Source organism: Prionailurus bengalensis, chromosome E2 (genome assembly GCF_016509475.1).
Source record: "Prionailurus bengalensis isolate Pbe53 chromosome E2, Fcat_Pben_1.1_paternal_pri, whole genome shotgun sequence".
In the NCBI taxonomy this organism is placed as follows: domain Eukaryota; kingdom Metazoa; phylum Chordata; class Mammalia; order Carnivora; family Felidae; genus Prionailurus; species Prionailurus bengalensis.
Genome location: NC_057352.1, coordinates 10,999,656 through 11,061,859, shown reverse-complemented (window position 1 = coordinate 11,061,859; position 62,204 = coordinate 10,999,656). Strand labels below are relative to the sequence as shown.

The window sequence follows — 62,204 nt, the reverse complement described above, 5'->3', positions numbered from 1 at the left end:
CTCGTGCTGAGTCCCCAAGACACCGTCTTATGAAGAGTGTGGCAGGGGCACCTGGCTGGCTCAGTCAGTGAAGCGTCTGCCTCTCGATTTCCGCTCAGATCATGACCTGATCAGGGTTCGTGGTTCGAGCCCCGCCCGGGTCTCCGTGCTGACGGTGCAGAGCCTGCTTGGGATTCTCTCTCTCCGTCTCTGCTCCTCTCTTTCTCTCAAAATAAATTAATAAGCCATGATGTGAGAAAGCCCAAGCTGCCACGTGGAAAGGTCACTTGTAGGTGTTCCGGCCCCAGCCCGCCAATGAGGTCTCAGCTGACAGCGGCATCCACTGCCGGGCAGGTGGGTGGGGACGCTTCAGATCCTTCCGGCCCACAGCCCTTGAGCTGCCCCAGCCGAGGCCAGGTAGGGCAGAGACGGCTGTCTACGCCAGTCCCTGCTCGGATGGCAGTTCACGAGCAAAATAAACCTCGGGCAGTGGTTTGTTTTGGAAACTAGAGAGCTTATAGTTCGTTCTTTCGTTTAAGGGAAGGGAAAGAGGACTTCATTCAGACCTAACTCCGATACCACTTCCCTGTACGAAAGCCTCCCGTGCTCCCATCTCCCTCACAGCGAAAGCCCAAGTCCAGGGAAAACCTAAAAACCCACCCTACACCCTACCCCACCTCTCTGACTTCATCTCCCACTCTCCCCATCCATTCTTCAGCTCCAGCCACACCGGCCTCCTTGCTGAGCCCTGAGCTGATCCTTGCTGAGCCCTGAACGGTCTAACCTCAGGACCTTTGCATTTGCTGTTCTCTTAGTTTAGCACACTCTTCTCCCAGAAATCCACAGGGTTTCCCCCCTCATCTTCAAGTCTTTGCTCAAATGTCACCTTCTCACTAAGCTCTTCCATGATCAAACAATATAAGATTATAGCTTCCCCCTCCCCCCTGCCCGCCAAAAATCACTATCTCCCTCCACTCTCTGGGTTACATCTCTCTAGAGCACTTGTCACAATATAACGTACTATGTATTTCACTTATGTCTCTTCGTATAGTTTGTCTGCCCAGAGTGTAAATTCCGTGAAGGCAGGTCAGAGACCTTGACCTGTCTTGTTCACCACTGTATCCCCAATGCCTACAACGGTATGTTTGTCATTCCGTGGAAATGTGTGGGATAAATGGAATGAATGAATGAATGAATGAGGGGGTGGGTGTATTGTAGGATAAATAGATCCAGGGGAGAGGGAAGAGAAGGACAGAAAAGACTTCAACTCACCTTGAAAACAGAGGATTCCCTTTGCCCAAGGCAGAGCATATTCAAAACAAAACAAAACAACAACAACAAAACCACAACTTCATCCATACAACCAAATAATCAATCTCCAAGCCATGTCCCTCTGGCCTCCTGAACATTTGTTTCTCCCAACGTTTCTTTATGAGCATTTTCAAAGTTATAGAACATTTGAAAGATTTCATGGTGACGAACACGAACCATGTCACCTAGGTTCTACGACTGCCATTGTGTTGTATTCATCCATCCACACTCCACAGAGCAGCCAGAGGAATCTTTATAAGGTGCACATTGTGTTCCTGTCCTGCTCAAAACTCTGCCATGGCTCCCTAGTGCCTTCAGAAGATTGCCCAGCCTTCTTTCATGGTTTTCAGATCTGGTTGGATTTCACCTGCCTGCACCCCTCCACCACCACCTCCCACCTCTTCTCTTTACGCTCCGGGTTGTAGTCGGAGTCCACTTCAAACATTGCCTTAGCTGCCAGGAACCGCCAAGTTAATGCTAACCTAGATTGTAGATGCCTGGTGCATCCGTACGTATTTTTAAATTCTGTTTTGATGTGTATTTAACAAGTGCCAGCTTCCCTTGGGCTCTGTCAATCCCTCGCATTGGCTCTCTGCTATGACTTGCACAGCCCCTGCTTCCGCATGTAGGACACTGCTTCCCCTGCAGCCCTTTCTAATTTAGGCCTCTTGTTTTCTCATACCCTACGTGCCTCCACACTGGAGCCTGGGAGATATTTTCTCTGTTTATCAAGATTCTTTTGAGCGAAAGCAGCTGAAGTCAACTCATACTAATCTAAGCACAAAGTCAACAAATAAGGTTATATTTAACAACAACAAGCACAGCCCCAGACACCGTAATGGTTCTGAGATTAACCTGGAGTTCAGGAATGGCTGGATCCAGGCACCCAGATGCTGATGTCAAGACCGTCTTTCACAAACTTTCATTTCTTCTGTATTGACTTTCATCTCACAAAGCCTCTCCTTTCCTGGGGACAGGGTGAGCCCCATCTGCTCCAGGGTCACCTCCCACCAGCTGGGCAACTCCAGCAGAAATACAGAACCTTTTTCTTTCCTTGCAGCAAATGTGTCCGGGTTGGTTCTCACTGGGCTGGGTTAGGTCCCATGTCTTCCCTGAACCAATCACGGTGACCAGGGAAACAGAATAAACTGATTGGCTAGGTTTGGATCCTCCTGTCCCCGAGCCGGTGAGGGGAGGGTTAGGGCCAGCCCTATTCAAATTTAAATAGAGTAAGAAGGGAGAGAAGTGGTTCCCCACTGGTAAACTGAGTGAGATGCTGGGAAGGGGCAAACCCTATAAACTCGGGCCATAGTATCCTTTTCCCTGTCCAAAGCTGCATCTGGAATACTGGTCGGCCGTGGATTAGTAAACCGCTCCCCTCCAACACACACACACACACATACACACACACACACACACACACACACACACACACACACACGCATACACAGTCTGTTCCCAATCCGATCCTAATAATGCTTTAGCCACTCCTTGGTGACCTTGTACCCTTCCCGTCTTACTTCGCTAGTAGATAGCATTTCTCTGCTCTTTTAAAAAGTTGGTGTGATTGAGTTGTACATATTTACTTGACATAAACTTGATCATTCAGCAGTGGGAACTTGAAAAGGGAGTTAGGGAGGCAAGAAGGTGGGGCTGCGGGTGCAGAGGGTGCCAGACTGGAGGAGTGGGGGTGAGGTGGGGATACTGGCTGCAGGGATGGGGGCAGAGGGGGCTGCGGACGAGAGGGAATGGTGGGGTCCATAGGGGGAGGGATTGGAGAGCTGGGGTGCGGTTGGCAGTGGGGGGTGGCGAGAGGCGGGGGTTCTCGCCAGTGGATAAGGGCAGAGCTGGGCGACTTGGGAGTGGGTGGGACGGTGGTCTGAGGGGCCCCACCGGGGGTGGGAAATGGAGGGCCGGGCCGGGGGTGAGAGTTGGGGGGTGCGGTGTAAGAGTCGGAGTGAATTGGGTGGATTCGGGAGAGGGTTGGTGTGGGAACTTGGCGAGAGAGGCTGGGCCGGGAGGCGCGGCCCGGGGACCCTGCGGGCGACACTGGCGAGGAAGTCCGCGGCGAGGGGTGTGGCTGGGGGGCGGTGTGTGCCGCGGTATACCACCCCCCTCCGGAGTTCTAGGTCCTCGCCTCTGGTCCCGCCTCTTTCTCGGAAGTGACAGACCCATCGCCCAACCAGAGCCGCGGGCCGGGCACGCCGCAGCCAACGGTGCGGCGGGGGGCGGAGCTGGGGAGGGGGCTCGCAGGGCCAGGGGAGGGGGCGAGGGGCCTCGAAGGGCTCCGGAGCGGCGACGGCGAGCCATGGCGCTGGGGCTGCAGCGCGCAAGGTACGGGGGTTCGGGGCGGGGATGATGGAAGTCGGGGGGCTTTCCTTCTAGGGACCCCTGAGCCGGGCGGGGGATGTGCGGGTGCCGGCCAAGGACGCCCCGGGACGCGCGGTTGGAGGCACATCCCCGCCGCACCCTACACCCTACCCGAGTGCAGGCGAGGGGGATTCCTCCAAGTCCCCGGCTGCCCCGCCCCTCTAGCCTGGAGTGACTTCAGGGCCGTGATCCCCACTTTCTTGCTGCCCCGAGTTCGCTTTCCCACCTGGTTGGGGTCCCCCACGGAACTGGGGGTGCTGGTGTTCGAGCAGTTCCCGGGCTTCTACGTAAGGCATTCTCCCTCCACATGTTGACATTACCGGCCTCCGAATTCCCAGAATTGAGGTGGTTCTTTGCAACCGGATCCCTGGGATCTTGGGGTGTATACAGCTATTACAGATATAGACAGCCCCTTGGAATGGGAAGTCACATTCTGAGTTCAAGAGAAGAGATATCTCCTATAATTGGATGCTTCCCCCCCTCCCCCCCGCCAGTCTTGCGAACCTTGGGTCCCCTAGAAATAAGCAGAGGTGGGTCTCCTTTCAGAAGCTATCTGGGAACCTTCCCGGGGACCTTTTGGTAAAGGTAGAGGCACCCCTTTTCATAACAAGGAAACAGCCCGACCCACTTCCCAAAGCCTAGCCCCTTCTCTCCCTCCTCCACCCCTACTCAGTGCCTGTGACCATGGCACAGCCTTATTTAGGGAATCCCCCCCCCCAACCCCCCCACCCCAGAGGGTGCTGTGTCTGATTCTGTGCAAGCAGGGAGTGTTCAGCTGGGTCCTCCTGACCGGAGCGTAGGTGTCCGTGATCCCCTCCCAGCAGGTGCAGATCCGCTGGGTGCTCTGGGTCTGCTGCCCGGGGGGGTCTATCTGGCCATGTTTTCATGGGACCCTGGAAAATCTTGCAGGCCCTCGGTTTCCCTTGTCCAATCTGAAGCATCCGGGAAGCCTCACCCCCTTCCCTCCTCCCTGGCTTCACAGGTCTGATTGGATCTGTCCACACCCCCATGTTTTTTACCACCCCCCCACCCCAAGCCGTTCCCCCCTCAGTTCTATTCCAGTCTCTGGCTCTGGGCCTGCCAGGGAACTCCATCCCACCCCTTCTGGGCCAGCCTCAGCCCAGCCCCTCCCAGCGCCCCCTCCTGGCTGGGTGGGGGCCCCCTTGGCTGAGCTGGGGCGCTCCCCTTCCCCACCAAGGCCAACCCTTTCCTGTGGTGTCATCCCAGTGCTGTGCACCACCCTCTCATAACTCGCACCCGGATCCCAGCCACGCTCCGTCCCCTCCTGCACCCCTAGGATGGCACTTGGGCCAAAGGGGGCCTAGGTGATGGTGAGTGGGCCCCCATACCTCGTCACCCCCTTCCCTTCCTCCAGCTCAGGCTTACTGCCATCCCACCCCGGGAAGGGATGTTCTTGGGAAGTTCCTGATGGGTATAAGGGCCCGGGTGCCCTCCCCCCACCACGCCCCAGATCAGAGGGTTCCTGGAGAAGATAGGACCTTGGGTACAGGCACCCCACTGGATTACCACATCCTCGGGAATGAGCAGAGGCAGAGGCAGAGAGACTCCTCCTGACTGGCCCCCACCCCGAGTCCCTTCTCAAACCCAAACCCTGCCTCTGGCCTCACGATGTCAAGAAGGGTCCCTGCCCAGATACAACCAAAGCCCCCCTAGATCCGCTACACTTTTTGCAAGACCCCCAATACCCAACTCAGTGTCAGAAGAGAGAGGGCCAAGGGCAGCCCTTAGTGTGCACAGGGTCTCCCTACTTTCTCATGCCTGTGTTCTTGGGTGGCAAGTTCTTCAGAGGTGGGCTTCTCCCTCTCTTGGTTGTGTGTGTGTGTGGGGGGCACTGGGCCCCAGCCCCCATTCCCAGGCCTCACCCTGGGGCCTCCAGGCCCTGGCCCCACCCCCTGTTCTCTGCTGGAACACAGAGGAAGGGTGGCCGGGTTCCAGCTGCACGTCCCAAGCCGGGCAGAGTGCCAGGGGGCTGGACCAGGGCTGGGCATGGGGCCAGCGGGGGAGACTGGCCAGCTGGGGAAATCCGGAGGCAGCAGAGGTGGGACACGGGGAAGGGACTGAGGCCACGGGGCCAAGGAGGGGCAGGGCAGGGGCCCCTGGGGTGGACATGCCCCCCAAGCCATGGCATCTAAGAGCACAGGCCCCAGAGTCAGGTTCGAATCCCAGCTCATCTGCTTCCTGGGTGTGTGGCCTTGTGTCAGTGACTGCCTCTCTGAGCCTCAGTCACATATCCTGGAAGATGGGGGATCATCCCTCCCCTCCACTGCACCACATCAGGATGAGGAGCAGTGAGGGAACCGATCTTTGGGGCAGGATACCCCCTAGGTGTGCGAAAGTCACGTGTGTAACCACACACACCACACCACAGGCCTCCCCGGTGCGCAAGAGGCTCCTCAGCCTTCCGTTCCTGATGTGGACCAAGAGGGGATAACAGAAAGTTTAAGTCTCTCCTGGCACTCCCCAATCGCCAGGCCCCCTTCTGAATCCTTGCCGTATGGTAATTCATTTCATCTTTAAAACAACCCTGGTGAGGTTGTGTTGCGATGCTCGATGCTCGATGCTCGGGGGAAGCCCTGCGACTTGTCCAAAGTTACACAGCTAGGACGTAGTGGGAGTCCCAAACCTGAGGAACGAGTCCCTACTCTGTTTAAACGAAAGGCTGAACAAGTCCCTACCCCATTTAACGAAAGGCCGGAGACCCAGGCCCGGAGACCCAGGCAGCTCTGAAGCCAGTGAGAGGCCCACACTTCCCGTCAGAAGAACATCCAGAGAACAGGCTGGGAGCTAGAAGGAGGGTCCTGCTGCAGCCACCAGCTGGCTCCTTCTATCGAAGTCTGCCACAGACAGGATTACAGAGCCCAGCTGCCCGGGAGGTGGGGGGCCAGCCCCACCCCCATTCCTGTTCCTACTCCCTCTTCCCTCCGTCTGGGCCCCCAGCTCAGGGAGGCCCGCCCACCCCCACCCTCTGGGCAGGAAGACAAACAGGGCTGGAACAGAACGGGACAGGACGGAATGTCCTCTGGGCAGAGCAGGACTGGAGGCCCCTGCCTCCCACCAGCCAGGAGGGAGGGAATGGGGGGGGCGGTGATTGCTGGCTCCCTCCACCCCTCCACCCAGCCTGCCCCCTTCTGTGCCTCCCACTGGCTGCAGGTTTTTTCCCCCAGCAGCCTGACAGGACAGTCCCCTTCCCTCTCCCCATCCGTGCCTGTGGGTGGGGCTTCAGATCTGCTTGGAGGGCGAGGTTGATGCCATCCCCAGGAGTGGCCTCTGGTTTTTGGAAGGGACAACCTCCCCTCCTAGAGTTGGGCTGGGTCACCAGGAAGGGATCAGAGAATGAAGGCATTGGAACCTCACTGCCTAAGTTCAAATCCCAGCTCTGTCAGTTACTGGCTTTGTGACTTTTGGGGCAAAGGACTTGCCCTGTCAGAGCCCCTGTTTCCACTCTGTGACATGGAGGTTTAAAGTGCCTCCTGGAATTGAATGAGTACACATAGGCAGAGTACTTAGAACAGTGCGAGACACATGCACGTTTAGCAAATTATAGCTGCTTATTAATGGCTTTCTCAAGATGATAAGTACGGAGAAGATTAGGGGCGCCTGGATGGCTCAGTCGGTTAAGCATCTGACTGCTGATCTCAGCTCAGGTCTTGATCTCAGGGTTGTGAGTTCAAGCCCTGCTCTGGGCTCCGTGGTGGGCCTAAAGCCTACTTAAAAAAATTACATATATATATAGGGGCACCTGGGTGGCTCAGTCAGTTACGTGTCTGACTTCGACTCAGGTCATGATCTCACAGTTCATGAGTTTGATATATATATATATATATATATATATATATATATATATATATACACACACACACACACACACACACATATACACGTGTGTGTGTGTATGTGTATTCAGAGAGGGAGAAGATTATATATACTATATGTAATATACTCTATAATTTTTCTTTTTTCAAAAAACCATGCAGTTTGGATTTGGACACTTAAGACAGTGGCGGTAGCAGAGAGAAGCACTAACCTGGAGATAAACCCAGAGCCACAGAACAGAGAAACGTGAAGAGTTCAGGCCCACCATTGTTCACACCTGGCTTCACTCGTTAGGGGCAAGCGCTGTGCCTGTCTGTGCCTTGGTTTCCTCGTCTGTTCAATGGGGATAATGTTATTGCCTTCTTGCTGGGGTTGTCTGAGGTCTAAGTGGGTTCAGGTCTTTTACCTCCTTGGCCTGGGGGCTGACAGTACATGCGGGATAAGTGGCAGATATTTGTGACAAAACAGTACTCATCCGTCTACCCCCAACCCCACGTGCAGAAGCCAGGCATTTGAAATGGATTAAAGGGCAGGGGTGAGTGGTTAGCCGTTGGCTTCACAGAACACTGGGGTTGGTTTGCTGTGTCACATCGGCAGGGCCCCTGGTGGTGGGTGGTTGGACTTTGAGATCTGTGTTCTAAGATTCTGAGGATTCAGCTCAGCTGAGGAGGGGAAAGGGCAGGAGAGAGGGTTCCGGGAGGCTGTAGGGTAGGGGGCCTGGAGGCTGCTGACATCATGCCCCCTCCCTTCCCTGGCTGGGGGCCAGCTCCGCCGGCCCTCTCCCAGCAGGAGGCCACCCTGTCCCCCAGGCGTCCCGGGCCCGGGGAATTGACAGCAGATAAGTCAGGGAGGGGACAGCGGCCCTTAGGCACGCCTCGGAGAGAAGCAAGGCGCTGGGGGCAGCAAGCGCCGGCGCGGGGACAGATAAAACCCGCGGCCGGGGAGCTGCCCCGGAGTATAACCCTCGCGGACCTAGAGAGCTCCGGGAACTCGCCCGGGCCACACAGCGGGACCTGCACGGTCGCGGCCCTGCCCTCTGTGAGCCCGGGCCCCGTGTGGCAGCGCCCCGCGCGCATGTCCCATCCAACTCTTTCCCTTCCGGGGCGCCGCCAGTGACCGCTGCCGATGCCCGCAGGTCGAGCACCGAGCTGCGCAAGGAGAAGTCCCGGGATGCGGCCCGCAGCCGGCGCAGCCAGGAGACCGAGGTGCTGTACCAGCTGGCGCACACGCTGCCCTTCGCGCGCGGGGTCAGCGCCCACCTGGACAAGGCTTCCATCATGCGCCTCACCATCAGCTACCTGCGCATGCACCGCCTCTGCGCCGCAGGTGAGCCACGCCCCCCGGGGGGGTTCCCCACCTCGGCGAGGCCCCGCCCCCACGTCGCCCCGGCGGGGCCCCACCCCCTGGGAGGTGCTTCCCCGGCGGGGCCCCGCCCTCTCCGTTGTCTCTCACGTGTGGCCCCGCCCCTTGGGAAGCCCCACCTCCCTCTAGGTGGCCCTCCTTGAGGAATAGGAGGCCGGCTAACTCCCTGGGGTGGTGCTTCAGCCCTTAGGATTTGGGAGATCCTTCTTGCAACGAATCCCCCCGGGGAGGCTTAGCTGCCCGATTTTTAATGCCTGCTTGAGAGAGTACCCTCCCCAGCTCCCTAAGGTCCATGACCCCTCCCCTTAGCCATCCTCTTGAATTCCCACCCAGTTGGAATTCTACCCTGCAGGAGGCTTTCACACACACACACACACACACACACACACACACACACACACTTTGGAATCCTCAGGACTTTATTTATGAGGAATGTGGAGTCATCTCTGGCAGGCTCTGCCCACAAGACTTCACTGCCCCCAAAGAATTTTATTTCTCTGGGAAGCACTGCCCCCTTAGAATTCTGTCACCTGGAAGCCCTCGCTTCTTTAGAATTCTGTCCATCTAGAAGGTCCTGCCCCAAGAATTCCGAACCCCCCTCCTTCCTCCCCTCCCCTGCCAGGGGAGTCTCGGGCCCCCTTAGAATTCTGACGCCCTCGAGCTCCCGGCCCCTTCAATGTTGATCTCCTGGGAATCCCATCTTTTTAGAACTCTGCCCTCCTAGGAAGCCTACCCCCCCTTAGAATTCTATTCCCGTGGGAGACCCCCCACCGCCTTAGAATTCTGTGTCCCCGGCAAGCCCTGCCCCCTTAGGATTACAATCCTTGGCGGCCCTGCCCTCTTCCTTGGGGACTCCAAGCCGCCGGTGTATGTTTCTTGCTCACCTGGGGGGTACCTAGAAGCTCTTCTGAGTGAGGGAAGGCAGAGGGAGGCTGGCCAGGGTGGATCCATGGCTGACTAGACACACCCCACCCACCCTGGCCCTGACACCAGGGGAGTGGAACCAGGTGGGAGCAGGGGGAGAAGTTCTGGATGCCTGCTACCTGAAGGCCCTGGAGGGCTTCGTCATGGTGCTCACTGCCGAGGGAGACATGGCTTACCTGTCGGAGAATGTCAGCAAACACCTGGGCCTCAGTCAGGTGAGAGGCGCTGCCTGCCTTGTGCCTGGCCCTGGGCAGGCGATGCCGGGATCCAGAGGTGACCGAGACTGCCCTAGTCCTGCCCTGACAGGGTTCCCCGTACAGAGGGGAGGCAGACGTGTCACCAGACAGGAGGACTCAGAATGATCGGGGCTGGGATGGGGCACTCTAGGGGGCTGTGTGAGCCAGGGGAAGGGGTGGGGGTAGGGGGTTACCTGACCCAGCCTGAGGGGGAATCGAGGGCCTCCTGGAAAAGAAGACACCTGAGCTGAAACCACAAGGACTTAGCCAGTCAGAAGGTAGGGCGAATGGACGGGAACAGCGAAGGCTGGGAATGTGCATGGCTGAGGGAACAGAATATGCAAAGGCCCAGAGGTGAGATAAAACGGAGCATTTGGAGGAAATCGAGATGCTTCTCCTGGCTAAGTGCAGAGTGCAAGGGGAGGGGTGAGAGGAAAAAAAAATCCTGAGGTCAACAGAGCTAGGTAATTTAGGACCAAAGCAGGTTTACTGCCAGGGCACTGGGGAGCCATAGAAGGATTTTCAGCAGGGGAGAGGCTGTGGGAGAGGTAGAACAGGACTTACGTTTTGGAAAGCTCTCTCTAGGCGTGCCCAGAGGTAGAGGTGGAGGCTGGGATTCGAGGCTGAGGGTCCACAGGGAGCGGTGCTGGGCCCCGGGTAAGAGAAGAGGGGCCTGAGCAGGGGTCTGGGGATGGGGAGGCAGGAGATACGGGTGGGGAACTGATTTCAGCTCATCCCTACAGCATGCCCCACGGGAGGGTTACCCTTCTTTTTCCTGTTTCACATAAACGGACTCCATACTTGGAGCCTATCTCCTGCTTTGTTATCCCACTCTTGGTACCATTTCCGCCCGAGCTTGGGGGTTCAGAGAGGTGACTGTCCCAAGGCCCCGAGGCTAGGAAGTGGCAGGGCCAGGATTTGAATCCAGCTACAAAGGGGCTGTTAGAGGAGAGAGAGCTCTCTTCCCCTGGTCCACACCACCACTGGATTGAGAGCTGTGTGGATCTGCCTCCATCTGATGCCCCTCCGGCCAGCGCCAGGCTCATTGCCTGAACTGAAACAACACGCTGAGTCCTTGGCTTGCCAAACAGGTGGGATTGGAATGGGGTCTCACCTCGGGGCCTTTGCACTTGTGGTTCCCCCTTTCCAGAACACTCCAGAGAGCCACACGACCGCCTCGCTGGCTTGGCTCAGCGATTTGTTTCACTATCACGGGCCCTGACTACTGCCTCTAAGATAGCAGCCCATCATTTCACTGCCGAACCTTGAAGTTCTTCGTATCACTTCCTCTCTTGCTTTATAACTGTGGCGTTTGATGTGTTTGCTCATCGGCCATCTCCCCTACTAGCCAGTAAGCTCCGAGAGGCAGGGATTTTGCCTGCGTGGCCGCAGCTTTGCTTACCATCTAGAAGAGGGCTTGGCAAACAGCAGGTCCTCAAGAAGTAGTTGCTCAGTGAGTGAGTGAGTGAGTGAGTGAGTGAGTGAGAGAAAAGCCTGGGAAAGTAATCCAGGCTCACGAATTGGGGCGGGGGAGGGGGGGGAGAATCGGGGGGTGGGGGGTGGGGAAGGGCAGTGAGGACAGGAAGGAGGAGTTGGGTCAGAGGCCCTGGTGAAAGTGCGCCTCCTCCCAGACACCTCCTGCTTCCCTCCCTGGCAGCTGGAGCTCATCGGACACAGCATCTTTGATTTCATCCACCCCTGTGACCAACAGGAGCTCCAGGACGCCCTGACCCCCCGGCCGAGTGAGTTCCCTGGAGGCCTCTGTCCCCTGGTTATAGAAGCTGAGGCTTTCCCCCCGCATATCCCGTTTCTCCAGACTCCGAGAAATGGGAAGAGGGGACCCGGCCCGGCCCTGGGGTGTCGGCAAGGAGCACTCCCTAGCCCTGGGGCCCTCCCTGGTTCCAGGTCTCAACTGTGGGAATGAGGCCGGGGAGACTTTAGTCAAGTCTGTCCAGAGCCGCCCAGCGACCCACTCACCCCCTTCCCCGTGGCCCTTCCCCAGGTCTGTCCAAAAAGAAGCCAGAGGCCCCCACCGAGCGGTGTTTCTCTTTGCGCATGAAGAGTACCCTCACCAGCCGCGGGCGCACCCTCAACCTCAAGGCGGCCACCTGGAAGGTGGGCAGGGCCTGGCCTGGAGGAGGGTGAGGGGCCTGGGGGCCTGCTGGGGCTGGGCCTGAGCCCAAAAATTCTCGCGGCATGTTGCGAGTGTGGGGATCCTGTGGGGCACCCTCAGGCTGAATCTAGAAGGCTGGGTGTCCGTGGAGCCGGAGGGCTGGGAGTCCTTGTGTCCTTTCTGAGCCTGTGGGCTTGGGGCTGGGGGCCCTCAGGCTTCGGTGCTTGGAGTCTCCACGGGGCTGGAATCTGGGGTCTTCAGAGCTCCCTGAGTCTCAGAATCTGGATCAGAACCTCCTTAGGTCAGGGGTTTGTTCTCGGCTCCCAGTGGGGCACCTAGAGACATATCTCCCGGGCCCATGGGAACCCCAGGCCCATGTGCATCACCACCTTTGCCTGCCCCCCCCCCATCCCAACTAGGTGCTGTACTGCTCTGGACACATGAGGGCCTACAAGCCCCCTGTGCAGACTTCCCCCGAAGGGAGCCCCAACTTGGAGCCGCCCCTGCAATGCCTGGTGCTCATCTGTGAAGCCATCCCCCACCCGGGCAGCCTGGAGCCCCCCCTGGGCCGGGGGGCCTTCCTCAGCCGCCACAGCCTGGACATGAAGTTCACCTACTGTGATGAGAGGTGGGCAGGAGCCCCGCGGCCCCCCCACCCCCTCCCCTGGCCCAGCTCCTCCTCTTCCTTCATGCCTAGCTCCGGCCCATCCACCGCCCCCCGCCCTGCCCCCACTGTTCTCCCTCTGGTCCACTTCCGTCTGTCTCTGATGCCATCCGTCTCTGTCTCTGTGTGGGTGTCTGTGAATCCTCTGTGGGTCTTTTGGCCTTGGGTTTTCTCCTGGTCTGTCTCTGAGTCTTTGTTCCTCCCTCTCCTTCCTGTTTCGGCATCTTCCCTCCTTCCCTCACCCTGGAGTTGTGCTCGGGAATGGCAAGTCTGGGCTCAGACGGCTTGGGTTTAAAGCCTGGCTATGTACTCTTGGCCGGAGGCCATCGCATCTCTGTGCCGCGCTCTCATCTGTCCTGGAAAGTGACCAGAGTCTCCTTAGAGCACCTGTTCCGAGCACCCAGTGTGTTGCCTGGGAGAGAGTTCTAGAGAAGCGTATTTTGGTTTTACTGAAAAAAAATTTTTGTTAATGTTTATTTTTGGATTTATTTTTTTTTTAATTTTTTTAAGGTTTATTTATTTTTGGATTAAAAAAATTTTTTTTGAGGTTTATTTATTTTTGGATTTTAAAAAAAAATTTTTTTAAGGTTTATTTATTTTTCAGAGACAGAGAGAGACATAGCATGAGTGGGGGAGGGGCAGAGAGAGACGGGGACACAGGATCCAAAGCAGGCTCCAGGCTCTGAGCTGTCAGCCCAGAGCCCGACGCGGGGCTCGAACTCACGGACTGTGAGATCATGACCTGAGCCGAAGTCAGATGTCCAACTGACTGAGCCACCCAGGTGCCCCTGGACGTGTCTATGTTTAATCATCATCAGCATTATTACTTTCTATTGGGTTTTTCCTCTCTTACTGTGATTTCCTTTCTTCCTTTCTCTTCCCTGCTCCTTCGCTCTCTCCCTCTCTTTACTCTTCCCATTCCCTGCCCCACCCCCACCTCGTACTGATTTCCTGCTGCCGTAGCGGTCACCACAAAACCAAGTGGCTCAAAACGACACACAGTCACGACCTCAGAGTTCTGGAGGTCCAGAAGCCTGAAACGAGTCTTATGGAGCTAAAGTCGAGGGCTGCATTCCTTCTGGAGGCTCCTTGCCTTAAAAACTTCCGGAATCTTCCTCCATTCCTTGGTTTGGGGCCCCTTTCTCCAACTTCAGAACACACGGCCCACCCCCCCACCCCCGCCTCCATCAACACCTGCCCTGGACAGAGTATTCCTCTGTGAGGGCCCCTGTTGCCACACTGGGCACACGCGGATCATCCAGGTGAAGCGCGACATCTCAAGATCCTTCACTTAATCATCCCCTGTGCCCAGCACGGTCCCCTTCGCCACGTGAGGCCTCATAGTCACAGGGTCCGGGGATGGGGAGGTGGATCTCTCCGGGGGCCGTCATTCAGCCCAGCACGCCTCTTTTTCCATTTCTTACTCTCCCTTTCTCTGCATTACGACCCTGTCTCTCTCTGTCTTGCTGGCTGGTCCCCCGTGTCCCCCAGCCCCTCCCTCCACCCACCGTCCACCTCAGCCAGTCCAACTGACCAGGCCCCACTGCACCCACCCCAGGATCGCAGAGGTGGCCGGCTACAGCCCCGATGACCTGATCGGCTGCTCCGCCTACGAGTACATCCACGCTCTGGACTCGGACGCCGTTGGCCAGAGCATTCACACCTGTACGTGAGACTCCCCGGCAGTCTGCGACCGGCCCCCCAGCTCCCCACGCTCCAGGGAGCCCCGCTCCCAACCCAGACACCAGCTCCCTGCTCCCCACGCCCCAAGGAACCTTCTCTGCACCGGCTCCCGCATCCCCAACCCCCTGCCCCCAGAGCCTCCTCTCCCCGTTTGCCCCTTCTGGGGCCCTGACCCCCTCCTCGTCCCCCTTCCCCAGTGCTGAGCAAGGGCCAGGCGGTAACGGGGCAGTATCGCTTCCTGGCCCGGAGTGGTGGCTATCTGTGGACCCAGACTCAGGCCACAGTGGTGTCAGGGGGCCGGGGTCCCCAGTCTGAGAGCATCGTCTGCGTCCACTTTTTGATCAGGTAAGTGGGAGGGGGCGGGGCGGCTGTGTGTGTGGGTCTGGCCTGCATGTGTGTGGATAGGTGTGTGTGTGTGTCAGGCACACATCCGTGAGAGGGAGTATTCACATGTACGTGTACGCAGAACGCGTGACCAAATGCGCACAGGTATGTGCGTGGGTGTGCCTGCTGTTCATTTAAATTAAACAAGAGTCCGTTCAAATCAAAGTAAATCTAGCAGAATCATGGGGGCTTTGCTGCCTTTTAAAAATTGAAGTATAGGGGTGTCAGGGTGGCTCAGTCGGTTAAGCGTCCAACTTCGGCTCAGGTCATGATCTCGCGGTCCGTGAGTTCGAGCTTCGCCTTGGGCTCTGTGCTGACAGCTCAGAGCCTGGAGCCTGTTTCAGATTCTGTGTCTCCCTCTCTCTCTGCCTCTCCCCTGCTCACGCTCTGTCTCTCTCTCTCTCTTTCTCTCAAAATTAAACATTAGAAAAACATTTTTAAAATGGAATATAATAAATTCACTCTTTTTGGTATACAGTTCTATGAGTTTTGACAAAGGCCCGGGATTGTGTAACCACGTTCACAATCAAGCTATAGAAGATTGCCCCAAAACATTCTGTCATAGTGAACCCCCCCACCCACCCTCAGTCCCTGGCAACCACCAAACTGTTCTCTGACCCTAGAATTTTGCCTTTTGCGGAATGTCATGTTCATGGAATCCTATAGTATGTAACGTTTTGGTTCTGGCTTTTTTCAGTTAGCACAATATATTTAAATTGTATCTATGTTATATTTGTCAGTAGCTCCTTTTTAAAAAAATTTCTTTTAATGCTTATTTATCTTGAGAGAGAGAGACAGACAGACAGAGTTTGAGCAGGGGAAGGGTAGAGAGAGAGGGAGGCACAGAATCCGAAGCAGGCTCCAGGCTCCGAGCCGTCAGCACAGAGCCCGATGCGGGGCTTGAACCCACAAACCGTGAGATCATGACCTGAGCTGAAGTTGGATGCTCAGGACGCTCGATCGACCGAGCCACCCAGGCATCCCTCAGTAGCTCCTTTTTTAAGATGTTTGTTTAGAGAGAGCAGGGGGAAGGGACAGAGAGAGAGAGAGAGAGAGAGAGAGAGAGGAGAGAGAGAGAGAAAATCCCAAGCAGGCTCCGTGCTGTCAGCACAGAGCCTGACACGGGGCTCGAACCCATGAACCATGAGATCGTGACGTGAGCCGGAATCAAGAGTCCGTCGCTCAACCGACTGAACCACCCAGGCGCCCCAGTGGCTCTGTTTTCACGCTGAGTGGCGATCTGTGGTATGAATATGAACAGACCAGTTGGTTTATCCATTCACCCGTTGGAGGCCATTTGGGCCGTTTCCAATTTTGAGTGATTACGAAGAAAGCTACTGTAAATGTTCTCATACGAGATTTTGTAAGCTCATGTTTTCATTTGCCTTGGGTAAACACCTAGGCGTGGAACGGATGGGTCGTATGGTCAGTGTATGTTTAACTCCATCTCCCGAGAAGGCTGCGCCATTTTGCATTCCTACCTGCAGCGTGAAGGTTCCTCTGCACGGCTGCCAGCATTTCGTTCTGTCTGGTTCTGTCTCGTTTTGTTTCATTCTACCGGGCGTACAGGCTTTCCCCCACTGCATCAAGCATTTAGAAGTTTCCCACTGTGACAACATTGTGAAGAGGGCGGCACGGGAGCACCTAAGACAGGGTGAATTACAGCTTTTCTCTGAAGATTACCTTCCAGCTCATGGTATCAGTTTCTAAAGCCTCAGGAGTTTCCCTGTGTCTTTTTTGATCAAGGATGCGTTCTGGTAGAAAACAGAAGTGGGTAACAGGTGCATCCGCACAAGTCTTTTGTGTTGCACAAGAATACGGGGCTGATTACCTTTGGAATGCCCTCACTTTCACACCTTTTCAAATCAGAACCTTTGAATAACTTGCAGATGTGGAAAGAGGTCTGGCCATTTGTCACTGCAAAGGAGAGGGGGTCCTGCCCCCCTCTCTGCTCAAAACCCCTTTCATTCATTGTGAAGGTTTGCCTTTCTGTGGCCAGGCCCCGTGATTCCAGTCTTCTGCACTCTAGGCAAAGAGCAGGCCTGGGAAGTTCAGTTTTGTTGCAGAAATGGGTGAGGAATGAATAGGAGTTTGCCTAATATCAGCGACATAAGGAGCCTATGGTACTAATGATCCTTGTTCTTCGTACGTGTGGTGTGGTGTGCACTTGGGTAGCTATTTGTGTGGACGCGGGCACTTCTATTCTGTCGTGTAAAAATCCCTCCCCTTCCAGACCTGAGCCTCCTTCCACTGCAGTAAGAGATTCCGTTACAAAAATACGCCTCCAGGGGCGCCTGCGTAGCTCAGTCGGTTAAGTGTCCGGCTCTCGATTTCAGCTCGCGTCACGATCCCATGGTTCGTCAGTCTGAGCCCCGTGTTGGGCTCTCTGCTGGCAGGGCAGAGCCTGCTTGGGATTCTCTCTCTCCACCCTCGCCCCTCCCCTGCGCGTGCGCGCGCGCGTGTGCGCATGTGCGCATGCGCCCTCAAAATAAACACGCACAAAATTAAAAAAAAAAAAAATACAACTCATTCCTACGCGGCCCCGCTGAATCTTCAGCACCTAGAACAGCGCCTGGCACCTGGTAGGTGTTCGACAAACAAGAATCGCAAATATTTATGTAGCGCTCACCAGGTACCAGGCTCGGCTCTCTGCATTTTATGTGTGTTGGTCAATTTAAGCCTCCTAACGACCTGGGGAGAAGGTGTTATTGCTATTGCCTCTTTTCAGAGGAGGCAAATGAGGCACAGAGAGGTTCAGCCACATGCTCAAGGCCTCACAGCTTGAACGCGGCACCGCTGTGATTTGAACCCAGGCCTCAGGCTGTCGAGCCGCTGTTCTTAGCCAGCAGGCAATACTCGTTGTCTAGGAAATGTTTATGGAATGAACGATTGTGCCAAATACGCACGTGTGAGCCTTAGAGCATGGCTTATGCACAGCTGTCTTGTGTATACACTTGGGTGTATATGAGTGTTCCTGTTTGCGCTTGTGTGTACCGTGTGTGTATAGGTGTGGCTGTGCGGCCTTGTGTTTTTCAAAGGGGATGGGGTGGCTTTGGTCCAGCCTAAATGGGGATGTTTCCAGCCCAGAAGGGGTTCCGTGAGGGTGGGGAAGGGTCCTAGTGTCTCAAACCGCTCGTGGGAGGACCATCCACCTGCCATCCTGGGTATTTTTATGCAAATGAGGGCCTGGTTCTCAGCCCCCAGACCAATTCTCCAAAAGCCAATTTGCTCAGCGAACATTTGGGTTGTCTCGGCAGCTAGCGATTGGGGGGAAGGGAGGCGCGGGGGACATAAGGATATATTTATAAACCCATTCCCTTGAATATGAAAAATGTCTAGGAATAGAAACTTCATAAATAAAATCTTATCCATTAAAATGTACCCCTCTGACTTCTTCCTATTTGGTAAGGTAAGAACATCAACTATATATACTTCATCAATCCATCTATGAGAATATCTTTATAAGTAAATATGAAGAGAATATTTTGTTCTTATGCCTTTTCACCCTCCCCTTCTCTGTCCCTCCTTTCCCCCCTCCGCCCCCACCCCTGTCTCCCCTCCCTTACCCAGGCTGTGCTAAATGCCAACTCGTTTTTTCCGTCTCCCTCCACAGAGAGAGCTTGGGAAGACACACATAACTTTATTTTAAATGCTATTATAATAAAAAGCATTCAACAAAAATTAAATCCTTAAAAGAAACAAGTAAATGTGGCAAATAACTTTCTGCACGATGCCGCCCTGCCCCTGCGTGGGGTTGCCTCCCCGTGACGGGACATGAGCTGAGGGGGCTGCCTGGGCTGGGGCCGAGGACCCTCCCTGACTTCCTCTTCTTGCCCTGTACCCCAGCCGGGTAGAAGAGACCGGAGTGGTGCTGTCCCTGGAGCAAACCGAGCGACACTCCCGCAGACCCGCTCAGCGGGGCACCCCCTCCCAGAAGGACGCCCCTGATCCTGGGGACAGCCTTGGTATGGGGCAGGGCTGGGACTGGGAGGGGTTGTGGCCCCAGGATGCTGGAGGGAAAGCCCAAATGCTTTAATAGTGTGGCTCACCGGGCCGTGTGTGACCTGCCTCCTGCCTCCCTCCCCTTCTCGCTCACACTCTGAGTGGTGCCAGCTTCCTTAGTGCTCATGGAATATGCTAGATTCTCATGCCGTAGGGCCTTTGCACTGGCAGTTTCCTCTGCCCAGAACACTCTTCTCTCTTCTATCCTTCCTCTTCTGTGTCCCTGGGATGATTGCTTCAGTCTTTTTGCCCCTCTGCTCTGAATCCTGCTATGGCTCCCCATTGCCCCCACCCTTCAGCTCGTTCCCTGCTCCCACCTCACTGCTCATTGGCGTCCAGTAATCTTACCCTCCCAAGTCCGGCTCCTTTCTACCTCTTCCTTCTTCCCCCCACCTGACGCCTCAATCCTGGGCAAACTTCTTTTCCTGTTGGTTCTTCAAGGCCGTCACCTTCTTCAAGCTGTTGCTGGCAACCCGTGCTCTTGGGTGTGGTGTGGGGTCACTGATATCCTTTCCTTTTCTGGCTCAGAACTGACCTCCAGGGACCTTAGAACCTCCTTGAGGGCCTTGGGCCAGTCTTTTCTCCTAACATGCAAGCCCCCCAGAGCTGAGTGGCTGATTGCTGTTCTGTGCCACTGGAGAATCGGGTCAGTCATGTGCCTTGGTCCAGCAGTATTGATTTTAAAGATTAAAACGTTTCCCCCTCGTCGGGCAGTTGCTACTATCCCGAGCCTACTGCGTGTCCCCTCCCCCACACTGGCCCCTCTAGGACCCTTCAGGGCCTCACCACAATCTGGCAGCTGAAGAGACAGAACCTGGTCCAACAAGGGTTTTCCAGAACTCAGTTCCCCAGCACTGTGGACAGTGTCTACCCTGATTGGTTGTTGAAAATGTCAACTAGGCTCCCTGGGGTTTGGGGGCGAGGGGGCTCTGCCCCTCAGCCCTGGATGACCGTCCTGTGTCCTCCCCACCGATATGTCCTATAGATGCCTCTGGTCCCCGGATCCTGGCCTTCCTGCATCCCCCTGCCCTGAGCGAGGCCACCCTGGCCGCTGACCCCCGCAGCTTCTGTAGCCCTGACCTCCGTCGCCTCCTGGCACCTATCTTGGACGGGACTTCAGTAGCTGCCACCCCCAGCGCACCCCCAGCCACACGGCGCCCCCAAAGCCCTCTTCCGGTAAGCGGTACCTCCCATATGAACGCTTGGGATCCAGGTTGCTTTGGCCTTTGGCTTGAATCTTGCTATTCTCTGGGCCTCAGTTTCTCCATCTGTGCAGTGGGGAGGTTGGGGTGAGATGGGGTTTGGGGTTTAAGACCTAGATCCCAGGTTCTTCAACTGTTACCTGGACCAAAACCTGGGATATTTGGGACTGGCATGGGTGACCCCTCTCCTTGCTTGTGGCCAAGCATCCAGGCTCTCTGAGTTTTGACCTCAAAGAGTCAAGAACATCTAATGTCTTAAATTACACAAACCTGGATTCAAATCCTGAATCTGCCACTTACTAGCTGTGTTACCCTGGACAAACAGGCCCTCAGTTTCTTCACCCATAAAATTGGGATGGTAACAAGTAGCCATCTCATTGGTCATTGTGAGGGTCCCCAGCCCTCTGATATGTGACCCTCACTCCTACCTCTGAGCTCAAATGTGTGGACTACCTTACTGTTAATATTTTCTAGGCTCAAGATTTCCTGAAGTGTCTACTCTCTTTCCACAGGCCGATCTGCCAGACAAACCACTCGTGGACATGGAGAATACACACAAACTCTTGGCCTCTGGGAAAGACCTTGAGGCTGTGGAGACAGATCTAGATATAGCTCAGGTAAGGGCTGGCATGGAAGGAACAGTCTTCACCTCTTTGCTCTGAGGGCGGACATGTATGAGCCTGAGAGAAGGGTGGTGGAATTGTTGAGGGGATGAGTGGATGGATGGATAGAAAGGCCATTGTATCCATTAGGTGGATAGATGGATGGGTGATGGTTAGATAGCTTTTTGGATGGATGGATGGATGGATGGATGGATGGATGGGTGTGTGGATGGGTGGGTGGATGGATGAATGAATGGACCACTGTATTCATTAGGTGGATGATGGTGGATAGATGGATGGATGATGGTTAGACACCCATCCATGATGGTGGATGGATGGATGGATGGATGGATGGATGGATGGGTGGATGGGTGGATGGGTGGATGGATGGGTGTGTGGATGGGTGGGTGGATGGATGAATGAATGGACCACTGTATTCATTAGGTGGATGATGGTGGATAGATGGATGGGTGATGGTTAGATAGCTTTTTGGATGGATGGATGGATGGATGGTTGGGTGGATGGGTGGATGGGTGGATGGATGGGTGGGTGGATGGATGAATGAATGGACCACTGTATTCATTAGGTGGATGATGGTGGATGGATGGGTGGGTGATGGTTAGACAGCTATTTGGATGGATGGATGGATGGATGGATGGATGGATGGGTGGGTGATGGTTAGATAGCTTTTTGGATGGATGGATGGATGGATGGATGGATGGATGGGTGGATGGATGGGTGGGTGGATGGATGGATGGGTGGATGGATGAATGAATGGACCACTGTATTCATTAGGTGGATGATGGTGGATAGATGGATGGGTGATGGTTAGATAGCTTTTTGGATGGATGGATGGATGGATGGTTGGGTGGATGGGTGGATGGGTGGATGGATGGGTGGGTGGATGGATGAATGAATGGAGCACTGTATTCATTAGGTGGATGATGGTAGATAGATGGATGGGTGATGGTTAGACAGCTATTTGGATGGATGGATGGATTGGATGGATGGATGATGCATGTTTGGTTGGGTAGTTAGACAGACAGGCCATTGGTTCATTAGATGATAGATGGATGGATAATGTTTGGATGACTGATTTAGTGGCTAGATAAATGACAGTGACATGATATATTAGTTACCTATTGCTGCCTAACAAATTACCCCAGAACTGAGCACCTTAAACGACTAACATTTATTATGTCACACCATTTCTGAGACTCGGGAATCTGGGAGCAGCTTAGCTGGATGGTTTTTGCTGAGTCTCTCATGAGGCTGAAGTGAAGCTCTCCCATCAGGGGAGTCATGTGGGGCTAGAGGATCCACTTCCAAACTCACACACGTAGTTGTTGGCAGGCATCAGTCCCTCACTGGCTCTGGCTGGAGGCCTCAATTCCTTACCACACAGGCTGCCTGAGTGTCCCCACAGCTTGGCAGCTGGCTTCCCCCAAGGCAAGGAATCCAAGAGATAACAAGAGTGAGCCCAAGACAGAAGATTATAACTTAATCTCAGAAACAGCATATCATCACTTCACCGAATTGTATTGGTCATACAGACCAATCCTGGTACAATGCAGAAGGCATCCGCAGGGAGGGTGAACACCAAAAGGCAAGGACCACCGGGGATCCCACCAATGCATGTCTCTCCCTCTTGCAAAATATACTCAACCCCCTCCGAAGTGCCCCCAAAGTCTTCCCGTGACAGCGTCAGCCTGGAGTCCAGAATCTCATCACCTACATCAGGTCTGGATGTGGTGAAGCTCCCCCTCTGTTGGCCTGCGAACTAAAGAGGCAAGTGATGAGCCAGCCACATGCCCCACACACAGTGGCGGGACAGGCACGGAGTGATGCCATGTATCCTCCTGGTCAAAAAGAGGGAGAGGAGGGGCACCTGAGTGGCTCGGTCCGTTAAGTGTCTGACTCTGGCTCAGGTCATGATCTTGTGGTTCGTGGGTTCGAGCCTGATTAGGATTCTCTCTCCCTCTCTCTCTGCCCCTCCCCCACTTGTGCTCTGTCTCGGTGTCTCTCAAAAATAAACATTTTTTAAAGTTAAAAAAAAAAAAAAGAGGGAGAGGAGTGCACAGGTATCGCTGGCCCGAGGCAGTTTTGAAATCCAGTTGGGCAACTATGGGAAGTTCCTTGATCAGAACCCACTGCTACGACAGTGGAACCTTGGTCTGCGCGTATAATTCATCGAAAACGCGCTTGTAACACGAAGTACTCGAGTATCAGCGAATTTCAAGAACCACCGGGCTCATTTGTGATCACGTGACATTCACCATCATGTACACTCGTATTGCAAGACCTCACTCGTTTATCGAGTTAAAATTTATTAGAAATGTTTACTCGTCTTGTGGAACACTCGCAGAACAAGTTACCTTGCAGTCCAAGGTTTTACTGTACTTCCTAGAGGCTTTCTCCATGGTTCTTGGTTCCACGCTGTAGACGCTGGGCTTCTCCCTCAGAATCCTCCTCCCTTTTTCATAAAAGGTGACATGTATTTGCAGCTGAGGGCAGGGGGGGAGGAGGGGTTTAGAACCTGCTGCTTGTCAGGGAACTTTGGTGGCCCAAAGGTCTCTTTCCATTTAGCACGGTCTCTGTCCCTTCCAGTCCAAGCTGGCAGTGTTTCTGTTTATATAATAATCCTTATTTAAAAAGGCGTGGGTCTTATGTGAATCTCTTTGGAATGCACTGCATTAGACAAAAGTCACGCTCATAGGTCTCTTTTGAGATAAGCCATTCTCTGCCTTGGGATTTTGCGGAGATGATGAGTGACAGAGTGAGGAAGTTTGTCTGAGATCGACTAGCATATCCTTAAGTTCTAGTTTATCTGCCTGAAGGATGTTCTAGGCAACGCCTTTGATCTTCCTGAAGTCTAACCAAAGACTTTTATAGTCACACGCTGGCTTCATCTTTAGACCATGCCTTCCGGAGAGCACTTTCCTTTGCTCAGAAACCATTTCTCAATTTTAGCATCCTTCACCATCTGGGGAGCTCCCAGGGTCAGCCAAATGGAAGGTGAAGGTCGCCGTCCTCCAGTCTGCCACTTCTGTCCAAGACTTGTGACATCGGCCACAAGCTTGGGGGTCCGCGAGGCCACCCTCCCTTCAGACCAGCTGCCTACAAATTCAGAGATTCTCACGGACTCCCTCAGTGTCAACAATTTGCTAGAGCTGGCTGTAGAACTTAGGACAGCACTGGACTTAGGTTGATCTTTTAATGATTTTTTTAAGGTTTACTTATTTTGAGAGAGAGAGAGAGTGTGTGTGTGCACAAGTGGGTGAGCCAGGGAGGGGCAGGGAGAGAGAGGATCCCAAGCAGGCTCTTTGCTATCAGCTTGGAGCCCAACGTGGGGCTGGATCTCACCAACAGTGAGACCATGACCTGAGCTGAAATCAAGAGTTGGACGCTTAACCAAGTGAGCCACCCAGGCGCCCCCAGGATGATCGTTTTGTTGGAGCAAAAGAATACTATAGCCAGAGGAAGAGATCCGTAGGGTGGAATCTGAGACTAGGAGTTTCCCAAATGCAGGCCTTTTGTGACCCCGGGGACGTGTTCCCCTCCCGGCACTGGTGTGGGGGGGCACACACAGAGTAGCCCCAGTCCAGGAAGCTCACCCAAGCTGTGGTGTCCAGAGTTTTCACTCTGTCGGCATGGCTGGATTGTTGCCCGTGTGGCTGACCTTGATCTCCATCTCTACACACGCTTCCCCTGGAGGTCAGGCTGATCTCACGTGGCCTCAACCCCTCTCATGGCATAGTTGGCCTTTTGGGCACGACCAGCCCCCCGCCCGAGTCATCTTGTTGCCAGAAAGTATCCGGTGTGGCACCAGGGGCTCACCGCCAGGAGCAAAGACACCCCTGCCCCCCAGGAAATCCCAAGGAGCCCTGACAGAGGACACACCCCGCTTTGGGGAAAGTTAATGTTTCGCGTCACGGGGAGGTTGAGAATCTTCCAGACTTTCCAGTCCCAGCTCCTGCGTGTTTTAACGTTTCTCTTTTAGCTCTTCTCTCCTCTTGCCTTCGCTCCCAAGTGGCAAGAAATCAGGCAGCCATCCCGCACCGCGGCTGGGAATCCCGTAGCTAGACGGCCCGGCTCACGAGTCATGTGTTCTCTGTTCCAGAAAACTGCACGCAACGCCCGGTGTTCAACTTTAGCTGCCACAAAACAAAAACCTCCTTTCCTCAGGCTTCTCGTAACACATCCCTCACCTCCCTTTATGCCCTCACGGGCTGGCTCCTCATGGTTCACGTTTCCACCAACAGTTTGTTCAAGGCGGTCTAGGCCCTGACAGGCTCTTCAGGGCCTTTCCAGCCTGCGCCCACTGCCCTGTGCTAAAGCCACCCCGCCTTTTAGGTTTTTCGTTACGGCGGCAAAACCTTGTCATCTGTCTCTGGATAACAGATTACTACTCTGAAGCTTAAAATAATAAGTGTGTATTACCTCACATCATTTCTGGGGACCGGGGGGGTCTGGGAGCCACTTAACTGGGTGGCTTTTGCTTGGCGTCTCGTGCAGGAGAGATGTCACGAGACGTCTTGCAGTCGAGACGTCATCCAGGGCTGCCGTCACTTGAAGGCTTGAAAGGGGCGAGAAGGTGCGCCTTCGAGATCACTCATGCGCCTGCAGGCAGCAGGCCTCCGTTTCTCACCATGGGGGCCTCTCCAGAGGGCATCCCCCAGAGCAAGGGACCAGCAAAAACAGAAGCCACAGTCTCTTCACAACCCAGCATTGGAAGTCACACACCATCAGGGTTGTTCCCAGATCAACCCTAGTCACTGGAGTAGGAGATTACGCTGGGGCGCAAACACCAAGGGTGGGATGCTTGAGAGCCATCTCGGTGACTGGTTACCACAGGGTCCTTACACCCATTTTACAGATGAGGAAACCGAAGCTCAGACTTTTCTTTTGAGAGAGAGAGAGAGAGCAGGGGGAGGGGCAGAGAGAGAAGGCGACAGAGGATCCGAAGCAGGCTCTGGGCTGACAGCAGGGAACCCAGTGTGGGGCTCGAACTCACGAACCGTGAGATCGTGACCTGAGCTGAAGTCGGACGCTTAACCGACCGAGCCACCCGGGCGCCCCTCAGACTCTTGGCTTCAGGTACACAACTCGGATGCGACGGAGCTGGGACTCCAGCCCGGGCCCACCTGAGGCCAAGGCTCTTGCTCTTAACCTCCTCCTGCCTCCCGCAGGATGTCGATGCTCTGGATTTGGAGATGCTGGCCCCCTACATCTCCATGGATGATGACTTCCAGCTCAACTCCAGCGAGCAGCTACCCAGGGCCTTCCGCAGACCTCCAGGCGCTGTCCCCCGGCCCCGCGCTCGGAGCTTCCATGGCCTGTCGCCCCCAACCCCTGAGCCCTCCCTGCTGCCCCGCTGGGGGAGTGACCCCCGGCTGAGCTGCTCCAGCCCTTCCAGAGGGGACCCTTTGGCATCGTCCCCCGTGGCTGGGGCTCGGAAGAGGTGAGCCACAGTAGAGGGACGGTATGAAGGGAGTGAACCCCTGTCTTGCTCCTGTCTTCCTGTTTCAGCCTCACCCTTCATCGTTCCTCCTGCTGACCTCTGCTCCCGCCAGGCCCTCAGTGTCCCCAGCCCATGCCATGCTTGTTCCAGCCTCTCTCCTTGCCTAGGCTGTGCCCTCCTTCTGGAATGCCCTCCACTGTTCTCCTTGTTTATCCAAATCCCACCAGCCTGCCGGGGCCCTCTCCTTTGGAACATATTTATATCTGGCCTAGCGACCATTTTTGTCACAGTTAAGAGGACATTGCAACAGTGTCAAAGAAACCGTCTAGAACTAAGTTTCCTAACACCTTTGAGAATCTATTGAAAGCTATGGACTCTTTCCCAAGAACGTTCATACACGTACAGATGCGCAGTTGTGCATATAACTTCAGAGGGTCCGTGTCCCCCTTCCAGAGACATTAAATTACTAATACTCAAGTTTTTGCACTCTGTGTGGTAGGCATGTGCCCATTTGGTGTCCAGAATGGTCCCTTTACTATCCTTAAGAGATTTTATGGCTACATCTCACTGTTTCCCAAGGCTCTCAGCTTGGTGCTGGATGTATAGTGAGTGCCTAATAAAGACTTATTGAATGAGGGAGGGAGGAAATTAATGAATATGGTAGGTAGGTGGATGGATGGATGGATGGATGAATGGATGAATGGATGGAAGGATGGATGGATGGATGGATGGATGGATGGATGGATGGATAGATGGATGAATGGATGAATGGATGTTTGGATGGATGGATGGATGGATGGATGGATGGATGGATGGATGGGTAGGTGGGTGGATGGATGGATGGATGAATGGATGGAAGGATGGATGGATGGATGGATGGATGGATGGATGGATGGATGGAAGGATGGATGGATGGATGGATGGATGGATGGATGGATGGACGGATGAATGGATGGATGGATGGACGGATGGATGGATGGATGGATGGATAAATAGATGAATGGATGTTTGGATGGAAGGATGGATCAATGGATAGTTGGGTAGATTGATGGGTGGGTACATGATCAGATAGGTGGATGGACAGATGGGTGAGTGTATGAGTAAAGGAATAAACACTTAGGGGAATGAATGAATGCTCATCATCTCCTCACAGTGGTGCCCACACTTGCTCAGGTTTATTGTATTCTGAGATTCTTACTTGTGTTTCCCCAGGACCCTGGCTCAGAGCTCAGAGGACGAGGCCGAGGGGGTGGAGCTGCTGGGAGTGAAACCCCCCAAACGGTCCCCCAGCCCAGAACCCGAAAACTTCCTGCTGCCTCCCCTCAGCCTGGTATGTTGGGGGATTAATGGGATTCTCTGGCCCTCAGAACCTAGCAGGCTTAAACCTACTGTTTTATGTATGGGGGAGGGGGGAACCAGACAGGGGCAAGGGGTGGCTGAAGGTCAAATGGAAGGTCAGTCGTCCAGGTGAGGCCATGCAAATTTATCTAAGTTGGTGGTAAGTTCTAAGAAGAAAAATTAAGCAGGGTAAAGGGGAGAAATGACAAAGTTTAGTAGGTGTGGGAACGTCCTACACTCCCATGGGCCTCCCTCCCAGACCTAGAGCAGGTCTTGGCCTTGGATTATTAGTGTAGCATTAGGAGGCCAGACACTAACTAGAGTCAGACGGACTTGGGTTCAAGTCCCAGGTCTGCCAGCTGATAACTGTGAGACCTTGGGCAGGTACGGTGACCACTCTAAACCTCAGTTTCCTCATCTGGGAAGGGGGGTGGTGACATCCCACAGGGCTACCACGAGAAGCAAATGAAATTAGGTCCTGAGCTGATCCTTAGTGCCTGTTGATAAACAGGATAAAAACAACCAAGCAGAAGCAGCAACCCCCGCCCCCCTTCTTCCCATCTCCCCGCTTCCATCTCGCCTCTGCTGTCCTTTTTCTGCACAATGGCAACCAGGGCACCCTTTCCGAAACCCTGCCCAGGCTGTGCCACTTCCACAGAGCCTCCCTCCAGGACCTTCCATGGCTCTCTGATGCCCACAAAAGAGGTCTCTGGCTCCCCACGCTGAGCAGGGCTATTTGAACGCGAGAGGCGCGGTTGATGACCACTCTTGAGATGTTGTGGTTATTATTATTATTATTATTATTATTATTATTGGTGGTGGTATTCACACTCACCCATGAGAGGTCAAGCAACCGCATCGGTCAGACTCTGGGCAGGAAACGGCGCGCTCAGACGGGGGTGTGGAGGAGCGTCTAAAAACAGGACTACTGGCCAAGGTGTGGGCAGCGCATAGGGTATCGGCAGGAGGGGGTGCAGCCCCCGCTGGGGCCAGCAGCGTGGGGGAGTCGGCACCGTCCGCAGTCTGAAGGCACAGGGCGGGCCGCGGTCGCCAGATCCTGGAGAGAGTAGGTCTTGTAAGAGCAGAAACCTTCCACGGAGGGACACCGCCAGCCCGTGACAAGCCAGCAGAGAAGCAGCGAGATCAAATACCGCCCCGCTTCCTCCTCCCTCCTGAGAGCATCTCCCGTTATGTGAGCCCAACAGGAATACCTAGAACAAGGCTGCATGTTGCTGGAATCCACCCGCCCAGGTCGGCCTGCTGGGACACAGAGGAAGGGGCGAACAAGGCTCTGGAGGGACACACAGAGGAGAGCTGTCTAGGACCCTGGCTTAATCCAAAGTCCCATAGCCCACAAGTGGCTGCTGAACCCCACAGTGCTCCTAACCGCCGCACCATCCTGCCTTCTGGGATGTTCACGATGATGGTGGTGGTGGTGGTGGCAGCTTTGTCTCTGTCCTGCAGAGTTTCCTTCTGACAGGAGGGCCAGCTCCAGGGAGCCAGCAGGATCCCAGCACCCACCTCCTGGAACTGAATGAGCCCCTCCGTGAGTAGCACCCTGGGTATACAGAGGACCTGGGTCCCTTTCTCTCCTAGGACACCTCCCCACACCCCACCATGGTTGAGAGAGGGGTGGGACAATCTAGAAGGTGGCAGGGGTGAGGGTGGGGGCTGTCGGCGCCTGGCTGTGACCTTGGTAGACACAGCCCCTCCCTGCTCTCAGCGGCACCGAGGAGGGGAAAGAGAGGCTCCGAGGGGGGCAGGGGCTGGCCAACGCGGCCCGTTGGGGTGGAAGCTGAGCCCAGGCCCAATCTAGATCTCCCGAAGCTTGTGTCTGCTTACACTTTGGGGGCTGTCCTACCTTGGTCATTCCCAGCTGCGTGGCTTTGGAAAACAGTTTCTGCTTCTGGACCCTCAGTAGTCCCCCCTCCGTCAAATAGGATCCATTGCAATAGTTCTTACCTGAAGGAGAGGTTTTCAGGATCTCGGGGGGGGGGGGGGGGCAGCACAGGAAGAGCCTAGCACAAGACCCGAGGAGTAAACACTCAAGAAATGTCCGCCCTCACGCGAAGCTGGTTCCACAGCTACTGTCCTCACCTGCCAGCAAAACCGTCAGGAGCCGGAGCTCCACTCAAAACCTCCGCGTAGGGGCACCTGGGTGGCGCAGCGGGTTAAAACGTCTGATTCTTGATCTCGGCTCAGGTCATGATCTCACAGGTTGTGAGTTCGAGCCCTGCATCAGGCTCTGCGCTGATGGCGCGTAGCCTGCTTGGGATTCTGTCTCTCCTCTCTGCCCCTCCCCCACATGTGCACGTTCGCTCTATCTCTCTCTTTCTCTCTCTCCCTGTCTCTCTCAAAATAAATAAGTAAACTTAAAAACAAAAACAAAAAAATGTCCAGGCATTAGCTAGGAGATCTTTCCAAAGCACGAATCTGACCCTGACCTCCCTCTGCTCCAAACTCATCCATGGCTCCCTACTGCCCTTCTGAGAAAGACCAAGCTCCTCAACCTTGTACTCCAGCCTCTGTAGGGTCTGCCCTGCCCTGTGCCTCACAGACCCCACTCGGCCTCACATCTTTGTTTCAGCCACAGTGACTGTCTTTTGGTTCAGTCTGTCCTTCTTACATATAACACCTATTTATCGAATACACAGTACGTGCCAGGCACTGTCCTAGGGGCTGGAGACATGACTGTGTACAAAACAGAAATCCCTGCTGTCATAGGGCTGACATGCTAGTGGGGGAGACGGTCCAGAATGAAGAAACACATATAATTAAGGGCCCGAGAGAGGAACAGAGCGCTTCTGGAAAAAATAGTGTATGCAAAGGAAAAGGGAACTCTGGGGTGGTAGGATTTTGATTTCAAGTAGTATGATTAAGAGTGGTCTCATTGAGAAGGTGACATGTGTGCAAAGACCTGAAGGAAGTAAGGGAGTGAGCTGTGACAATTTCTGGGGGATGAGCACTCCAGGCAGAGGGAACAGCAAATTCAAAGGTCCTGAGGTGGGAGTGCATCTGTCTTAGTTGGGGGAAGACAGGGCCAGTAGGGCTGAAGCAGAGAGGAGGGGAGGGAGGTGGGTGGCTGACTGCAGTGTGCTGACTTTGAAGTAATCTTGCTGGAGGAGACAGCCTCAGGGCCTTTGCATATGCTGATCTTTCTGCCTGGCATGCCTTTTCTTCTATTCTTTGCCTATTTATTGCATCCTTCTGATCTCAGATCGAGTATTACCCCTTCCATGAAGCCCTCCCTAACTTCCTAAGCTCATGGCTCATAACACTCATCACAGATCATATTTACATAAGCGTTCCTGTCATTATTTGATTTTTGGCTGTCCTCTCCCTGGGGGTGTGCGCTGTGGGAGGCAGGGGCCAGACTTGTCTTGTGGTTGCCATACTCTCTGTGTGAGGCAGGGCAGCGGCTGGGCACAGAGCAGGGCCTCAGTACATATTTGTAAACGAAGAGCTAACATTTACCTGGCGCTCACTCTGTGCCACTCTTTGGGCTAAGCGTGTTGTGTACACGACCCAACTGATCCCTCTCGCTGGAATGTCAGGGCCGGGAGGTTCATGTGTCCTGTTAACTGCTGTGTCCTTGGTGCCTGGCACACACCAGGAGCTCAACGGTATTTTCTGAGTGGGTAAGTTCTCACACGTGAGGCAGATAGAAGCGTCCCTGTTTTCTAGGTAACAACAATTCACTAGGAGCTTACCAATACTAGTTAGTGCCCAAAGCACTTCACGTGGATTGATTCACTTACCTTCCCACAACAGCCCCCGGAGAGGAAGTATTGTTAGCCCATTTTACATACAAGGTAGCCAAGGCACAGAGAGGTGACATCACCCACCTTGGGTCACACAGCAAGTAAACAGCAGGGCCTGCATTCCAACTCAGGCAGCATCTGGCTCCAGCCTTTTGTTTTGTTGTTTAATGCTTCTTTATTTTTGAGAGAGAGAAAGCATGAGCAGGGGAGGGCGGGGGGGGGGGGGCGGGGTGGACAGAGGATCTGAAGCGGGGTCTATGCTGAGAGCAGAGAGCCCGATGCGGGGCTTGAACTCCCAAACCGTGAGATCATGACCTGATTTGAAGTCGGACATTTAACCAGCTGAGCCACCCAGGTGCCCGTGACTCCAGCCTTCTTAACTACTGCCTTAAACATCCTGGACACTTGAGGTTCAGAAGACAGAACTGGCCCAAGAGTTTGCTATTTGATCCCAGGCATGCCTGCCTCACCACGCACGCTTTTAAATGTCAGGAGGGGAAGAAACGGGTTTGGGTGGGAACCCCCACTGGTTGACCCTTCATCTTTCCCCACAGGCCTGGGTCCCCCGCTGCTCTCTCTCTACCCGGACGAGGACCCCGTGGAGCCCAGGAGCCACTTCCAACCAGCGGCAGGCTTGGCCCAGGCCAACTGAGCCAGCTCTGCGGGCCCTCTTCCCCGCGCCCTTCCACTCCCCAGAAAGGACCTCAGCCACACTCCACGCCGGCAGCCAAAGCACAGGATGGGGGCACCAGGAGAGGGGCTCCCTCTCTCCTTTCAGTGGCCCCCGCCCACCTCGGGCCTACCTCAGCCCTCACCCCTCTGCCCCTCCATGTCTGGGGGGGCTTTCTGGGGTGGCCTCAGCTCAGTGACCTCTGGGAGGGGGTCCCTGGCGCCCTCCTCCTCCTTCTCTCAGGACTTCCCTTGCGGTTCTCTATACTGGTTACCTCATCCCTTTCTCCCACTCTCCTGGCTTGATTTTGGGTAATGAGGGGTGGGGGAGGTAGGGGCTCGGGTCTGTGTTTCTGGGCTCTGGGGAGTATTGATAACCACAGTCGCGTTTCTTTCCATCCATTTTTGTTGTTTTCACAACAGGGTTTTAATCGCTATGAATTGCCTGGGGCCCATAAGAATGCAGAACTCTGATTCCCACCCCCCCTTCTTCAGGTGTTAATGGGGGGGGGGCCTCTGGGGCAGACCTCACCCCTAGCAACTTCAGATCAACCCCTTAGCCTCCCAAGTGGCCACCCCACTCTGCCTGCCCCTCCCCTGGGAGCTTCTGCTGTCCTCAGTCTCCCCTGGGCACTGGCTTCATTCATGGGCTTCCTATTTCCGGGGGCAGCCTTCAACTTCTATTGCTTCCAGATCGTATGACTTCCAGCTCTCTCCGGTTCTAGGCCACTCAATTCCTGGCCTTCTCCGGTTCTAGACCGCACAGCCCCCCAGACACAGTCTGGTTTCGAGCTCACATGCTCCAAACCCCTGATTCCAGACCTCACGTCGGCCAGCTCTTTCTCGTTCTGGACCTCACAACCTAAACTTTATATTGGTTCTAGTCTTCCTGACCTGTAATACATTTGGTTCCAAATCCAGACTCCTTAAGCTTCTAAATCATGATGCTTCATGATGCCCAGCTCCTTCCTTTTCAACTTTCTACACTCAAGACTTGCTTTTCCAATCAAAAAGAAGTAAGTGTCTTGATCTTATAACCACACTAATAGTTCTAGACCACACACCAGTTCTCTTTTGCTCTAGACCTCATGACCTCCATCATTCACTGGTTCGAGGCTATAACACCATCAGACCTTGCGATTTCCAGGACCCTCTGATTCCAGATCTGATGATCGCAGTTTCCCCTGACTCTTGAACTTGGCTTCAAATGTCTTCTGATTCCAGACTTCATCCTATAAATTCTCCTGGTTCTAGACCTCACAATCTCCAATGCCCTCTCTAGATCTTATGACTCCAAATTACCCTAGATCTAGAACTTAGCCTCCAAACATCTTCTAATTCTAGATGTTGCCTTTAAAAATTTTCTGGTTCTAGACCCTACAACCCCCAGCTCCTGATTCTAGATCTTGACTCCAAAATCTCTCTGGTCTCCAAAATCTCTCTGGTTCTAGAACTCGGTCCTCAGACTTCTGAATTCCATTCTGTATAGTCTATAGATTCCTCTGGTTCGAGGCCTCACAGCCTCCCATCATCTCTGATTTCAGATCAAAATTCATTTGGTTCTAGAACTCAGCCTCCAAGTGCCTCTGCTAGTGGACTTTACGCCTGAGCCCCTCCATTCTTGATCTCATGCCCCTGAAGTTTCCCTCTCCTAGAACCACCACCACTGCCCCACCCCCAGCTCTCCAGAGATGCACTTCCCTTTACTTGACCCCAGGTACCTGGGGGACCTGGGGCTCCCTTACAATCCAGAAGATTTCCCCAGCCGCACAGACACACGCACAGCCCTATCTGCATATCACGGGTGGGGAGAGAGGCCAGGACTCCTCAGTACTCCGCCACTACCTGTGTATCCCCCTTTGCCCCCCACCCCATTGCTACGACGGTGCTACTCTTGGTCTCCCCCACAAAAAGGCCTCCCCTCTCTCAGCTCAGTTCACCCCCACTTTGGAAGGCACTTCTCTGTTTTGTCCGGGGATGGCCTGTCCAGATTGGTGCTATGGGGGAAGAAGGCTCTGGCCCCTCCTTCCCTCAGGGGGTGACCTGGGCCCTCGATGGAGGGAACTGGACGGGGTTGGGGGAGGGGAAGGGACTGGTCCAGCCACTCTGGCTCTGAAACCCGCTAGTCTGTACACCAGCATAAAGACTTCGCCTTGGTAGGCACCAGAGCTCTGTGTGTTGACTCATCTGCGGGGTCGCTTCGCGGTGCGTGGGTATCCTGGCTGGCTGTGTCACTTTGAGTCCGTTTGACTCTGTGTTCCTGCGTGGGTCCGTAACAGCGCACGTCCGGTGATGTAATTCTATGTACGTGTCTTTGTGACGTCATTCTGTGAACTGGTTGTGGGGCGGGGGTGGGGGTGGGATCGTAATCCCTTCTACCTGGATGTGTTAGCATCGGAGTGAAAGGATTCTGCTTTATGGGTTTCTGGCTACCTGGGGTTTCTGCGTTCCTGAGTGTGGGAGGTTTTGTGGTATTGCAATTTTGCCTGCACGGATGGGACTGTTCTGACACCGTCATTTCGTAGACGGATATCTGTGTGACACAGTGCTCTCTGTACTTGAGCGTATGTGCGTTACATGTGACACAGAGAGATTGCGTGTCTACAGGTTTACGTGCAGTTGGGTGTGCCTGTTCTGTCCCGTCTCCGTAGATCACCTCATAACTCCTCTCCCATGTAGGAACTTTTTTTTTTTTTAATTTATGTTTTTATTTTATTTTTGAGAGAGACAGAGCATGAGTGGGGGAGGGGCAGAGAGAGAGGGAGACACAGAATCTGAAGCCGGCTCCGGGCTCCGAGCTGTCAGCACAGCGGGGCTCGAACTCACAGACTCCGATCATGACCCGAGCCGAAGTCTGTTGCTTAACCGACTGAGCCACCCAGGCGCCCCGGAATCTTTTTTTTTTTTTTTTTTTTTATTCAATTAACATTTTATTTTTAAGTAATCTCTACACCCAACCTGGGGCTTGAACTCACAACCCTGAGATTAAGAGTCATGTGCCCTACCAACTGAGCCAGCCAGGCACCTCCCCATGACGTAGAAATCTTTTCAAAGAAAGAAGACACTTTTAAGCCTTGGCACTTGTTGGCCCCTCACCTTAAATGCCTTCTCACTTGGTTATCTCCTACTCATATTTCAAGTCTTGGTTCAGACTTCCCCTCCTCCAGGAAGTCTTCCCTGCCTACCCTGCACGGTGAGGTCCTCCCAAGACCTGCTGAGAGCCCCTCCAGGAGCTTCCCTCCCAGCTCTGGGTACTCAGTCCCAGTCTGGGTATTTACAACGGGGTGGATATAAAAACTACTTGATCTGTGTTGGGCCCTGTGCCAAACACTTGATCTTCTCAAACTCTCCTCTAATTGTATACAAATAGGCATGGTTATTGTCCCCGTTTTGCAGAGGATGACACTGAGGTTCAGGGGGGATGGTCACTTGTCAAGGTCACACAGCAGGGAAGGGCTGAGCTGGATTCGGATCCTGGATCCAAACCCATCACGGCAGCCTTCCCACACACACCCCTAAACATCTCAAAAATGGAACCCACAAGGTGAGCGATGGAACACAGAGACAGTCGAGCAGGGCCTTAAGAGCGCAGGAATTAAGGTGGGACAAGTTGAAGTTCTGGCTCTGCCACTCTCATTGTATGACCTTGGGCAAGTTTGATGACCTCTACGAATGTCAAAGTCCTCAGCGGTAAAACCGAGCTGATGTTTGCATCTACTTTCTAGGCTGATTGTTGGCTGTGATAGGAGGTTGTGGGGTCAGGTCAGGCCGCCAGGACAAAGAGGCTGGGGGAGTGGTCTAGCTTGTGTCTCCAGATGGGGAGCCCCAGCAGAGCCTTAAAGGGATCTAGAGCCATAGTCCCACATGGGTAGCGGCTGAGGGCTTGGAAAGGATGGCCTGCGAGGGTGTACAGCTGGGGGGTGGGGGCAGGAGTGGGAGTGGCATCTGGGGAGGTTTCCTAGGTCATCAGAAATTTCGGCTTTTTCCTAAGGGCACTGAGGCACCTCGTAAGGCTGGGAAGCGGAGGATGAAGAAAGGAGACGGGTGTATGTAACCAAACTTCCGAGTCTTGCTCCCGACTAGGGCATCCGGGGCGCCTTCAGTTAACAGCTAGCAATACTGACCTCAAGGTTGAAACTTTATTCCGTTGGTTTGAGAAGCCACGCATTTTTCGGGGGGGGGGGGGGTGGTAACTGCCTCGATTTGCTCAAGGTCACACGAGTAACTGGCAGTATGGCTAGCCTCCCGGCTCTGGTTCTGCGCTGGGCACGGTGCTGCCTGGCAGCCACACCCACCAACCCGAGGAGACCGCGGGGAAATCCCACCCTAAAACCCCCCGAACTTCTGCCGCCTCGGGACACGGTAACTCTGGGGCGGGGGGCCACGCCAGACCTTCCTCCCGGCCCCCCGCCCCGCGAGCCCCCTTCCTCTCCGCCCCCCCTTCCCCCCCCCCCCCCAATGGCTCATTCTAAGAAGGGCGCTGTCTGGGGGCCCTTTGGTCACCTTGTCCTCCGCGCGCTCTACGGCGAAAGGGCCCTGCGCAGGCGCGCGGAGGGCGCCTTCGGGGCCCGCGCTTTACGACACTTGTGCAGCAGCGGCCGCGGCAAGTCGGCACTCCTTCGCGACGATTCGGCCGGGTGCCGCTGGCGGCCGTTGCCAGGGTGGGGGTCGCTTTGCGGCATGGCGATGGCGGAGGGCGAGCGGACTGAGTGTGCTGAGCCCCCCCGGGACGAGCCCCCGGCCGATGGCGCCCTGAAGCGGGCAGAGGAGCTCAAGACGCAGGCCAACGACTACTTCAAAGGTGCGCCCGCCCGGGAGGGGGCCGGGGTGGGGTGGAGAGCGGCCCAGGGCAAGGGGTGCCCGGCCCGCGCGGAACCATGGCAACGCGGAGCGGCAGCCTGGGCGCGGGGCAGGCACTACCAAGTGACCGGGCGTGGGGAGGCAGGATGGCGCGACCCCGGGGGCGACAGAGGGGGGGGGGGGCTCTGACAGAAGGGGTGATAGCGAGAGGTGGCGTTCGGAGCGGGTGCTGCTAAATGGGGAGGCCGGAGAGGGCGCTACCAAGTGTGAGGCGGGAGGGGGACGGGAACGAGGGCACTTCCAAACGTGAGGTCCTTGAGAGGCGTTAGCTATGGTGAGCCCCATAGAGGGCGCCTTCAGGTAGTGACAGGGGCCTCGGGAGTGATGGTGCTACCAAGTGGGGAGGTCTAGGGTGGGTGGCACCAAGTGGGGCCTGGGGGGCACTGTCCCAATTGAGTAGGGAATTGTAAGGGCGGAGGGGGGGATCGATCATTAGGTGGCAAGGCGAGGAGGTAGGAGATTTGGGGTTGCACGAGGAAAAGGGATGCGTGGGAGGCTCTGGGAGTAAAGGTGGGGGAAATCCCAAGAATAGTATGACATAGGATCTTGGGAAAGAGTAAGATGTGGGGGCACTCATTCATTCATTCATTCATTCAGCATGTTTATTGAGCACCTGCTATGCGCTAAGGACTCTGCTGGGCTCTGGGGTTATAGCAGTGAATGAGCCACATGTGGCCCTGCCCTTTTATAGCTTGTAATTTAGCAGGAGAATCAGACATTGAGTAAAAACACCAGAAATAATAAAATACTTAGAAGTTGTGATGAGGGCTTTGAACCCCCCCCCCCCCCCCCCGACAGGGTGTGAAGTGGAGATCGGGCTGGAGGCTACTGCGGTCAGGGAAGGCCTTAACTGAGGAGAAGGCATTTAAGTAGAGAAGAGTCGCGAAGGAGTGTTCCAGGTGGGCGCAGAGACATGTGCAAAGGCCCTGAGGTAGGAAATGAAAGACTGGCGTGGCTGAAACTTTAGCGGATCGGCAGGGAGACTGATACAAGATGAGTTTAGGACAGGGGCCAGCCCAGGTAGGGTTTCATAAGTCACTGCAAAGCTAGTTTGGATTTTACTCAGGTGTCCAAGAGGAGACATTGAGTAGATAGATGGTGCAGTCTGGAGCTCTGAGGAGAGGAATTCAGGCACGGTCAGCCGATGAGTGGAATAGAACACCCTCGGAATGGATGAGGCCTTGTAGGGAGAGAAGGGGCCGGAACCTTGAGGAATCCTAATGTGTAGAGAAGAGGAAGCAGCTGAGGAGAAGTGGTCCGTGAAATGGAAGGAAAGTCAGGAAAGATGAGAGAAGAGAGTGCTTCTGGAACGAGGGCGGCTGTGGCCCGGGTCACATGCTGCCAAGGCGAGCACCGAGCAGTGCCCGTGGGATTTGGCTCCACGGATGTTGGTGCTAGCTAGCCTTGACGGGAGCAGTTTCTGGGGACCGGTGGGGGTGGGCGTCAGCCTGGAGAATACCGAAGAGCAAACTGGGAAGTAAGGAAGGGACAGCGAATGCTGACAAGTGAAGTGTTTCATCCTTAGGGATGAGAGGAGAGGAGGGATCCAGAGCGCCCGCGGCCTTCAGTGGGAGCACAGGGGGGTTCAGAGTGGGAACGTGGGTCAGGCTGCAGCACCGAGAAGGAGGTAGGAAGGACCCGTGAGAGATGAGGCTTGGAGGTGGAGCCTTGGCGGCTGGCTGGGGGGGTGGGGGGGGTGTGCGGATGTCATCCTGGGGGTGGTGAAGAGGCCTGGTGAGATCCCCCAGCCGCCTGGCTGACATTGGATGCGAGAGACGGAGACTAGGATGGCCGACAGGTGAGAGGCGTGGTGGTGCCGACCGGAGACTGAAAGCGACTCAAGAAACGCATCAGAGAGGAAAAGAGGGCGGCCGCCTGGAGAGAGGGAGGAGGGACCCCCCCCCCCCAACCAGGCGAGGAGAACGGGGTCGGGGAGGCCTATCCTGGCAAGGGGAGCGGAACCTGGCACCAGGGAGGTCAGTGGGGCTGGAGTGGAAGAGGCAGGAGAGGGGGCTGAGCTTTCTGCTGCGGCCTCTGGGGAGCCATGGATAGTCGTGAGGAGGGGAGGGACGGGGTCAGGTTTGTGCTTTAGCAAGACCCCTGCGGAGGGGGCAGGACCGGAGGCTGGGAGACCAGGGAGGAGGCCGGGGCAGGAACCTGGGCCGGGCAGGATGGAGGCCAGACCAGGGCAGGGCGGGGCCGTAGGGATGGTGGACGGATTTGAGAGATGTTCAGGAGGCTGGCCTGACAGAACACGGGGACTGGCCTGGCTTTGGGGGTTGAGGGGTCAGGAGAGGCGTCCAGGACAAGGCGCAGCCTCTAGCCGGGGGACAGCGAGGAAGGTGGGGCCATCCCCGAAATGGGGCTCCGGAAGAGCGGCAAATAGGAGGGTGGGTGCTGGGGCAAGGTAAGACTTCTGGGAAGCCATAAGTCACGGGGAGGGGCTCCTTGCCCTCCAGGCCCCGGGCCCTCGGAAGCCCGAGGGCTGGGCAGGCCGCCAGAGGTACTGGCACTGAGCTGGCTGAGAGGAGAAGGGTCCTCCTGGTCCAGGCCCCTCACTGCCTGGCAGGCAGTGGCAGGCACCGAGCCCCAGCCTCCGGGGCTGTGGGAATAACAATAAAAAGAATAATTACCGCTCTCCTTAATTGAGCCCCTGTGGTGGCCAGGTACACGCTTCATCTTCCCCAGGGCGCTGGGAGGGAGGGAGGAGCGGCCCTGTTTGTTTCTTAGAGGAAGCTGAGGCTCAGAAGTGAAACCGCTTGCCCAAGGTCAGAGTGTGAGCCCGGATATCCCCCTTCCTCGCCACGTGCTTGGTGCCCCTGTTCAGAGTCCTTACCTGGAGCTTGCAGGCAGAAGAGGGTAGCCCCTTGATTGGGCTCAGGCCCCTTCCGGAAGCCCTAGGGGGCAGAGCGTGGTCCCCGATGTTGCCCAGCTCTCTTCCCCTCTCTCTGGGCCTCATCGCCCCCCTTCTGTAAAACGGGAGGGCTTGTATTTAACCCCCAAAGACGCCTCTGGGTCTCTGGCTTTGTCGACATGGTTAAGAGCTCGGGCTGCCTGGATTCAAATCTTGTTTCTTCCTGTTTCGTGCTGTGTGACCCCTGGGCAAATGGCTTAACCTCTCTGTGCCCTGGTGTCCTCCTCCTCTAAAATCTGGAGGACTGGATGCACTCGTACTCGTAAAGCAGATAGAACAGGTTCAGGAACCGGTGTTGTTGGGCAGGTGCGTGAAGTGCAGCTCTTCCCATTTCCTCTGCTTGGTTCTCCTCTTTGTTCACTCATTTTTTACTCACTTCTTTTGCAAGCATCTGCTGATCGCCTTCTCTGCTGTAGCCGCATTTCACGCGAGAGTTTATTTAGCCCTCAGAGCCACTAGACGAGGCAGGGCGGGGCCGATCGGGCTCTGAGACACCAGGCTCCCCACCCCAGGCCAAACGGGCCCCGTGAGTAACACCTCAGCCGTCAAGAGAGCTGGCCAGCTGGCCTCTGGAACACAGCCAGGAGGCTGAAGTAGTGGCATTCCAGGGAGGGTCCCTCAGACTTCGGCTGTCTGGATCTGCCCTTGCTTGTTTCTGGGAAGTCCTGGGCTTGCCCTCCGGGTCTCCCAGTCCTGGAGAGACACACCCATCACCTGACGGTGATGGGCAGGGCTGGGATAGGGGAGCCCAGGGGCTGGGGCGGCCCAGAGGAGTGCCTCACCCAGCCTGAGATTGGAGGAGGGCTTCCTGAAAGAGGGGACATCTGAGCCATTTGACAGATTGCCAGATATTAGCCTGCAGGAGGGATCGTTATATTGTTCTGGCCGTCTCCCCAGGACATGACTTCTTTTCCTGGTGTCATTGTGTCTGTCTGTCTGTCTGTCTGTCTGTCTTTCTGTCTTTCTTCCTTGGCCCATTCATTCAAGAACTATTCATGGAGCCTGGAACCCTCTTCTTCACCAGACTCACTGTCATCCTCTAGGTCTCTGCTCTGGCATCATCTTGGTCTGCCCCTGTGCTAAACACTCTGGGTCATCATTGTCTGGATGGGTGTGTGTGTGTGTGTGTGTGTGTGTGTGTGTGTGTGTCCCATTGGACTGTGAGCCCTAGGAGGGCAGGCCAAAGGACTGCTGTGTCCTCAGACTGAGCAGGGGCTCAAAGAAGTAAGACAAATGGGTCCTGCCCTCACAGGGCTGAGGTTCAAACTGGGGATGTGGATTATAAGCAATGAAAACAAAGGAAAGTCATGGTTCATCCAGTGGCGCTGGAACCACACTGGAGAAGAGTGAGGTGGGAGTGAGGGTAGGAATTCCCATTTTAGGCCAGTTGTTAGGAGAAGGACTCTGAAACTCCAGTCCAGAGGGGGTATGTAAGTTGCCCAAGACACCCAGCAGATAAGAGGTGGGGCCAGGATTGGGCCCGGGCCACCTGCCGCTGTCTGCGTGCTCCTTGTGCTAGGTTTCCTCTCAGGGGTCCCCTGGTGTGAGGGTGAGGCTGGGCGCGTTTGGGTCTTGGCTTGGCTCGGAATTGCCACCTGCCACCTGCCTTGTGATCGCAAGCACGGGATCTCCCTCTCTGGGCCTCCGTACCCTTGTCTGGAAAAGGGGGCTGATGCAGCTGTCCTCAGGGTCATTGTGAGGGTTCAGTGAAGGGACTCGTGTACCAAGAGCCCCGCACGGCAGCTGGCACATCATGGTCCCCCAAACCAGGCAAGCCTCTGAGCCTTGCTCTCCTGCCTGTCAGATGGGCACGTGGGAAGGGTCCAAGCCTGGCTCTGCAGATACAGACTGGGTGTCTGACCTTGAGCAAGGCTTCTGTGGCTCATCTCTAAAGTGAACACCAGATGGTGCTTATGCCTTGGAGATGTGAGGATTCCACGGGTGACAATGTAAAGCGCGGGGCACAGCCATAGCTCGTTGCAAACAAAATCAGCCTTTTCCCCTTGGTCAGACACATCCTGTCACTCTACGCCTAGAACATCGATATCTACACCCTACCGTGGCTGTGGCCTTCGGGATCTGTCTTGCCAGCCTCCCTGCTCTCAGCCTCCTCCACCCCAGCCACACCAGCCTCTCAGTGGTCCTAGGACACAAGGCGTGCGCTGGCAGCACACCCCCTCACTTCCCACCCCGGGGCCTTTGCACCTCCTGTTCCTTCTGTTGGGAATGCTTTTCCTCCTGTCCAGTTTGTTGCTTCCTTTGGGTCTCTGCCGGTGTGTCCCCTTCTCCTTGAGGCCTAAGTAGGTTCCTTCTCCTTTCCCACTTCCTATTCTCCTACTAGGCCCCTTCTTTGGGCTTGTTTACTTGTGTGAGTGTGGGGGCTGGCCAAGCAAAGGGCTCAGGGCGGACTCACATGTGCTGGGTTCACAACATCTCGGCTCTGGCACTCATTGATCTGTCCTCTCCGGGCCGTGGGACCAGAGGAGGACCCTCTGGAAGTCCTGCCTCGAAGAAGTAATGCCCCGGTTGGCACCTTAAGGGGTGATAGCTGGGGGTGGGGTGGGGGGGTGGGGGGGTGGTTGCGTGGAAGTGACTTTGAGTCCTGGGGATTCGAACCTGAGAAGACCAAGCCCGTGCCGGGGTGGGACGGTTGGAACAGGGAAGAGGGGGGCGGGCCGAAACAGACGTTTCTGAGCTCAGCTGCGGACCTCGGTTTTCCCACCCGTGAGTGGGGGGAGCGGGCCAGGACCCGGCCTGGGGGCCGCTCCTGCCGGGTGGCGGTGGTCTTGCCTCAGGCCGGCTCCTCCGTCTCCTCAGCCAAGGACTACGAGAACGCGATCAAGTTCTACAGCCAGGCCATCGAGCTGAACCCCAGCAGCGCCATCTACTATGGGAACCGCAGCCTGGCCTACCTGCGCACCGAGTGCTACGGCTACGCGCTGGCCGATGCCACCCGGGCCGTCGAGATCGACAAGAAGTACATTAAGGGCTACTACCGCCGGGCCGCCAGCAACATGGCGCTGGGCAAGTTCCGGGCCGCCCTGCGTGACTACGAGACGGTGAGCCGGGCCTCGGGGTGCTTGGTAGGCGGCGGGAGGGTGTGAGGAGGCCGGGCCCGCGTTCACTCACCCCTCACTTGTCCAGCGGCTCGGCCTGGAGCACGCTTTGTGGGTTCCTATCCCGGCTCTGCTGTCACTTGCTTAGTGAAGTGACAAGTTACCTGGCTTCGCTGTGCCGTCTTTTTTTCTTTTTTTTTTTTTTAATTGTTTTTGAACGTTTGTTTATTTTTGAGAGAAAGAGAGAGAGACAGAGCACGAGCAGGGGAGGGCCGGAGAGAGAGGGAGACACAGAATCCGAGGCAGGCTCCAGGCTCCGAGCCGTCGTCACGGAGCCCGCCCGACACGGGGCTCGAACTCACGGACCGTGAGATCATGACCTGAGCCGAGGTTGGACGCTCAACCGACTGAGCCCCCCCCCCAGGCGCCCCAAGTGCCTTCTTGTCCGCGTCACGAAGTGGGGGAGAACACTGAGACCTGCCTCTAAGGGTTGCTGTGAAGAATAAATGAGTTTCTGCTTTTTGTGCCTTTAGACCAGTGCCTGGCACGTAGTCCGTGCTCTGTACCCACGAGCTGTTGTGGTTATTGTCACTGTTGGTGAATGAGAGCCACGCAGCCCATATTCTGGTGGAGTTCCAGTCTGGAGGAGGGCGAAACGCAAACCTGTGTCCCAGCTGAGGCCAACAGAGTCCTCGCAGGCGGGTTACACGCTCGGAAGAAGGCGGAACGGGGCGATGAGCTGTAGAGGGCAGCGGGTGGGGCACGTGTTGTGATGAGGTGACAAGGGAGAGGACCCAGGGCACCGCGGGAAGTCACTAGTTCACCCGCTGGTCAGCCACTCCCATCGCTACGATTGCTCTGATGGTAACGGCAGGCAGGCGCTGTGACATCCGGGGGCCAGCACTCACTCCAAGCGTGTCCCATGCCCTCCATGGGGACTGGCAGCCCAGGGCAGGGCAGGGATGGTGATGAACCCCACTGTGCGGATGGGGAGGCTGAGGCCCAGGGAGTTCAGCTACCTGCCCGTCAGCGTGCAGCTGGCCAGTGGCAGAGCTGGGATTCGAACCCAGGCCCCCGTGTCTCCCCGGCTTCAGAGAGTGAGCCCCCTGAAAGGAAGGATTTTGCTTGTTCGGTTTATTGGCTCAGTGCTTGGCACTCTCAGGGGCTCAGTCGGAACGTGCTGCATTATTACTTACCCCTCACCCCCATACTACTTTATTTCGTTCACCATACGCGCTGAGCAGCCTCTGTTGGGTGGGGAGGGTGCCTGGGGGCTGAGAGCCACAGGCTGCAGTTAGAGGGAGCGGGGCTGGCCACCAGCCTGGGGTGGAGGGTGGATTTTAGGCCAAGTGAAGTCTTGAGCCAAGACAGGGCCAGGGGACACCTGTATTGGGGTGGGGGCAGGGCCGTGGAAGAGGTGGTTGCTTAAAAAAAATTTTTTTTAATGTTTATTTTGAGGGAGACAGAGTGCGAGCAAAGGAGGGGCAGAGAGAGAGGGAGACACAGAATCCGAAGCAGGCTCCAGGCTCTGAGGTGTCAGCACAGAGCCCGATGTGGGGCTCAAACCCATGAACTGTGAGATCATGACCTGAGCTGAAGTCGGATGCTTAACCGACTGAGCCACCCAGGCGCCCCAGAGGCGGTAGTTTAGAGACTGGGGTCAGAATGGAGAAGGGAGTGGGGTGCCCCCTGGCAGGATGGTGTAGGGAGCCCCAGAACAGTCCTTACGAGCTTCGGGTCCCAAGCCGTTCCCCAGCCCAGCCTCCCCTTGTTGTCCCCTGGTGTCCTCATCTGGAGAATTGTGGCAAGAGGAGTGGCCACCTCCGGAGTGGCCGTGGGGCTCTGGCGAAGTGGTGTGAGTAGAGGTCATTGGGGCGCAGGGTCCAGTAATGAGTAACCCGGGAGGGCACTCAGGGTTGGATGGGGGCAGGGTTTCTCTGCAGGGCTCGCGGTGCGGGGAGAGGCCTGGAAGAGCCGGGCAGGGTGGAGGGCCGATGAGCCTGCGCACAGGCCTGTGCCAGTGTCTTCACCGTGCCCAGAGGTGTAGGGAAGTCCTCCCCGGGTGGGGGGGCGGGGAAGGACCCTTCTTGTGGCTCTGGCCCAGTCGGGGGCCTAACCCCGCCTACTCTGTGAGGCTGAGATGGTCAGTTCTGGCCATCTTGTGGAAATAACCACATCGGAACTTCTGCCCAGGCCTTTTATGCCATGGAAGGCAGGTGAGGGGGATCCACAGACTCTTGGGGACCAAACTGAGGCGGGGGCCACGCTCAGCATTTAAATCGTCACAGCCTGTTTCCCTGTGGTGGCTTCACCAGCAGCGGTGGGAGTCCCCGCACGAGCCTGTGATCCTTGTGGGCCCTCCATGTGCCTGCAGGCTGTCCGCCTCTCCACGCTGCCACATCTCATCGGGCTCTGTGGGCAACGGGCAGAGGGGCCGGCCCGGGGCAGTTTGCCCTCCGGTCTCTACCTCCTGCCCTCCTCCCTTCCAGAGCTGTCTGGAGACATGCTTGCTGGAGCCTCAGGCCCGCTCTCAGATCCTGGCATCCTCGGAGGCGGAGCCAAGATGTGACCTTGGTTGAATAACAAGCCTGAGGCTCTGCCTCTCTGTGGCCTGGCCCTTCCTTTCTCAGCCTCAGTTTCCTCATCCGCACGCTCACTGTGGGCCCAGCTCTGTGTGAGCTCTTTCCATGCGTGAATTCAGTCCGTTGTGCAGGCAGGAAACTGAGGTCTAGAGGGGGAAACCCCTCCTCCCGGGTCTCCTGGCCAAATTGGGCCCTGAACCTAGAGTTCCAGCCTGTAGCTGTGAGTGAGCTGTGAAGCCAGTTTAATGGTTTGAGACCAGCACCTCTGTCTTTCATCAAATAGAGTAGAGAAGAAAACAACGGTTCATTCGGAGGAAGTGGGTATACGTATTTGTGAAAAGCTCGTTTTCACTTACGTGAACACGGGCGTGTGATATAAAGTATGGATTCCTTACCGTGAGTCATAGGCGAAAGCCTCAAGGTCACTAATGTAGGAGTTGGTACTGGCAGCACGGTCGGGACACCCCAGCTGTAAGCCGTGTGGCCCGGAGTGCTTTGGCTCTCTGCCCTCGGTGTCCTCACCTGTAGAAGGGCCCACCTCAGGGCCTTCTCGGGACGATTCAGGGAGATTTGTACATTTGCAGCGGGACCTGCCCACACTACACACTTGATGGCATTTCTCATGGGGGTGTCGGGGCGGGGGGAGCCCATGGCCCACAGGAAGGGCTGTTTGCAGGTACCAGGACCTTGTTAGGGGCCCCGGGCGGGGGGGGGGGGGGCACGTGTGTCTCCCTCTGCTGGTGGGCCCTTCCAGGGCCCCTCAGTAGGAACAGTCTCCCCTTTCCACCCCCTCATCTCAGGTTAGTCCTCTCAGAGGGACCCTTGCTCCCGGATTCCCTGTCCCATTTTTGGGTCCTCTTCTCGAAAGACTGCCCTTCCCCCTCACCCCACCATCTTCTTTCCTGTCTGTGGTTGGCGCTCAGATGGTCTTGTGGGCCCTGGCTGGATCTGGGGGACTCCCGCAGTCCCCACCCCGCTTTGTGGATTTTGGGGGTTTGGTTCACAATGCGGCTCGCCCTCGGGTTTCTTCTCACAGCATAGTCCAGCGCAGTCAGTCAGAAATGCGTCTTGCCTTGCAAGCCCGTGCAGGCGCCCGCACACCTAAGGTGTGGCTGTCCCCACGGTTGGGGGAGCAGTCAGCTAAGGCCTGGCACAGTGCTCGCCGTGGGCGGGGCGCGATTGGGACCTGCCTGCCCTCGTAACGGAGTCGTCACACCGACCCTGTGCATGGGGACTGTTCTCCCCGACCTACAGATGAGGAAACCGAGGCCCAGAGGGTAGTTCGCTCCCTGAGATCCTGCAGCCAGGAAGTGACGGTCTCGTACCGGAGTCAACCACCTGGCCCCTGGAGGCACGCAGCGGGCAGAAGCGTCTCGGCCTGGCATCCTCCTGTGGCTCAGCCCCACTCCGGCGGGCTCTCTTCTCTTCTGCTTTATTATGAATAAAAGGGACACCGAATAAGACCTCAGTTAACTCACTAGAGGGTGTCGCCCTGTAGGGTGAAAACCCTTGTGTCCTGCTTACGGCTGTCACTGCAGTGCCTGGCCTAGGAACCTGGCTCTCCTCCAGCTCTCCGTGTGCCTCAAATGGGCACGGCCCCTCTCTGGGGCACAGCTCGTCATCTATGCAGGGTAGGTCATCCAAATGACCCACAACGCGTAGTCACGTGGGTCCCCCGAGGTCAGGAACGCTCAGCCTGGGCCCGGCTCTCGCTGCTGGATGACAGTCCCTCACCCTCAGTTCCAAACTCGGGCCGTCCTGAAAAGGCCACCGTTGTAGTTAAGTTCAGGCAACTCATCTGGTGGCAAAATCTGACCTGAACTGACGAGAGGTCATTGATGGTCTTGGTGCCTCCACGTCGGGTGACCGGAGGCTTTGCTGCAGTGGTGGGAATACGTGTGACTGCTCAGTGCCCCTCGGATCTGCTCGGGGCGTCACGTAACATAGCTGTTCCTGGTTACCCGACACGTGCGAACCTGTGTTACTGTGTCACTAGCTCGAGCACTGTGGGTCTTGCCTGTGAACAAGCCCAGCTCAAGGTGGCCCTTTTTAGAAACAGCTTTTTTTTTTTTGTTTTAAGCTGATTTATTTTTGAGAGAGAGAGAGAGAAACAGAGCGTGAGGTGGTGAGGGGCAGAGAGAGAGGGATCTGAAAGATCCCAGAATCCAAAGCAGGCTCCAGGCTCCGAGCAGAACCCGACGCGGGGCTTGAACTCAAAGAACCGCGAGTTCATGACCTGAGCCGAGGTCGATGCTCAACCAACTGAGCCACCCAGGCGCCCCTAGAAACAGCTTTTGGAGAGCGTCGTAGCTTCACGTGCAGTGGTAAGGAGGAATAGAGACCCCGTTCTCCCGGTTTCCCCCGCAGCACCTCTGGCGTGACCACACAGACACCACAGTCAGGATATGGACCCCAACACGGCCCACATGTCGCTTTTTACAGAAGAGTCTAGTGTTGAGTTCTGAACCACCAGGCCCCTCCAATCGGGAGCAAATGACCCCCCGCGGGAGCAGGGAGGCCCAGCAGGGCCACTCCCGCTTTCCCAGCCCCATAGTGAGTCCTATAGCAGCGGCCACTCTGGCCGACGGAGCCCTCGGCAGGGGTGCCGGCACCCTGCCCTCGTCCTAGAGGCTGAGGCGGGGCTCAGGACGGGGAGGGCCTGCCTTCAGCCCCTGGAGGCCTGGCCCTGTAAGTCCCTGGAGGGCATGCGAGGTGCTGTGGGGACGAGTGGCCGAGTGAGTGACGGTGGGCAGGGAGGGAGCACCCACTGTGCAGGTGGAAGTCAGGATCCTAGGCAGGGAGAAGACGGAACTCTGGCTTCTTGGGCCTCAGATTCCCCATCCATCAAATGGGGCTTGTGGTAACACCCAACAGAGCTGCTCTGCAGGTAAAGGGAGCAAGTTCGCCGTGCTCCAGCACATAGTAGGTGCTCAGGAAGTGAGCCGTGTGTTGTTACTGCCGCCGCTCCTCTTTTTCCGGCCTTGTTGGTATTTGTCCCCGTCCTCCAGCCATCCTGCGAGTTCTGTGAGAACAGGGGACCTGCCAGGGGAAATGCTGAGTGCCTCATCATTTCCTTTTGCGGGGGGGGGGGGGATTCATTCCCTCCTGGGATGCAGCCGCAGCCTCGCGGGGCCGCCTTCCAGTGGGGAGAGAGCCATCTCCAGCCGTGCTTAGGGCTGGGGCAGGTGAGCCAGGGGCTTGTGGGAGTCCAGAGGGGTGTCTGACCCAAGCTGGGGGAGTGTGGGGTGCTCCTCGAGGAGGGGACAGCGGAGCTGACAGCTGGAGGAGAGGAACCAGGAAGGGGTTGGAGACGGACGTGAGGTGTTCTGGGCCAGGGGGCAGCCTGTGCCAGGTGACAGGGAGCTGGCACATTGGACACTTGTGAGTTCGGTCGGGCTGGGTGGTGCCGGGCAAACAGAAAGCAGGGGTGGGCAGGCCCTTGTGTGCCAGGCCAATAACTTAAGCCAGGCCTGGACTTAACCCCAGGGTGTGGACTCAAACCCTGTCCCCACTGGGAAGGACTCCAGGGGGTGCTGCCTCCCTCCCGGGCCTCGCGCCACACCCACACCCCAGGTGGAGCCGCCTGGCAGGATACCCAGGCATGAGCCTGCCCAGTCAGGGAGGAAGCCGTCGCCTGCCACGGCCCGGCTTCCTGCCGTCCACCGGGTCTGTGCACCCGTTCCCGGGGTGGATGAGCCATGGTGACCCGCAGGGGTTAGCAAGGGCCTTTGCACAGGCTTCTGGTTCACTCTGCCAGGCTTTCCCCGGGGGTGGCGTCCCCACACTTGAGGGCCTGCTTTGACACTTCTCTTCACACCCCCAGCACAGGAGCCGCAGGGACCTAGCTCCTCGGGTGGCCAGCAGAATGGGCAGGCCCGGCGGGGTCCACTCAGAGCAATCATAGTTACAGATAACTAAACTGAGTCCTGGACGGGTGACGTCCTTGCCAAAGGTCACGGTGACGAAGCGGCAGAGCCGGGATTCGGATCCAGCCCTGTCTGCTGCTGAACTTGGGAGGATCCGAGTTTGTAGAAAGCAGGATAGAAGGTGGAGGGAGGGGTGGGCACAGGCTCCTTTTATTGAGAACTTACTGCACCCCAGAGTCACGTGCCCGGGGCTTTATTGCGTATGATCCCATTTCGAGCACAGCGGCCCAGGAAAGGGGCCGTGACTAGAAGCCGACACCCGTGTGGACTTTACTCCTGATGGCGCGGCTGCACACACTTCGTGCGTGTCTGCTCCTGTGACCGTCACAGCCGCCCGGCGTTCCTCTGCCGAGGGTTGGCGGGGCCGGGATTGGAAGCAGGCGGCCTGGCTCTGTGGCCCGTGGTCTTGACCGCCCTTCGGAGGAGACTGAGGGGATGCCGCTAGGTGCTAGCCGCTGTGTGCTGAGCCCCGTCTTCATTACTTGTCCTTCCAGCCGCCCTGCCAGGTGGGGTGTGTCCCGTCCCCCCTTTCACAGATGAGAGAAAACTGAGGCTCAGGGAGTCCAGGTTCCCCAGCAAGTCCTTGGTTCTTCTGCTGGGTCTGGGCTGTTCGTTGCCACGGTAGACCCAGCCCCCCCTTTCCTCTTAATCCCCTCCCCACTCGGTATTGACTGGAACGTCAGTAAAGTGAGCCTCGGCCGGTGTGGCTCCCACGAGGAACCTAAAGCTGAACACGTGCTCGTCAGATGGGACACATTTAACGACAGAGCTAAGATTTTTTTTTTTAATGTTTATTTATTTATTTTGAGAGAGAGAGAGAGAGAGATTGGGGGAGAGGCAGAGAGCGAGGGAGAGAATCCCAAGCAGGCTCCACATTGTCAGCACAGAGCCCGACGTGGGGCTCGAACCCATGAACTGTGAGATCATGACTTGAGCCGACACCAAGAGTCGGACGCTCAACCGACAGCGGAGGCCGGGTGGTCTGGCTTCCGTGTTCGTGGAGCCCGGGGCCGGGCAGCCGCGGCGTTCCCCCGTCCTGTCTGCTCCTCTGCGCCAGGCGGGCTGTGCCTGGGCGTTGATGCCTCTTGTCTCCCTCCCCCCCTCCTCACCCCACCCTCCCAGGTGGTGAAGGTGAAGCCCCACGACAAGGACGCCAAGATGAAGTACCAGGAGTGCAACAAGATTGTGAAGCAGAAAGCCTTCGAGCGGGCCATCGCCGGCGACGAGCACAAGCGCTCCGTTGTGGACTCGCTGGACATCGAGAGCATGAGTGAGTCAGGCCTGGGTGCCTAGAACATTCCACGTTCTTGCAAGCCCTCTCCAGGCCCTGTGCGAGCTGGGGGGTGCGGGCAGGGGCGGCCGCGGTCTGTTGCTCCTGCATTCCTGGGAGCTCCACAGCCCAGCGCTGGGGCTTGGGTTCCCGCGGTTCAGGCGAGGTGGACGAGCCCCTCGTCCCGCCATCGGGGCCTAGCTCCCTAGCGACATCTGTACCGCCCGCCCCGCCCTCACGGCCCCCCTCCCTCCCTCCCCCCCCCCCGCCCCCGCCGGATTTGTGTAGGTCCTCTAGGCGCTCAGACGATTCAGTCCTTCGTTCCACAGATAATTATCGAGCGCCTGCTATGTGCCAAGCGCTGTTCCAGGCACCGGGGGTACGGCTGTGAATAAAATACTCTCAGCCCTCGCGGAGCTGATGCCCTGGTGGGGAGAGAGGGGACTAGACGGTGTCGAGTGCTGTAAAACCACGCAGGCAGCGGGGAGAGGGGGTGCTGGAAGAGGGGGCGCACTGCACAGAGAGGCCAGGCACGGCCAGCCTGAACAGAAGCGCCTGGCCGGGGAGAGGAACCTTCACCCTCCGTCGTCCTCTCACCCTGTCTGCCCCGTGCCTCCTCTCGGCCTCACGGTGGCCGTGGCCACTGAGTCTTGTCCCCCACCTCCCCCATTCACCCCAGCCATTGAGGATGAGTACAGCGGGCCCAAGCTTGAGGATGGCAAGGTGACGGTCACCTTCATGAAGGAGCTCATGCAGTGGTACAAGGACCAGAAGAAACTGCACCGGAAATGCGCCTACCAGGTAAGGCCCCGTCGGGTGCTGCACGCACCTGTGACCCCAGGATAGCATCGCGGCGCTGGCGGGGCCCGGACCCGGCCACAGAGGGCGGCTCGAGGCGGAGGGCCGTCACGGCAGCCGACGCTGCTGAGCACCGTGCGGATGCGGTCCTTATTCCCGACGCTGCGTTCTCACGGCGAGCGTTGCCATTTAGTTACTTTTATTAATAGTTTTCCTCTCCCTGCCCCATATGTTCACGCATGTCGTCTCTTCCACTGGATCCTGTACACATTTGTCACAGTTATTTTAAAGTCTCTGGTAATTCTGCCATCTGGGTCATCTCTGGGTCTGCTTCTGTGGTCTGTTCCTCACGTGTCTCATCAGTTTTTGTTGGATGCCAGACATCTTGTGCGAAAGAACAGTAGAGACTGAGCTAAATAAGGAGTTTCTACGGAAGATGGAGGGAGGCCCTTTCTTCCGTCGGGCCGCTGGCGCGAGGGGCTGTGTCCGTCTGATCTGCCGTCTCGGGCATTTTGCTGGAGTTAGCCCACCACGGGCTTGCGGTGTTTTCAGACTGGAGTCGGGACTCTCTCTTTAGCCCTGGCAAAATCCCAGGGATGTCTTGACGTTGTAACGTCTCCAGCTTCTGGAACTGTGGGAGAGCTCTCTGATTTTCAGCCTCGCGGCCAGATTTTTGGTGTGCCGGGGGAGTTCTGTGCTCTCCCGTTCCGCCCCCACTTTTGTGCTGCCTTGCACCCCGCCTTCCGCGACGGCCGTGTGAGCAAGCTGGCAGGTGAGGGGAGAGGCGTTCGGAGGCGGGGGCTTCTCCGGTCTGTCCGCTGTCACCAACATACCGCTGGCTTCCCTCACTCTGGGCCTCGGCGCCCCTTGGCCTCTTGCCCTCCTGCCGCGCTGCCGGGATAGGTTGCTTCCCAGGGAAGGTTGCTGTCTGCCGTTGACTGATTTAGATTTGAGCGCACGCTCGGCTCTCAGATGGTTTTCGTAAGATTGGATTTTCTGGGTGCGGGGCCTGTTGTCATTAGCGCAAGAATGACCGTACAGTTTACAGCTTTCTCCATTCTGACCAGAAGTGGACGCCTTCTACTTTGTTTAACATTTGGGGGTTTTCCCCCCTACCTCTTACCTGTGAAAACTGTCAAACCTGCAGAAGAATCAAAAGGACAGTATAGTTAATATTCTTGCCCCCTTCACCCAAATGCACCAATTAACATTTTGACACGTTTACTTTCTCTCTCTACATATGTGTGTGTATGCACACACACTTCTTTTTCTTTCCTTCTCTTTTCTTGGTTTTCTTTTCTTTTCATGAGCCAGAAGTAAGTTGCATCATAACCTGTATCTCCTAAAACCAGGATATTCTATGTGACCACAGTTCAGGTGTCTCACCTTAGAAATTTAGCGTTGATAAAATAATACCGACTAATGCAGACAGTCCACAGGCCATCCACAAAATCTGGAAACACTGACAAATTTGTATGACAAGGTCAAGGTCATCTTTAATCTTCACGTAGCAAAAACTAGTATTATCTACATTTCCAGACAAATACTTTAACTCTTTAGCTTACCCAGGTTTCCCCAAATTAGCTGTTTTGTGGTTTTGGTTTTTTTGTGGGATTTTTTGTTTGTTGTTTTCAAGTTTTTTTTTTTTTTTTTTTTTTAAGTAATCTCTGTACCCAATATGGGGCTCTAACTAAACAACCCCAAGATCAAGAATCACATGCCCCGCTGACTGAGCCAGCCAAGCGCCCCTGTGTTGTTGGTTTTTTCAAAATCCAGAATCCATTGGCAGATCAAATACTGCCTTTTTATCTCCTTTCATCTAGAACAGTCTCCTGCCCTTTTGGGGAGACTCTTTCACGACACATCTTAGACATGTCCAGGCCAGTTGTTTTATGAAATGTGCCACATCTGGATTCGTCTATGTTTCTTCATGATGCTGATTATCTTAAGAGGAACCCAGAATCTCTGTTTCCGTGTAAAATAACGCTGATGTTTAGGGGCGCCTGGGTGGCTCAGTTGGTTACACGTCTGACTTCAGCTCTGGTCATGATCTCACAGTGCGTGAGTTCGAGCCCCAAGATGGTCTCCGTGCTAACAGTGTGGAGCCTGCTTGGGATTCTCTTTCTCTCCCTCCCTGTCTGCCCCTCCCTCACTTATGTCCTCACTCTCAAATAAGCTTTAAAAAAAATAATAACCGTAATGTTTCAATTTTTTTAATGTTTTGGGGCACCTGGGTGGCTCAGTCGGTTGAACGTCCGACTTCAGCTCAGGTCATGATCTCGCGGTCCGTGGGTTAGAGCCCCGCGGTCGTGGGTCTGTACTGACAGTTCAGAGCCTGGAGCCTGCTTCAGATTCTGTGTCTCCCTCTCTCTCTGCCCCTTCCCCACTCACACTCTGTGTCCCTCTTTCTCAAGAATAAATAAACATTAAAACAAATGTTAAATTTTGTAATGTTTTTATTTATTCTTGAGAGAAAGAGAGAGAATAGGGGAGGGGCAGGGAAAGAGGTAGACACAGAATCCGAAGCAGGCTCTAGGCTCCGAGCTGTCAGCACAGAGCCTGACGCGGGGCTCAAACCCACGAACCGCGAGATCATGACCTGAGCTGAAGTCAGTCGCTTAACCGACTGAGCCACCCAGGCGCCCCAGTAATTCTAACGTTTAAATGCTGTGGCTCCTGCCAGCGCTCACTTGTCTGGCCTCCGCTGCCCGTTCCTCGCCTGCCTCTCCCTCACCCTCCGCTTGGCAGTGTCTCTTGGTCAGCCCAGGCTCTCCGGGGCCCGGGGCGGACAGCAGGCCCTCCCCCAGGCCCCACTCACAGCCCACCCTGCCTTCCAGATTCTGGTACAGGTCAAAGAGGTCCTCTCCAAGCTGAGCACACTCGTGGAGACCACGCTTAAAGAGGTGCGTGCCGTGGGGCAGTGTGTGGACGGGCTGGAGGTGGGGGGCTCCCTGGCTGGGGAGGGGCTGTGGAGCTCAGAAACTCACAGGCCCACCTGGCTTGGTCTGCCTTCCCTCTCCCCCTACCCTGTGTCTCTCCCCTGGATGTCCCTCTCTTCTCCTGGTCTCTGTCCCACCCTTTTCGTTTCTGTGTCCCCTGCCTGTGTCTGTCGCATGGTTCTTCTCGGTCCGCCATGACCTCTTGCCCCTCCCCTCACCCCTGCCCCCTCCCCACGTCTCTCTCTGGGCCCCTCCCTCTCCGGTGGCCTCTTTTCTTCCAGACAGAGAAGATTACGGTGTGCGGGGACACCCACGGCCAGTTCTATGACCTCCTCAATATATTTGAGCTCAACGGTTTACCCTCGGAGACCAACCCCTATGTATCCTTCCTCAGAAGAGCAGACCCTCCCTGTCCCTCCACCTGGATTTGGGGGAGGCACCGCAGCCAGAGAGCACAGTGGGAACCCGCGAAGGGAGAAGCCTGAATAGTCGCTCAGGCACGGGGATGTGGCTGGAGTGGCCGGCCAGCGTCAGAGCGGCCAGGGCAGGTCCCCCTGCGATGTGTGCCCGGGGCATGTGGCTCAGTCCCTCTGGGCCTCAGCCTCTCTTCATCTTGAAATGGGGCTGCTGCAAGATCAGACACGTAACGGCCCCAGGCACTGCCACTCCCCAGCTGCGTGACCATAGCAGTGACGTCACCTCTTGGTGCGTCAGATTCCTCATTTGCAAAATAGGGATAATGGGGTCTGACTCACTGGGTTGTTGAGACGGGTAAATGGGTTCATCTGTGTGAAGAGCTGCGTGGCCCACAGTCAGAGCTGTGTAAGTGATTGCTGATGTGATGACCGTTGCTTGATGAATGGCCACCAGGCCTGTGAATATCGGGTGGGACGGTCCATGTTCCGTTGCCCCTATGGCAGACTGACCACCTCATGTCACCCTCCACCGTCCACTTCCCTGAGAAACGGATGAGGTTGGGGATGTCAGGACCATCCCGCTGGGGCTCCAAGAGGCTGGGCGGCTGGGCCAGAGCCAACAGCAAGGAAGAAGACCACAGCCCAGATCCCCTAGCCCCGCTGACATCCCCACTCCTAGGGTGGCACCGGCAGGAGCCGTGGGACATGGGGAGGCTGGGGAAGGAGCCCCCACTCCTTGTTTTCCTTAGCAGAGCAGATATTTAATGGCGACTTTGTGGACCGCGGCTCCTTCTCCGTAGAAGTGATCCTCACCCTTTTTGGCTTTAAGCTCCTGTACCCAGATCACTTTCACTTGCTTCGAGGTGAGCTTGGGTGGCAGGAAGGTTTGGGGTCAGTGTGGCCTGGTGCAAGATGAGCTCACCAGGGAACAAGGGCCACTGGGGGGCGGGGGGGTGGGGTGGGTGGGCAGGGGCACATGTCCATTAAGAGGTGGAGAATTGGTCTGGGTTGAGGGCTCCATTGAGACGTGGGGAATGGGGCCGGGCTGGGGGCTCCATTGAGAGGTGGGGAATGGGGCCGGGTTGGGGGCTCCATTGAGAGGTGGGGAACTGGGCTGGGTTGGGGGCTCCCGAGGGCCTGAGCGTCAGCACTCGGCACATGGTAGGTGCTTGGTGACTGTCTGCTGTGGGCTTCCCTGCGGGAGGTGAGAAGAGCGAGCCCCAGCGGAAGAGTTGATGACGCCAGACTCGGCAGACACAGGGGCCCGGGCAGCTTCCTTGTCTGCCCTGAGCCCTGGGAGTCCCGGGAGGGCAGAACGAGGTTGTGTGCGGGAAGTTAGAGGCACAGCGAGGGGCGGGCCCACGGCACGCATCTTGGAGGGGCCTGTTTTTTGTTCCGACCTGCCCCCTTACAGCCTGGAAGGCACGCAGGTTCTCCAGAAAGGAGCCCAGGGGCCAGGGGGCAAGGGACATACCCATGGTCACTCCAGGCTGGGCCAGGCCTAGGCCTTGTGGCCACCTGCCCAGTGTGTGCCTCTCAGAGAAGGGGCTAAGAACAGTGTCTCCACCTCACTGGGTTTCTGGTGTGCTTGTGTGTTGTTGGCCTCAGGCCCCTGGACCCGGGCCCGGGGGTGCCCGTGCAGGGGGTGCTGACCACTTCGCTCCGCTCCTGGCCAGGCAACCATGAGACGGACAACATGAACCAGATCTATGGCTTCGAGGGCGAAGTGAAGGCCAAATACACGGCCCAGATGTACGAACTCTTCAGTGAGGTGTTCGAGTGGCTCCCGCTGGCCCAGTGTATCAACGGCAAAGTGCTGGTGAGGGCGGCAGGCGGGACCCCTCGGGCCCCTTCCCGCGCCCGCGCCCGCGAGGGCCGCCCTGAAGCGAGCTGGAGGGTTGGGGTGTGGCCGGTGCCTCCGCTCACACAGCTGTCCCCGCACTACACCCCAGATCATGCACGGGGGCTTGTTCAGTGAAGATGGCGTCACCCTGGACGACATCAGGAAGATTGAGCGGAACCGGCAGCCCCCGGATTCAGGTGAGGGTGGTGGGCCGGGTGGCAGCCCCTTCCCTCCCGGGGCCGCGGCACCTCCTGCGTGGGCTTCCTGCCCTTGGCGAGGATGGCAGGGCTGAGCCTCTGCGTCCTCGCCTGTGACTCGGGTTGGCGCACTTCCCCACGGGGCTGTGCCTGCAAGGGAGTGTTCTCGCTCACCACGTGGGGCGCGCTCTGGTCACTTGTTTGTGAGTTCTGGAGAGTGACGTACCGGGGCTCCTGTGCTAGTGAGGACAGGTGGCCGAGTACTCACACGCACGCACGCACGACTGTGGGAAGTGTTGCACAGGGCATGGGGAGGGTGGGGTGCTGGGGGTCCGGATGGCCTCTCTAGGAGCCGCACCAAGGACTGACGGGAAGGAGGCACCTGCCACGCAGAATTGCCCCGGGCAAGCACAGAGGGGCTCGGGGCAGGTGTGAGCTTCGCACACAGGAGGAACAGCTGGCAGGGCAGTGGTTTTGGGGTGAGCGGGGATGTACTTAAAGGGGGTTGATGAGGCCCTGCAGAGCCTCAGAGGCCTGGGGGAGGAGCTTGGGCTTTGTTCCTAGGGCAGCGGGAGCCCCAGAAGGCTTTGAGCAGCAGAGGGGTGTGATCCGAATAGCACTGTTAAAGGGTCCTCCCCCTGCGGGGCCGTAATACATTGGCTGGATCTGGTGGGGCGGTCACGGGGCTCAGAACCCCATTTCACGTGCCTCTGCCCGGCCTCCAGCCCAACTGCACTGATGTCCCCTCTCCTTCCCCCACCCAGGTCCCATGTGCGACCTGCTCTGGTCAGACCCACAGCCGCAGGTCAGTGTTCCCCAGGCTGGGCCGGCGGGTGCGGGCTGCGGGCAGAGGGGGTGGGGCGGGCGGCACCCTGAGCCCCCTGTCTCCCCAGAACGGACGCTCGGTCAGCAAGCGGGGCGTGAGCTGCCAGTTTGGCCCCGACGTCACCAAGGCCTTCCTGGAGGACAACCACCTGGACTACATCATCCGCAGCCACGAGGTCAAGGCCGAGGGTTACGAGGTGGCACATGGCGGCCGCTGCGTCACCGTCTTTTCCGCCCCCAACTACTGGTGGGTCCCGCCTCCGACCCATCTGGGCCTCCCTTCCCCACCCGCTGTTGCTTGTGTTGCTGGTTTTTCCTTTAACTTTTTGTGGTAGAAAGTTTCAGAGACACACGAGAGCAGGTAAAATCGTACAAGGAACACCCACGTCCTCATCACCCGGGTTCAGCAGTTGCCAACCCGGGCCGGCCTCCGGCCACCCCCACCCTGGGCATCACCGCTTCCGTGCTCCGACACCCCCTGGTGCCCCTGAACCTTTTCGTGCAACCGGAATTCCACTGTCACTCTGTCAAGTGTCAGATGGGATCACCTGAACGCAGAGTCCCGTTTCCTCGTGTCTCTCAAAAATGGCTCTCGTTGGTTTGATTTCTTCCGAGTAACAGGGGACACATTCTTGGTCTTTCGGTTCCCTGTCCCTCCTCCCCTGTCACTTGTAGGCTTTTGGTTGAAGAAACCAGGCCCCTCGTCCCCCAGAGTTGCCCATGCTCTGGACCAGGCCGCCTACACCCTGCGGGTGCCGGTCACCATGTTCCTCTGTCCTCTGTTTCTTGGTGGTTAGAGCCAGGGTGTGCTTGGGTCAGAGTCCAGGCTTTGGCGAGCGTCCTGCCTCCGTGGGGGCACATGTGCCCCCCACCTGTCCCCTGCTTCCCCTTCCGCCTCTGCTCCCCTCCTGCCTGAACCTCCTGGGCCCCCCTCCTTTCCCCCGGATTCCTGCCTTTCCCAGTTGGCCTCTCTCACTTCTGTGTCTGGGGCTGTCTGTGTCCATGCCTCTCTCCCTCTGCTCTCAACGTCTCTGACTCCGCTTCTGTCAGTGTCTCTGATGGGCTCTGTCCGTCTGTGTCTCCCTCTTCACTGGGACTTTCTGCCATCCAGCCTCCTTGGGTCGCTTCGCTCCAGGCCCCTCCCCAGCCCTTCCTTGTGTTTCCCGCCTGCTCCCCACCCCTGACCAGCTGCTCTGCCCTGTCCCCACAGTGACCAGATGGGGAATAAAGCCTCCTATATCCACCTCCGGGGCTCTGACCTGCGGCCCCAGTTCCACCAGTTCACAGCAGTGGTGAGTCACCCCCTCTGTCCCCTGCTGTCCCTGGCCTGGGGAGCACAAGGCTGAGGCCCAGTCAAGGACAGAGTGCAGTGCTCAGCAGCTCTTGGGGGGAGGGCTGGTCTCTGCATCTGGTGTTCAGACAACCCCCCTGAAGCTGCCCTGTTTCTGTCTCCCTTGCCGTGTGTGCTCTCGTGTCCCAGCCTCATCCCGACGTCAAGCCCATGGCCTACGCCAGCACGCTGCTGCAGTTAGGGATGATGTGATGTGAGGCCCGCATCCCAGGGCCTGCTCCCCATCTGACCCCAGGCCCAGCCCAGGGCAACGTTGGACCCCCTTTTACTTTGTAAAGTTTGTATTTATTCCCCTTTAGGTTTGCAGAGGGGGTGGGGGGCCGGCCAGAGGGTCCGCTCCCTGGAGAAAGAGAAAGGAGGTGGAGAGGCCAGGGTTGGGGCACGTCCGGGCATTGCGGAGGGAGGCCGCGGCGGGTGGGGTGGGCGGGGCCCAGAGGCTTCCCCGCCTCCCTCGTTTGCATGGCCCCTCCCCCCTGAAGCAATAGGGCCCCGCCATAGGAAGACCCCCCCCCAGAAGGAGGGTCATCAGGGAGGCCTCGCCTGCGTCTCCCCCTCCTGGCGGCCCCGAGACGGGGCTAGGCTGGGGTTCACCCCCTTCCCCAGCTATTTTATGTCTGTAATTAAATATGTTAAAATAAAGTCATTATTGTAAGTCAGCTTGTCTCAGATGGTGGAGCTGCTGGGATTGGGATGACCACATGATCCAGAGGGGTGAGGGTGGGGGAGCTCGAAGCTCCACCCCCCTCATCTCCCACCTCCCTGGGGTGCCCTGGGGTGTACTGGGGCTGGGGGCCCGACCAGCCAAGCTGCCCTAGTGTCTGCCCTCACGTGGGCTCTTGAGGGAGCGACTTGCCACCCGGGAGGGAGAGCCCCGGGCAGCGGCACAGGGTGCGCTCCGGGGAACAGCGCCGGCTGGGCCGGCGAGGCCCGGCGGGAGCAGAAGCTGGAGGAGACTCGTTCTTCCCGCCTCCCCCCGCCTTCCCCCCCACCGACGATCCTGTCAGCGAGTATGTGCTGGGTCTGCAGCCTGCCCTCCGTCGCGCACAGCCTGCCAGGGCAGACCCCACCCTGGTTCCTGCAGCACCCGATGGAGCCGACTCCCCCACCAAGGAAGACCAGAGGTACCGTCTACCGCTCCGCTTTCCTTCTCCATCAAAGATTAATATCGAATCTTACCCCGGCTGCTCTGCCTGGCCCTGGGCCTGTGGAGAGAGGCCTGTTTTCAAGTTTGAACTCCTCTGGACCCACCTTTTTCCAGGGAGATGTAGACCTGGGGTATTGTCTACGGGCAGGTGACAACAGTAGGAGGGTTGAGTCCTGTGAGCACTTTGATCCCCTGGGGGTTGCCTCCCCCAGGGCAGAGATGAGCAGATGGCATTGCTAATTCCACAGTGACGTCTGGGAAGGCCCCGCGGTAGGGTCCTCTCTCTGAAGGAAGTCAGCATCGTGGCATGTGAACGCCCTTCCTGGGGGCCGAGCACTGGGGGTTAGAATATCGCGGGGAAGGTAGGCGTGAATCCCTGTTTGCCGACCCCAGGGGTGTCCCGTGGGCGGTGTTGTGGGAGGCCTGCAGGCCTGTGGGGGGATCCCGCCTGCTGAGAAGCTGCCCTCTGCAGGCGCGCTGGGGCTTTGGGTCGCTGAGAGCTGCAGTCAGGAGTCCCCAGGCCACCCCTCACGTTCAATACGTGCTAGAAGAACTCACGGGACTCAGAAAAGTTATTATGGTTCCAGTTTATTACAGCCCAGATTAAAATCCGCAAAGACAAGAGGCGCACGGGGGGAGATCAGGAGGGACCGGCCCGGAGCCCACAGGTGTCCTCCACGTGGTAGAGTCACCCAGCACAGAAGGTCGCTCAAGCCTTGGTGTCCAGGGGCTTTATTGGGGTTGGTCGTGTTCACTGCCTCGCCCCCATGACTGACCCTAGTCTCGGGAGACACAAGCTGATGTCCCGTGTCCCAGGGTCCCCAAACACAAATCACACGTAAGTATAGGCCACCTCGAGTGGCCCAAAGCCCTGGGTAAACAAAGACCCTCATCAGGGAGGACATTCCCAGGGCTTCAAGATCCCCTCCCGGGAGCTGGGCAAGGGCCAAACCTTTCTTCGGGCAAGGTGAGTCCTTTATTGCACAGCTGTGCAACAAACAACTTACTGGCCTTAGACGCCCATGTGTTTGCCTCGGTTCTGTGGGGTTGACGGGGCTGGGCTCTGCGGTTCTCAACTTGAAATCTTAGGCATTTGCGGTCAGGTGATATCTGGGGCTGCCGTCACCCGAAGACCAGCCTAGCTGCACGTCCGAAGTGGCTTATTCTAAGGCCTGGCCGCCGGTGTAGGCTGCCGGCTGGGGGCTGTCACTGGACCATCCACACACGGCCTCCACGTGGCTTGGGCTTCTCGCGGCATGGTGGCCGGGTCCCACGGGGCCGCGCGCACCCCACAGGTCCAGGTGGAAGCCCACACGTCTTCGTGAGCTGGTCTCGGAAGCCGCCCTGCGTCGCTGCCACCGCATTCTGCCTGTCGTCGAGCCCCTAAGGCCGACCCAGATTCAAGGGGGCAGGGAAGTAGAAATAAATGCATTTGTTTATGCAAATGCCTGATTATTCAAAGTAGGTTTTCTTGGTTGAGCTCAAGATGCCAGAATTAACTTTAAGCCCAGAGATGCAGTTTTTCCTGTGGAAAGAGGCCCATAGCTAGCTCTTTCATGTGTCTGCTTCCTGGCTTTATATGTTAAGGATGGCTCGATTCTAGATTGTGTATTACTGGCATTCCTCATGAAATCCTGCTTGATTTCTTTCCTTTTTTTCCTTTTTTTTAACCTTTTATTTGGAAACGAATTTAAGCTTAACAAAAAGTTGCAAGAGAAGTGCAAACACGCCTGTATACCCTTGACCTAGATTCACCTACGCACAAACCATTGGGTGCCGTGGGCTTGACACTATGTGTGTGTGTTGTGTGCACGCGCACCGTTTTGTCCCTGAGCTACTTGGGAGAAAGTTGCATAGCGCACATACGTCATGGGCCTTTACCCTGTTGTGGTTCCGTGTGATTCTCCTACGAAATAAGGGTTTTCTCAATAGGGCCGGGGGTGGGGGGTGGGTGGCTCACTTGGTCAAGCTCCAACTCTTGACTTTGGCTCAGGTCACGATCTCACGATCTCACGTTCATGAACTCCAGCCCCGCCCTGGATTCTGTGCTGATGGCCCAGAGCCTGTTTGGGATTCTCTCTCTCCCACTCTCTCGGCCCCTCCCCAACTTGCTCCTTCTGTCTCTCTCAAATAAAAATAAACTTACAAGAATAAGGTTATCCTCACAGACCCACGCTCCACGTAGCCA

The 62,204-nt window shown here is 56.5% G+C and overlaps 2 protein-coding genes across 4 annotated transcripts; both read left to right on the top strand.

Moving 5' to 3' along the window:
* The first annotated feature begins 3,523 nt into the window (after positions 1 to 3,523).
* Positions 3,524 to 34,063, top strand: HIF3A (hypoxia inducible factor 3 subunit alpha). 3 transcript variants are annotated; one of them, XM_043600470.1, is made up of 15 exons: positions 3,584 to 3,624; positions 8,630 to 8,820; positions 9,850 to 9,995; positions 11,674 to 11,758; positions 12,019 to 12,131; positions 12,549 to 12,757; positions 14,352 to 14,458; positions 14,674 to 14,821; positions 18,707 to 18,825; positions 19,848 to 20,038; positions 20,577 to 20,681; positions 25,856 to 26,127; positions 27,340 to 27,457; positions 28,930 to 29,011; positions 31,781 to 34,063. In XM_043600470.1, the coding sequence occupies exons 1-15, from the start codon at positions 3,599 to 3,601 to the stop codon at positions 31,876 to 31,878; spliced, it is 2,010 nt and encodes a 669-aa protein (XP_043456405.1). In that variant the 5' UTR covers positions 3,584 to 3,598; the 3' UTR covers positions 31,879 to 34,063. The 3 variants fall into 3 exon arrangements, with proteins under 3 accessions (XP_043456407.1, XP_043456405.1, XP_043456408.1); XM_043600472.1 differs by lacking the exon at positions 9,850 to 9,995 and having other exon boundaries at positions 3,524 to 3,624; XM_043600473.1 differs by lacking the exons at positions 3,584 to 3,624; positions 9,850 to 9,995 and adding an exon at positions 4,788 to 4,991.
* Positions 34,064 to 36,477: 2,414 nt separating this feature from the next.
* PPP5C (protein phosphatase 5 catalytic subunit) lies at positions 36,478 to 59,528 on the top strand. The gene is made up of 13 exons (XM_043600477.1): positions 36,478 to 36,696; positions 42,487 to 42,728; positions 50,356 to 50,503; positions 51,183 to 51,304; positions 54,139 to 54,204; positions 54,522 to 54,620; positions 55,414 to 55,519; positions 56,333 to 56,475; positions 56,609 to 56,696; positions 57,461 to 57,501; positions 57,590 to 57,768; positions 58,732 to 58,813; positions 59,002 to 59,528. The coding sequence occupies exons 1-13, from the start codon at positions 36,576 to 36,578 to the stop codon at positions 59,062 to 59,064; spliced, it is 1,500 nt and encodes a 499-aa protein (XP_043456412.1). The 5' UTR covers positions 36,478 to 36,575; the 3' UTR covers positions 59,065 to 59,528.
* Positions 59,529 to 62,204: the final 2,676 nt, after the last annotated feature.

Bases quoted from the DNA above. Each gene is read 5' to 3' on its own strand.
- HIF3A (XM_043600470.1), top strand. From the start codon at position 3,599: ATGGCGCTGGGGCTGCAGCGCGCAAG. The intron at 3,625-8,629 runs GTACGGGGGTTC...CGATGCCCGCAG, and splicing joins CTGGGGCTGCAGCGCGCAAG to GTCGAGCACCGAGCTGCGCA. The intron at 8,821-9,849 runs GTGAGCCACGCC...CCCTGACACCAG, and splicing joins GCACCGCCTCTGCGCCGCAG to GGGAGTGGAACCAGGTGGGA.
- PPP5C (XM_043600477.1), top strand. From the start codon at position 36,576: ATGGCGATGGCGGAGGGCGAGCGGACTGAGTGTGCTGAGCCCCCCCGG. The intron at 42,729-50,355 runs GTGAGCCGGGCC...CCACCCTCCCAG, and splicing joins CCCTGCGTGACTACGAGACG to GTGGTGAAGGTGAAGCCCCA. The intron at 54,205-54,521 runs GTGCGTGCCGTG...CTTTTCTTCCAG, and splicing joins TGGAGACCACGCTTAAAGAG to ACAGAGAAGATTACGGTGTG.